General features: G+C 45.8%; 1 protein-coding gene across 1 annotated transcript; it reads left to right on the top strand.

The window, feature by feature from the left end:
• Positions 1 to 31,021: 31,021 nt before the first annotated feature.
• On the top strand, positions 31,022 to 54,643 carry LOC102449094 (actin-binding protein WASF3-like). Its single transcript, XM_075940869.2, has 8 exons — positions 31,022 to 31,178; positions 36,456 to 36,590; positions 43,272 to 43,425; positions 44,818 to 44,935; positions 47,624 to 47,799; positions 48,384 to 48,647; positions 51,954 to 52,345; positions 53,066 to 54,643. The coding sequence occupies exons 1-8, from the start codon at positions 31,046 to 31,048 to the stop codon at positions 53,221 to 53,223; spliced, it is 1,530 nt and encodes a 509-aa protein (XP_075796984.1). The 5' UTR covers positions 31,022 to 31,045; the 3' UTR covers positions 53,224 to 54,643.
• The last annotated feature ends 17,446 nt before the right edge of the window (positions 54,644 to 72,089 follow it).

Raw genomic sequence — 72,089 nt, forward strand, 5'->3', positions numbered from 1 at the left:
GCTGGTGAGAGCGGCACGTCCAGCCATGGCTGGCACGTGTGGGGGAGAGGGAATGTCGGACGGGAAGGAGGATCCCCTCAAAAATCCCCCCAGAAGGGTGGATCAGGGTGGGGCTGTGGAGGGAAAGCCCGGAGCGTCTGGATCCGCTACCGCTGGGCTGCAGAGAGGTGGAGGGGGCAGGAAGCTAAGCTGCATTTGGGGGGGTGAGGTCTAGTGACCACCACCGCCCGGGCATCGAGCCAGCACTTCACGCAGGGGGTGGGTAGGCGGCTGAAGTAACTCAGCAAGAGCTGACACACATCCCGGGCAGCAGCCTGGGACATTCTGGCTAAGGTGCTGGTGGGGGCTGGAGGCTGGATAGCTCAGAGCTGGCTGGAGTATCGCTGCAAGATGCCTGTCAGAGTCAGAGGCTCCGTTCAGATCTGTGGGGTCTTGTTTAAGAACGGGGTTTCGCTCCTGGCTGCGCACAGAGCTCCGAGGGCTGGCCCAGGGCTCTGGTTACCCTTAGCTGGAAGCAGAGACTAGCGTTGTCTCCATCACTCTCTGTTGACAATCCGCCAAGGCAGCAAGAGCTGGGAGCTTGCAGGTGAAGTTGACATGCTGAGGGCAGCTGACCCCCAAACTCCCATCCCATTGGGTATTCTAGGTTGATGACTTCACACTTGTAGATGCGTGCCCCCCTCCCTTCCATCTCTTGAGGGATTTGGAAGTTGAGAGACCTGGAAGATGTGATTGGATGGGAGGCTGGGGATGAGGGCTGGGAAAAGCCCAGCTAATCAGGAAGAAACATCAATGTTATAACAGCTGTCAACTCAGCATGAGCTCTTGACCTGCAACCAAAGTACACCTGCCCCAGGTTTCAGTGAATCTTGAGGTCATAAGTCTAGGCGGGTGTGTGCAATTTTTAGAACATAAGAACGGCTGTACTGGGTCAGACCAAAGGTCCATCTAGCCCAGTATCCTGTCTTCCAACAGTGGACAATGCCATGTGCCCCAGAGGGAGTGAACAGAACAGGTAATCATCAAGTGATCCCTTTCCTGTCATCCATTTCCAGCCTCTGACAAACAGAGGCTAGGGACACCATTCCTACCCATCCTGGCTAATAGCTGTTGATGGACCTAACCTCCATGAATTTATCGAGTTCTTTTTTTGAACCCTGTTAAAGTCCTGGTCTTCAGAGCATCCTCTGGCAAGGAGTTCCACAGGTTGACTGTGTGCAGTGTGAAGAAAAACGTCCTTTTGTTTGTTTTAAACTTGCTATTTATTAATTTAATTTGGTGACCCCTAATTCTTATGTTATGAATAACTTTTCCTTATTCACTTTGTCCACACCAGTCATGATTGTATAGACCTCTATCATGTCCACCATTAGTCTCCTCTTTTCTAAACTGAAAAGTCCCTGTCTTTTTAATCTCTCTTCATATGGGACCTGTTCCAAACCCCTAAACATTTTTGTTGCCCTTTTTTGAACCTTTTCCAATGCCAATATATCTTTTTTTAGATGAGCCAACCACATCTGTATGTAATATTCACAGTGTGGGCGTACCATGGTTTTATATAGAGGCAATAAGATATTTTCTGTCCTTTTCTCTATCCCTTTTTTAATGATTCCTAACATTCTGTTTGCTTTTTTGACTGCGGCTGCGCACTGAGTGGATGTTTCTGGAGAAATATCCACAATGACTCCAAGATCTCTCTCTTGAGTGGTTATAGCTAAATTAGTCCCCATTATTTTGTATATATAGTTGGGATTATATTTTCCAGTGTGCATTACTTTACATTTATCAACATTAAATTTTATTTGCCATTTTGTTGCCCAATCACTTAGTTTTGTGAAATCATTTAATTTCCTTGGAGTGACATTTTTACTAGTCACTGGCAGCTGTGTTTGTGTGTTGTTTTCATCAGGCCTTTCGTTAGCACGAGTTTCACTGATCGGCTGCACCTGCTGTGTCAGTGATTATATTGTGTGTAATAACATGTCTGTCCTGAGAGATTATGGGGATAGTGCAGGCAGGGGGCAGTGCAGTAGGTCAGATTTGAAACTGCTGGTTGCTGGTTTGTGACAGGGGTACTTTAGGAGGATTTCTTTTCATTTCCACCTGGCAACTGACCAGATGTAATTAGGCAAATGTACAGGCATGTATTAACTCATGGAAAGCAGTACCTTCCTGCAGGAATCTCATATAAACAAGGTGTCTATTCTGCACATTTCCAATGTGTCATCACCAGGTTTTCGGAATGCCAGGTATAAGTATAAATAGAAATATAGACTACCCAGAAAGAGCACCTAGGGTTCCAGCAGTACATGATTCAGGTTCTCTTACTTACTGGGCAGTTTTCATTTTATAAATAAAGTCTCAGAGATTCTCTGTTTCCTTGTCATTTTAATGTGCTCAAAATACTGCTGATTTATGCACTTTAACATCAATACATCAGTTCAGGCACATTACAGTGTAATTCATATGTGCTTTATTTGTTATCTTATCTACAATAACTTTACCACCAGCTTGTCAGCCATGATGGTAATGGGTGCAGAGGAAGAACCTAGAGAGCTGGTAGAGTTAATTCATTTTGTAAGCCAGAACTTCAAACTGACCAGTGTATTTGTGAGTTTTTGGTTTAGGTTGCTTGTGTTCTGTGTATTTTGTAGAAGGAGTTGATGGTCTAATTCAATCACAATGGCAATAGACTTTCTTTCAGACAATCTATCTCCTTACCTTGTCTGCATCAGTGTGTGGTCCACTAAACAACAACAGTAGCACGGTTGGGTTCTCTAGAACTGTTTGCCCATGATAGTGCTAGTTCATCAGCACTATACAGTCAAGATTAAAGTTAACTTGTACAGTGTATTAATGCTGCCTGAGAACATACTAGTGCATACTATAAGAGAGTTTCAGTGTGTCTAGTTGATAGAGCCAGTGGGATTTACACAATGCGATCCTTGGCTGCTTTCTTCTTTAATACGGAGGTGGAGCCTGAAGAAAGATCATGTCATGGCTGAGACCAAGATGCATCTTTTACTTGGAACTGTTGTTTATACAGGCCGCAGCTTTCAACTGAAGATGATGATAGCCAAGATGATGGAGCCACGTGGCTCCTGAGATCTTCGTAAGTTGAAAAATTGGGAGTGCTGTTCATTAGTAACCACACACTTTATTTGCATAGAAAGCTTTGGGCCTGATCCTCCAAGTTACCAAATGCTCACCATTCCCAAAGTTGATGGGAGTTAGGTTGCTCAGGACATTACAATTATGTTCCTCATTGGATTGACTGTGGCCAAAGAGCTTTAATTGTTCATGCTGTTCAGTACTGACCCCAAAGAGACTGATGTTATTTTCCTCTGGGAAGCCAAGAGCAATGAAGTTTGTCTGTAAGAGCATCTACCGGTAGTAGTATCATGGAAGTGTAAGGTAACCACAATGAAAGGCACTGCACCAGACAATGATCTGAAATGAGTGAAAAGAAAGGCATTTGGATAAAGGAAAACATCCGATCCAGTCACCTACTGTTCAAAGCTTGTCCCTGGGGTTACCAGAGTCCCTTGGACATTGGGAGAAAATGGGTTTGGTTCAGTTTGATAGTGCCTTATGCCCCACTGCATGAATCTTATAAAAGATAAGAAATGTTGTGGTGCTATATAAGCAGTGACAAAGCTTAAAAGAGAAATTAAAATAGCTAACAGTTGTTATTATTATTGGACCAATTATTGTTATTATTCAGCCAAAATAGACTTCAAGATTTGGCAGCTGCTGCTGGATTTGTATAGCACTATACATGTGCCTGTTGCTCTGCAGATAAATGAAGATGGCAGAGCCCTTTTCCATGCAGCTTACAGTCCAAATTAAACATAGGATAGGTTAATGGCTGGAGGGGGGAGGGGAAGGAAGGAGGGTGAAGTTTATGTTAAAAAATTACAGGATTTTATTACATCCTCACCTTGTTGGTTCCATGCTGTATTATGTCAGAATGTGAAGGTATTATATTTATAAGAGAACAAAGATAGTGGAGACGTCTGATCTGGAAGGGAAACTGAAAGGGCACAAGGCTCCAGGGATCTGAAGGAAAAGAATGAGATTGCATGGTGCAAAGAATCAGGCAGGAGATTATATGCCTAGTGGATGAGGTGAGAAAAATCCAGGGGTAGGAGAAATGTAGGGGCGTGAGTAGGCTAGCAGTGATTGATGGGAGGCAAAAGTGTAGGAAGTGATAAAACTACAATCTCTAGGCAGCTTGTGCTGTGACCACTGCTTATCATGTAATTCATGATCATCACATTATTTCCTTGTTCTCTGTTTGTTTCATCTATATGAAAAAAGAACAAAAAACCAAAATACCACAAAACCTAAATGCACAGAGAAAATAGCTAAGTGAAAATTTGGTCACCAATTAGGTATTAAGCTTTGGTAGCTTTCATCTGTAAAATAACATTTAATTTTGTTCTTTATTATTTAAAATAAATATATAATGAACCCTGAGGCTGCGTCTAGATTGGCATGATTTTGCGCAAATACTTTTAACGGAAAAGTTTTTCTGTTAAAAGTATTTGCACAAGAGAGCATCTATACTGGCATGTGCCTTTGCGCAAAAGATTTGCTTTTGCGCAAAAGCATCCGTGCCAGTGTAGATGCTCTCTTGCGCAAGAAAGCTCTGATGGCCATTTTAGCCATCGGGCTTTCTTGCGCAAGAAATTAACGTTGCTGTCTACACTGGCCCTCTTGCGCAAGAATTCTTGCGCAAGAGGGCTTATCCCTGAGCGGGAGCGTCAGAGTATTAGCGCAAGAACCACTGATTTAGTACATTACAAAGTCAGTGTTCTTGCACAAATATTCACGGCCAGTGTAGACAGGTGGCAAGATTTTGCGCAAAAGCAACTGCTTTTGCACAAAATCATGCCAGTCTAGACGCAGTGTGAGTGTTTTGTGATAGACATATAGTGCAAGTGGTGTCTTACAGTGATCAAGAGGTTAAGAAGCATTTGAGTTTATTACATCCCTTTTATAGACAGGCTTCTGGCTAATAGTTCCTGTGATAGAACCTAGTCTTCAAACAAATCAGTGATTTAAAATCAATTTAGTCAAGTGTCATTGCTAGATCTTGAGCATTTTTCAATGAAAGAAAGAGAGACGAAATGTAATGTTTATTAATGAGCTTGTGTAGTAATGGGAATATTTATAGTGTGATTTAATGCTACATTGAATTTTACAGGAAAATTTTCATTTGGAAAAACCTACTCTCCATTATTATCAAAGTTAAGGGTGTCAGATTTTGTTTAATGAATGACTGTAATATTGGTGGAAGATGAGAGGCTGACTGAATGGAGACAGAGGTATTCTCTCTAACAAGTGACAAAACAAGCGTAAGCCTTAAAAGTGCCTCATTCAGGCTCTAGGAGAGCTTTAGGGTTTGAGACTTGTAGCTCAAGCTTCCTGACTCATTCAGTTCTTGGATACTCTGCTAACAAACATTTAAGTGATGTGGATACCTAGGAATGGGACTGATTCTTATCAACTCATTTTGTGTTTGGAGGCTCCTGAACTGGATGCCCTTTAAATCAGTGACCAAGAAGTGAAAGGCTCTGTCTCTAGTTCCTAATCCCTTTGGCTCCTAGTTCCTGTCTTTTTTACGTTTGCATGACAAATGTTTTACAGATCTGGGACAAAGGGAGATTATGCGACTCACTCAAGGTTAAACAAGAACCCTTCAGAAGAGATGGGAACTGAAACTGGGTTTTCTGAGGCCCAGACTAGCACAGTGGGGCACATCACTGGGGATGCTGCCCAACTCATAGCTGTTCTTTTATCAGCACTAGGGAAACAAAACAACATTTAGAGATGACAAATAAATAACACACAGTTTATACTTTACTGACAATCTTTATGGTGCCGAGCTATGAAAGTGACATGTGAACTTATTGAAGACACTTATGTATTTGTCCTTCACATAAGTGGAGAACGTGTTTTATTATGTAAACCACATTTAATAAATATAAAAAAATAACTTGCATGGATGTTGATCAAACTGTAAAAAAATATGGAACTTCTGCCTTAATTGTTTACTGAATGATCAATCTTGTGGTGTTTATTCAGTCCTATTGATCAAGTGGACATGTGTCCTCATCTCCAGAATCACCACCATAATTGATGCTAATTGGCACCCTTGTTTGCAGTCTCAGCAAAGAATAAAACACAATGCTGGCCATTTGGCATGGAGATGGAATCAGCTGATCCTTCCAAGTTAGGATTGAAGCATGTTGTCAAGACGTGGTGGGGAAAGCTTAGCTGCTCATCCTGTTCTATATGTGATCTGTAGATAAGTGGAGACTGTCTGTCTGTGGGTCTGTCAGTCTGGCACTTTTCATCAGGCTTGAGATTCTTTGTGAAACTTTAAATCATGAATCTGATTTTAAAAATAAAAATCCTTTGGGTGCATTAGGTGGTTGAAGAAGAAAATATATATTGGGGTCCTAATGGAACTAAGATAATGAGCAAAGATCCTTGCAAGCAGGGGAGCTGACAGCCTGTGCAGGGGGCCAGGCTCCATGCCACTGGAAGGGGCAGAGCCTTGCATGGAAGGGGTGGGGTATCCAGCCATCCCTCCCCAGCCCTTAGAGCCATGCAGAGCAGTGCAGCACTCCAGTAGTGATTTAAAGGACCTGGGGCTCCGGCCACTGCCTTTGCTGCAGCTGGGAGTCCCAGGCCACTGTGAATCATCAGGCCCTGGTGCAACTGACCCCTTTGCCTCCACCCCATTGGTGGGCCTGCTTGCAAGATGGTAACTGGCTAGTCAACTTACATCTACCAAGCTCCTCTGTCCAGCTGTTGTGACATCAGCATAGATCTGGTCTCCTGCATTGCTGCTGTTTTTAATTCATTTCCCTATTCTGTGTTTAGCAGTCTCCTCCCCTACTCCGTCCAGCTCCGTCAAGGGCCTCAAAAAAGGCTGGACAAACTAATGGAGGCTCTTCCAGTAATAATGCTACTGGGTCAATAGTAGGTGGAAAACCTAGCAGCACAGGCTGTACTTATGCATGTTGCTGTCCCTAGATCATAAAGGCAGTGGGAGGCAATCAGGGAAATGACAAAGGGTCAATACATTAAAGATTGTTATTGCTCTAGGCAATACAAAGGTTGAGGCAGCTGAGGGTTCAAGTGATGTGAGCAGTGATTCACATTAATTCAGAGGAAATGCCATTTATCTGGGTCTAGTATTCTGTAACTTCTTTTACAATTGGCTTAATTTCCCAGCTGCTCCTCCTATGAGTTGAAAACCTTTAATATTTCACTTGCTCTAGGGATCCTTTTTGTCTCTGCTATCCAGTGTGTGACCTTCCCTCAGTTTCTTTCACGAATGCTGCTGAGGCAGAGATTCCATTCAGACTCCCAAGAGCTGGTTTCATTCTCATCCCCCTCTCCTGTCCTCTCACTCACCCCACAGTCTTGCCTTTGAAGTCTTGACATATTTGAAGACTGTCTTGCATTTTTGCTTTCATTTTCAACTTTAGAGCTTGGTCCTGCAATTTATACTCACCCAAATACTCCTACTGACATCCCCGGGACTGCACATGTGAATGAGGGATGCTTGTGTGAGGCAGGGTTTTGGGATCAAGTCCTTTTATTTGCTTTGTCTTTCTCAGGATTATAGATATTCAATGTACTGCTTTATTTCTTGAACTACTCTGATTTCTGACATTAGTCCAGTACTCGGGTGTGTGTGTGTGTGTGTGTGTGTGTGTGTGTGTGTGTGTGTGTGTGTGTGTGTGTGTGTGTGTGTGTGTGTAAGATTTAACACTAGTACTGTGATTCCAGGCAGTACTCTAATATTCTGGTTCCTGTCAGCACTCTGATATTCTGGGGGCACTTCTCATAGTGGCTAGTCATCCTAGGCAGTTGCAATAATAATTAAGGATGGGCAAGCTGATTGAAACAAAAGGAGAGCAGGCCCCAAAGCTTTGGACAAAACTCAGATTGAAACCTGTACTTACAATTCTTGTACCCTCATTTTGGGGGTGAGCCAGGTTTGGGGCACTTATATGAACTTCTGAACCTCTGGAGGTTTCATTCAAAAACAATGCATGGTGCGAGCCACACATGGTTACCCAATTGCTCCCAAAATGGAAGACATCTTGAGTTATGCTCTGTATATTTCCTTATGATGAGTTAAATATGTTTCCCTTCCTTGTTTAGAGCACATACTGAACTAGAAAACAAACTTGTACCAGGGCCACACTTGATCACATGCTCTCCGTTGTTTGATGTAATGTCGTTCATCTCCCATTAAGGCTGCCTTACAAGCTGTATTATTGGGACTCCTATTCTGAAGTTTAGGGGGTGCAGTGCTTTAATGCACTAACTGTTCATCTATGGAGACTGGGGACCATATCCCAGTTCTTAGCATTGCAAATCCATTGTGCAGATTAGCGAGATCCATTGAACCTGGCTGTCTCCCTGGAACAGTGTTCGTTGATGGACCAGCAGGAGGTGCTCTTGGTCATGATAAGGGGTATTGTCAGAGCTGAGTAAGAAACTCTGCATTTTGTCTGTATTAGGTGCAGCTCTGGCTGTGTGTTGCTCACTTTGATGAACACTCAGTCAAATGGTAGATTTTTTCCTCTCCACTTCTTTTTGCAATACTAGTGTAGGTTTCTAAATCCCTTTGCCAACATCTCCACTTAAGTCCACTCTATATCAGCCCTCCTGTTTGACAAGCCATCCATGAAAAATAAGGCTCAGCATAGTGATTCCATACCCCCCTGTCTCATGGGCTACATTTATCCATTGATGTTAGCAGCCAGGCTCCATGCTACACCAAAATGATTTCTCTTGCTTTACATATTTACAACATGGTCCCTTTCTTCTGGAACTGTCAACACCTTCTGTTCTTGCTCTTTCTCTGAAGAGTTTGCTAGAGCTTCATCTGTTTCCTCTGCTGGGATGGAGAGAGAGTTGATTTCTTGCTAATAGTCAGAAGCAGTGGAAATAAATGTGGGGGCCATGCTTCCTTCACAAGGAGGACTAGCTGCTTGAAAGGCCGATTAAAACATTGTCTAACATTTAAGACTATGCTGGTAACTCACCAGCAGCTTGTGGACTACATCTCCATAAAAGGGAACAGATGCAGGTACACAACCCACAGGGACTACAGTTCCCACTGTGTAAGAGTGATGAGTTTTTTGATCAAGGTATAGCACACTGAAATCTATAGTCTTTGTGGTCTGCACCTTATCATTGTCGGCCATTCCAGGTTTGCTGGTCACATGCTGCTATCCCTTCTCTGCAAGAACAAGGGATAAACCAGGGTTTTTACAGAAGGCAAAGCTATGGTATGGGATAGCAGGAGTGAGATAGGTATGTCAAAAAATAAGCACAAGAAGCCAAGTTCTCAACTGGCATAAACTGGCATCACTCCATTAAAGTCAATAATTTACACTGGTTGAGGATCTGGCCTCAGGGTGTACAAAAATATAGTTAAGCACAGGAATTAGAGGGAAGGAACATGCCATAGCTGTGGAAATGAGCTAATCATAGCAGACTAAATCTTGGATTAAGGATCACATACAGGGATATAAACTGAAGAGTAGGAGGTTATTTAACTGCCCATAAAGCGTCAAAGGGTTTCTTCTGGGAATTGTTCCATAGACAGCGAAAGCACAATTTTTCAAAGCTGATTTTGGGTTCTATATGCGTGGCCCATGAGACATTTTGTTTATAGTTGCCCACACAGAGGGTTGCCAGATTCTGCTGGATTCCACCTGCATAGTATTTTTCCTATCCGTGTGACCAAAATGACACGCACATGAAGCAAGAGCATATGAAATAAGGTGTGCACTGATTGCACACAACACTGACTGTGAGAGCTCCCTCTGCATCCAATCAAAGTGCTGCTTTCAGTTGGCACACCCGACACATTCTAGGTACTCAAATGCAGTTAGCAAAAACTACCCTACTCCAGAAGACCTTCTTGGATATGACAAACTTGTAACCCACTGAGATGAAGGAGGGTCACTCATGCGGCCCACTCAGTAGCTTAGATTGCTCATTGCTGTGCCATGCTCATGAGCTGTGTGTGGTTTCATTTGTAATAGCGAAGTGATCAGGTTAACCGGAGACCAGGAGCAGCAGAGCCTTGAGGGGCCAGGAGGCTGCTGCAACCAGGCTGGAGCAGCTCCCACCTGCGAGATCCTTCTTAATTGCTTAACTGGTTTAAATTTAACGTTTAACTGATTAAGCGGGATTTTACACCCTAATTTGTAAGCCTGATATGGCAGCAGGGACAGCAATCTGGCATTGCTGCATACTTTCATCTCTGCTTCTGTGATTCTTCTCTGCGGGGTTTAGAGAAATTCGGAAGGGGAGAAAGTAGGCCTATGCCTTCCATAGGGTTGCCAGGTGTCCGGTATTGTACTGGACAGTCTGGTATTTGCGCGCTCTGTCCAGTAAAAAAAAAATCAGACAATACCAGACATGTGCAATGTCCGGTATTTTCTGATTTTTCTGGCTGCGCACCGGACAGAAGCCTGGCATGGGCGGGGGGAGCGGCTGGGAGTCCCAGCTGGGAGGCGGGGACACAATTGCTGCTGGGAGCCCTCAGTTGGTTGAGTGTGTGAAGGAGGGGAAGCCTCCTCCTAGCTCGGGCATCGCCGGGAGCCTACGCGAGACAGGCAGCGCCCCTGGATCTGCAAGTGCCCGGGTCAGTCCCACTCCGCGCCAGTTGATTTGCTCACCCCACCGACCAGGCCCCCTGCACCGCCCCCCAGCTCTGCTTTCCGCCGGCCCGTTCCTCTTCCTGATCTCCCGTGGTCAGCGCCGCTGCACCCTGCCCCGCCAGCTCTACTTCCCGCCCCCTCTTCCTCCGGGTCCCCCTTTCCTCCCGGCCAGCCTCGGGGCCCCCAACCCTACCCAGCTCTGCTTCCCGCCCCCCCTTCTTCCCGGCTAGCCCCGTCCCCCTCTTGGCTGGTCCCCCCCCCCCATGATCAAGTGTGTCCGGTTTTCTTGGGGGGTCTACCTGGTAACCCTAGCCTTCCAGCAATTTAATGTCAATATCTTGGTATCTATTCTGTAGTTCCATGATTCTTCCTTGAGAAACTGTGCTCCATGAAGCTTATACCTTGTTTCCTCTTACTCTCAGAATCCCTCTGTGGTGGTGATCTTCACTCTGACTGTGTAGAATTAGATGTGATTCTATTTGTCAGTGTGGCTCAAAATATTGGCTGGTTAGTAATGGTGGGAGGGGCCATTCAAGGTGCTCTCTCCCTTTTACCCTTCCTCGGATTCTGAGTGCACAGTCTTTGCAGCACTTCAAAACTTGGGTGGGCATTGAGCAGCTTGTGGATTTTTGCAGCTTTGGAAAATGCTGAGTTTTATTTTATCCTGGAGAGATATTTGTAAAATGTGTCTAAAATCTAGTGCACTCTCTGATGTACGTGCCAGGCCCTCTGTTAGATTTAGCAAATGCAGTGAATGGGACTGAGCAAACCAAATGCATCTCCCAGAACAGAAACAGCTTGGGGAGGTCAATGCAACTGACACAGCTGAGATGCCCAGAATATTTGACGGATGCATTATGGAAGCTGAAATGTGCTACTAGAGGAAGCAGCAATGTGCTGCTTAGAAACAGACAGTTTCCAGTGAGCATCAGAAATGGTGATTCTTATCTTGTTGTGACTCTCTGTCATCAGAACTATCTTCTACACAAAACATTTTCCAATATAGGAAGTTTTCAGTTATTGATCAGTTCAACAGAGCAGTTCTAAGGAGGCCAAACCCAAAACAGCATAGTCAGTTCCTTTTCATATGTGTTCACTTTTTTTTAATTGTATCCTTTGGTATATATGGTTGTGACTATTTTCTTCCACTATTTGATCTGAGGAAGTGGGTCTGGACCACGAAAGCTCATCATCTAATAAACCATCTTGTTAGTCTTTAAAGTGCTACATAGTCCTGTATTTTGTTTTGACTCATGGAAATTCCTGTAAAATTGAGTGAGCCTGATCCTTCTCTCACATTAGTTTTACACCAGCATAACTCCATTGGCTTTATTTGGTTTACTCCTGAATTATACTGAGATCAGTGAGGAGAGACTCTGATGCAGTGGATCTTAACTAGAATATATGAAATCAGAAATTGGCTCAGAATGTCAATATATCAGAGAGAGGGGTGGGGAATTCCTTTAGAAATAACATCCCATAATTCTAACAGACTCTGGGTACTGGTGAAAGGACAAAGAGCCTTTGATCTCTAGCTCATTTCTTCAAACCAACCCAAACCAATCATAACTAAAAGTTGTTCCCATCTGTTTGTGACTCAGTGGATTTTGTGAATGAGTTAGTGGATTACAGTCCAGTTTGTAGTGGGGAGGTGTTCAGATTGTTAAGGTGACCATCACAAGTCACACTAGTTGCCCACCCAATTGACTGTATCCTCAGATAAAGAACAAGGATTGAATGGGCCTGGGAGATTGATCTACCCTTCTGGTCAGAACTGAGGCACATGGAATGGACATGCTTTGCCTGTGAAAATGAGGCATGGCAGCAGGGCTGGACAACTTCTTCTGGGGTCCGGGGCCATTAGATATTGTGGGGTCCCTAGAGTCTGGGTGGGGCCAAAATGAGGGGTTCAGAGTACAAGAGTGAGCAGAAGGGTGAGTGCAGGGGGGTGAGGGTTCCAACTGGGGGTGTGAGCTCTGGGGGTGGGGCTGGGGTCAAAGCAGGAAGGTGGGTGCGGGGGAGAGGGGAGGTGACAGTTACAACTGTGGGTGCAGGCTCTGGGGTGGGCCTGGGGATGAGTCGTGTGGGGTTTAGGAGAAGATTCCAGGCTGGAGCCAAGGAATCGGGAGTGCAGGGGTGGCTCAAGACAGGGGTTGGAGTGCGGGGTTAGGGAGAGAGTTATGGTGAGGCATGAGGGAGGGGCCAATTCCCAGCCAATGGGAGTGGTGGGGGTGGAGCTTCCCGGTTAAGGCAGTGCTGGGACAGAGATTCCTGTCGCTTGCAGCAACACAGCTCCAGCCCGGGGGGTTTGGAGAGGAGGAACGTCAGCACACAGAGCTACCTATCCCATCCCCAACAGAAAGAGCTGGCCCAGAACACAGGGGCTTTAGTGGCTACAGTCCAGGGCACCTTAGCCTGAAACCCTGGACTGCAGCCCTTAAAGCCCCTTTCTTAATCTGGCCTTGCGTGGCAGGGAGAAGAGATGAGGTAAATATAACTCAAGTGGTGCCTACCCATTGTCTAAACACAATCTGACAGCTCATATGAGAAATATAAAACAAGCCCACCTTACAAACACTTGAGAGAGGTATTCTAGATGAATGGTCAGAGGAGGAAAGAAACAGCTAAAACTCATTAATAACTTAATTGGGACCACTGAGAGGAAAACACTGCATGCTATGGGACCCCTGCCTGGCAATATCATTCAGTGTGAGGTCAGAAGTACTAAACATAATCCTCTGCACCTATCTGTGTCCTGGTAGGGGAGAGATTAGAGTGCAAGATGCCCTGATCTGGACAGAACATCTGGCCAGGCATAAAGGCAGGCATCCAAGGTGCTATCCAAGTGTGAAATCTGCAACAAATTCTGGAAACAGAATGTAATAGAGCTACTGATACCATATGAGATTCCTGGCCTGTGGTTGGCAACAGATGGTTTTGAACTGGATAGGAGAATGGAATTTCTTATCAAGGGCTGTCAGCCCAATTTTTAAAATGCTGAGTTGCTGCACAATGTAACAAGTCTATGCTGGATTTTATTCTTCAAAGTTGTCTCTGTTGCTGCCACTGATGGGTGAACTAGTGGGTGATGTTTTAAGCACTATATTGAGTGACCCTTTGCATAGTAGGTCCATCCAATGCAGTGGTGGAAGGATTATAGTGTTGTCTGTGTTACTGCTCCCACCATTGCTAATGCCAATGAGGCAAGTAAGGAAAAGAATCTAAGGCCATATCTTCACTAAATGGAAGACCCATGCTGCCACGATCGATCTTATGGAGTTCGATTTAGGAGTCTAGTTAAGACTCGCTAAATCAAACTCAGAGGGCTTCCCCCACTGGTGGCTGATTCTCCTGCTTCTACAAGAAGTAAGAGAAGCTGGCAGGAGCATTTGCTCCTGTTGGCCTCCCACAGTGGGGACAGCAGGGAAACTCAAAACAAGATATGTCAGCTCCAGCTACATAATCAATGTAGCTGGAGTTACATATCTTGATTCCAAGCTCCCTTTTATTATAGACCTGGCCTAAGAGTTAAGTCTGTGGAATCAGTGCGTGTGGGGCTTGGTCTCCTTTGGAATTTCTACCTCTTTGTCACAGGGTGCCCTACTGCTCGGGGCACCCTTCATTGCACCCCACACACGGAACAGCCTCTACTAGGCTATTTATGGCCCCTCAGGCCTAGTCACCAGCCTAGTGCTCCCCTATTGGGGTAATTACAGCCCCTCAGGCCTAGACACATATGCAGACTCACTCCCTCAGGGTGCAAGCAGACTTACGGCTAGTCACAGGTTAGTTCCCTCTAAATCTAGGTATCTGGTTGATGGTGGGATGGGGACGTAGGGGTACCTGGGCCCTCCGACTCCACCGGGTCCCGGCCCAGTGCTCTGTTGGCAGCAACTGCTTTCGCTACTGTGGATGCTGGGGCTGTCCAGGAGCTCCCGCCTGGCCTCCTTCCCCTCCACCCTTTCTGCTCTGAGCAGCCCTCATTTATACCCGAGCTGTGAGAGCATGCCCAGTAGGCTACAGGGGGTGTGACTTCCCTGGCCCTCAGAGTGGAGTCTACCACTTCTGGCCTAGTGCGGGGGGAACCTACCCCGTCACACACTCATAAACCCCCCTCTTATAAAAAAGCTTTATATTCAGACACATGTTGAGCTGCAACCAGTGCTTAATTTGTAAAGAAAGAGGTGCTGGTGCTCCAGCAAATGTGTGCTGGAGCTCAAGCGATTGTTTTTACATAGGCTACGTCTAGACCGCAAGCCTCTTTCGAAAAAGAGCGTCTAGACTACAACCAGTACTTTTGAAAAAGCAAGACGCTTTTTCAAAAGAGAGCACCCAGGCAGTCTGGATGCTCTCTTTTGAAAAAGCACAGTTTGCATTACATAGCGCCTTTTTCCGAAGGTTTTCCGCGGTCGAAAAAACTGCCACATTCTTTCGATTTACTTTCGAAAGAACACGGCAGCAGTCTAGACTCAGGGGAAATTTTTTTTTTGGAAAACCCTTTAGTCTAGACACACCCTTACTGATGTAGCAAGCCTAGAGGTGCTGGGGCTTTGAACTGCCAAGCCTAGAAGTGCCAGGACTCTAGCATGAATTAATCACTGGCTGTAACCCTGGTGCTTTCCATGCTGGCAGCCACACAATGGCTTCAGGGAAGGTGTAGATCTATGGCTGCGGCATCCAAAGAACTTGAACAATTATTTAAGAGTAACCTAGTGGCAGGATCTAAGGGCAGACATGGACCCATTTTCAGTGAGGCTGCCTGCGGTAGCTGGATTCTGTAGGCAGCCCTGGATATAGTTGCCTCTCAGATGAAGCAGAAATAAAGCCTCAAAACCCTCAAATGCTGGCATGTTTCCTAATCTGAATTGCCAAATGAGTGTGAGGAGAAAAGCCAGAGCCCCAGGGAGGACTGGGATGTCCCTTTCTTCCTTTCAGTGGCGTAGGTGGCTGAAAGGCTGTGATTGTTGGGTAATAAACTGCCACTTGCTCTTGGGGAGAGGCGATTAGGGCTCCATTCTGCACTCTTCCACAGGAAAAATGTCTGCCAGCTGCCAGCCTTTCCTTCATCTGCTTAGCCACAGCAACCTCAGCAGCAATATCCACATTTAGAGGGTGGGGGAGGCTGCAGTAATAAACACAGTCAGCTACAACTGCTGATCCCATTCAAGGTGTGCGATTCCTCCTGCCCTCCTAGCTCTGTCTGCACTAGGCGAAAAGACACCCCAAGATGATGTTGCTTGGGACACTTCCGGCAGTGCAGCACAGAGGGGGCTCTAACGCACTGCAGTCTGACTTAGGGTACAAAGTGGTCCAGCTACTCTCCCTCTCATCCCAGACCTGCAACTGGCATGCCCTTAGTGAGAGGGGGTAGAATAGTACTGGGTGCATTGGTTTTGCACTGCTCCCCTCTTGGGTGAATACAGCCGTGGGTCAAGGCAGCTGCTTTGCATCTCTTTGTGCCACTGGAGTATAGAGGGGCTATAAAAGGAAGTGGAATTTGGCCACTTGTGTTCTCACAATACAACTCTTCCAGGCCTGTTACAAGCATTATTTATACTGTGCTGCATGGGGTACCTGTACTGGCTGAACCAGTGCTGCCAACAGTGGTTTCTGTTCAGTATGGATAGCAAATATTCCAGCTGCACTGGTTCAGGAGCCTCTCCTTAACCACAATGCAGTGCATCCCATTTGGAAATGACTCAGAAGGCCATGCCCCAGGACTTGTGCTAGGTAGTAGGTATTTCAGAATGCACTGCTGTGTCAAGGCAATACATATTTCATAGAATCACAGAAGATTTTGGTTGGAAGAGACCACAGGAGGTCATTAATCCAACCCTCTGTTCATAGCAGGACCAACCCCAACTAATCTACCCAGCCAGCCAGGGCATTGTCAATCCAAAACCTCTAGGGATAAAGATTCCACCATCTCCCTAGATAAACCATTCCAGTGCTTCACCACCCTCCTAATGAAATAGCTTTTCCTAATATCCAACCTAGATCACCCCCACTGCAATTTGAGACCATTGCTTGTTCTATCATAAGAACATAAGAACAGCCGTACTGGGTCAGGCCAAAGGTCCATATAGCCAATAGCCTGTCTGCCGACAGTGGCCAGCACCAGGTGCCCCAGAGAAGATGGACCAAAGACAATGATCAAGCGATTTGTCTCCTGCCATCTTTCTCCAGCCTCCGACGAACAGAGGACAGGGACACCATTTCTATCCCCTGGCTAATAGCCAATCTGCCACCACTGGGAATAGCCTGGCTCCATCCTCTTTGGAACCAAACTTCAGGCGCGGCTATCAAATCTCCACCTCACTCTTCTCTTCTGAAAACTAAATAAGCCTGGTTCCCTCATCCTCTCCTTGTAAACGTCATATGCCCCAATACTTTGCATTGCCCTCCACTAGACTCCAATTTATGCACATATTTTCTGTAGTGCGGCCCCAAAACTGGCTGCAGTACTGCTGATGTGGCCTCACCAGTACCTAATAGAGTGGAATAATCACTTTCCTTGATCTGCTGGAAATGCTCCTAGTTATGCAGCCCAAAATGTGGTTAATCTTGTTGGCCAGGAAAATCAAAACAATGCACTTGCCCTGGCAAAGAAACAAGCAAAACAATTGGCTTAGTCAAACAACTGATGACCTTGCAAAGGTTTCTTTGCTTAGGTATTAAGTTCTTAAGCCTGTACACCTGGAAAAAAGCTAATTTCTTTTTTCTATTGAACTAGTTACATATTAGAAGTGTTATGCATTTCCGCTTTCTTCTCTCTTTGGGTATTTGTAGCAAGATGAGAAGTAAATTTGAGGTACAAAATATAGCGGTAGGACCATCAAGTCCGGTATTTTTCCTCTGGGAGGGGCCAGTACCTGATCCTTCAGAGAAAAGTGCCTTCCCACCCTTTCCAAGACCAGATGCTCTTTAATGAAAAGATCAGGATTTTATCTTGACTGCCATGAGTGACAAGGGTATGCTCTGAAGCCTAATATTTCATTCCTTCTAGTTTACCCTCTTCTGCTTTATCTTTGGTTTATAAATAATGTGGTTCCAAAGGATAGTTGTCTTGCCCCAATGGAGATGCTACTAGTTACATGGTGAAAGATGCAAAGGACTGTAATGAGTTGATTGTTTCTACGGTACAGCAGAGGCTCAGAGTTGTTTCTTTCAACTCCGACAACCTGTTGGCAAAACTTGAATCCTAGCTCTAAAGGCCTGATTCATGTCTCACCTTGGTGAGAGTCAGGAGTGATTCCAGTAAGTCCATAGAGTGTCACTGGAGTAATTGAGAGGCGAATCAGAGTTTGTGTCTTTATGTGTCCTCCACTGCATGGGGCACACCAAACTGATAATAGCCATGTTTTTCATTCACTAGCCTGAGTTGGAGGCAACAGCATATAGGTTTGTTCAATCCTGTAGGCATGAAACTGCCCACAACAATGAAAGCCTCCTAGTAATATGATGCAGTTAGGCACCACATTTTTTCCACTTCTATTGATGGCACTGGGAATTGAGGGTGTTCAAGACTTAACAGAATCAGGCCTATTGTTTCTAGATTCCCAGATGCCTGACCCTGACTCTGAGAAGCACATGTTAAGAAGCATGCTGGGAAATTGCCGTAAATGCCTGCATTTAGTGTAGCAGCTTCTGGTGTTGACTAATTGCTTCTCCATAATGTGTAATACAGTTGCAGAGCCTCTAATGAGATTCTGAAGGTAAACAAGGCCATTAAGTTAATTTGCAGGATAAAAGTGTGCAGGAACAGGCTGCTGAAATATTGAGTGTGAGATCATGCTTCCAGGCTAGGGTCCTCTCTGAAGCCATGTAATGATTGCAGGTGGAGCTGGCACTTACTGGGCCAAGTAATGCCAGCTCCACCAGCAGCTGGCATAGGTTAGTCTAGTCCTATTGACCAAAATGGAATGACATAGGCAGCTGGCATATATTGGTACAGTGCCACTGACCAAAATGGAACAATACTGATTTACATCAGTGGAGGGCCTGGCCCATCATTTTTTATTACAGGTGTGCTGGGCATTGCAGATGAGAGGGCCTTGCCTCAAAGAGTACGTCTAGACAGCGGCACTATTTCGGGATACTGGAGGTATCCTGAAATAGCGTTTTCCATGTCTTAACAGCACACCCATTATTTTGAAATGCAATCAAAATAACTGGCTTGATATTCTGACGTCCCAGTAAACCTTGTTCCATGAGGATTAAGGGACTTATTGGAATAGCGGTATATTTCAAAATTTAGCGCCGTGTAGACCATGCCAAATTTCAAAATAAGCTATTTCGAAATACAATCCAAATAAACTATGCAATTTGCGTAGCTCAAACTGTGTATCTTATTTTGAGCTACGGGTGCAGTGAAGATGCACCCAAATAGCCCTCAGTGCAAATGATGGACTTGAGAGGCTGGTGAGGATGCAACCTACCCTAGGAGGGGGAAGGAAGGAAGGAAGGATTCAGGTGACTGAAATCAGGTTAATCAGTTTAGGTCTCCATATGATTGTGGTGTCTGAGGCGTCTTTGCTCAGTGCTGAGGGGAGACTGTTCAGGCTTGAAAGGAAATTTGGATTTTATTTTTTCCACTTCACTTTCTGACCCCTCCCCTTCCTTCTTTATTGTCCCTGTGTAAGGCAGTGTACTTGAGACCAGTAGTACCCTCTCGGGTCAGGGTTCAGTGCCGCCAGGGTCCTTGTCTCCAGCATCTCCTCCGGGCCAACTGCCTTTCACCAGGGTTCCCATGGCTCAGCCCTCTGGCCAAGTCACACACAATTCGGTCCCCGTTCAGGGAAACAGACACCTCCCATTGAAAGTTCACAAAACATTTCAACACAAACAAGTCTTCACTCCCCCTCTTGGGCTGATCCTCAGCCCATCCTTTGGGGTCAGTCTTCAGCTCCACCCAGGGCTCAATATTCTTTCCCTGGGGTTTGTACACCCCTTCTTTTGGGGCTAGTAGGGGAACCCTCTGTTCTGGCTTCCAGCTCAGTGTCCTGTATTAAGCAGCTAGGTCTGCAGTAAAAGACCCGCGCGGACCAGGTAAAAGACCTGGTGAGGACGGAGGGTCTCAGAGCCTAGGCTCTGGCCCAGACCCAGATGTTTACCCCCCTATATTTAATCCCACAACCCAAGCCCTGAGAGCCAGAGTCAGTTGAGGCTCTGAGACTCAGTGGTGCAAGTTTTTATCACAGTGCAGATGTACCCTTAGGATTTCTGAGTCCCATCTCTCTCTTCTGCTGTTTCCCTCCCTTCTGAGTTACATAAAACTGATCATACAGAGTCAGACCAATGGCCCATCTATCTCAGTATCCTGTCTTCTGACAATGACTAGTGTGTGAGGCTTCTCATGGAATGCACAGGAAAGGGCAATTTCAAGAGATCCATCCCGTCTTCCAGTCCCAGCATCTGTTAGTGGGAGATTTAGGGACACCTGCACATGGGGTTGTGTCCCTCACTGTCTTGCTTAATAGCCACTAATGGATCTATCCTCCATTAATGTATCTAATTATTTTCAATCCAGCTATACTTTTGACCTTCACAACAATCCTGGGCAATGAGTTCCATATATTGACTGTTAGTTGTGTGAGAAATATTTCCTGATGTTTGTTTTAAACTTTCTTCCTATGCATTTCATCAAGTGGCCCCTCATTCTTGTGTTATAGGAAGGGGGAATATAAAATTCCCCTATTCACTTTCTCCACACCATTCATGATGTTATAGACTTCTGTCATATACCTCCCATATCCTCTCTTTTTCAAGCTGAACAATCCCAGTCTTTTTAATCTCTTCTGGTATGGAAGCTGCTCCATACCTCTAGTCATTTTTTCACCCTTCTCCGTACCTTTGCTAATTCTAATACATCTTTTTGAGATGAGGCAACCGGACCTGTCAGTAGTATTCAAGGTCTTCTCTTGTGCTTTGTGGCAGGGCTCAGGACAGTTGGTGGAGCATGTCAGTACAGTCTAAGCAGGTTGTGAAAAGCAAGGAAAGAGGAAAAAGTCCTAAATGCCCAGGGCTCCCACTGCACTTGAAAGACTTGGCCTACACCTGCACACTGAATCATTGGCAACCTCTGTAGGTGTCACTACTGTCCAATTGCACCCACACAAGTTGCTGTGGGTAGGGGTGCCTGTGCCCATTGATGAAGAGGAATTCCAGCTGATCAAAGTATCAGGAGCTAAAATAGGGATTATTTTTCTCTAGCACCTTATAACTAAGGAGCTCCAAGTGCTTTGCAAACATCAATTAATTAAGTCTGACAAAATCTATTGTGAGGTTGGTATCATTAGAGCCTTTTATAGGTAGGCAGACTGAAGCAAAGAGAGAGGCATGTGACTTGCTCAAGGCTTCATGATATAATGGTGTGTTGGAGTTGAGAAGAGTATCCAGGATTCTGGGTTCATGGTCCTTTGGTTTTCACCAGTAAATACATTCCATCCTTTATATCTAACCCTTCTCAGAGTTCTGAGGCTGAGACCAGGCAATTTCGGACCAGCTGTTCTCCAGGTAGGCCCTTTCTTTCTCCCGATCAACATTCTGTACCCAGGAGACAGTCCTGTCAGCATTGAAATACCAAAGGATTACTGGGTGTACAGCTCTGTCCTGCCACTGACCCAGTAAAAATCCTGCTGGCTTTGCATGGTACAAATCTACAGGTAATGTTGGTGGCCTGGCTGATCTCCTAACAGGCTGCCTTTTATTGATCTTCTTGAAAGATTGACTAGCAAGATAAAAAAAAACAGCTGTTGTTTTTAAGACAATTCTCTATATTAGCTGGAACAGATTTCTTAAGAGATAAGCCTAAAAGCGAGGTGGAAAATTACTGTTGAAAAGTCCAAGCTCTATGATGGGTTCCCTGAAGCATTTTCCCTCTAACTGGAAGGCTCTCCTGTGGGGAGACTTCTATGTCAAGCATGTTGGTTTAAAGTGAGTTGAGTCTCCCCAGCCTGCAGGTAGTCAGAAAAATGGTGGGTTAGGGATGATTTTGGTGGCCTATGTGAAAAAAGAATTGATAAGTCTCAGTCCATTTGCCAATGGAAAGATGCTTTCTGGTTTCCATACTAGGTTAGAACAGAACCAGCTACCATGATTGGAAAGATACTAACCTCTGTCTACACTTGGGATTGAGTGATTTTTCAGATTGTGCTAGCCATCTTGGGATTGAAAAGCAAACTTTTTCTCTAGTCTAGACTAGCGTGACCATCTGCCCCGTTTTTACTGGGGCTGCCCTGTATTTAAGCTGTCTTCCAGGTGTGCTGACTTTTTTTTTTAAAGGGGCAAAATGTCCAGTATTTGCACGCTCCCCTGCTGGTCCTTGAATTTCCTGGTCAGTGCAGCCACAGCAACCTCCTGTTTGTGGCTGGCGGTAAAGCAGGCACAAGCACGTGGTGTCTGGAGTTAGGCAGGGTGCTGAGGGAGAAACCAGGGAGTAGTATGTGTCTTCCCACCCTGTGCACACTAAAGAAGGGGGAAACTCTGCCAGCCTTTCCAGAATGTGGGGCTGAAGCCCCAACCACAAGTACCCCCCTTCCAGAACTAAAACCCCTTTCTGGGTGCCCCCATCGCTGGCTGCAGCCCTGTTCCCAGGTGGCCCCCCACCACAGGGCTTAGTCCCTGTTCTTGGGTGGCCCCCGCGATGGGGCTGAAGCCCTTTTGTCACCATGGGGCTCAGTCCCATTCCCAGGTGGCCCCTCTTTGCAGATCTCAGCCCCATTCCCGGTTGGCCCCTGCTGCAAGGCTCAGCCCCGTTCCTGGGCGGCCTGTGGTGGGCAGCAAGATGAGGACAAGGCAGGCACTTCTATAGAGTGTCATTAATTGTAATTATATATTTTAATTTTGTACCTATTAGTAGTTATAATAATGCATATGTTTTTTAATGGGTGCTCGGTCAACATACCATATTTTCCGGCGTATAGGGCGACTGGGCGTATAAGACGACCCCCTATCTTTTTAATTAAAAGATAGGGTTTCATCTTATACCCCAGCGCCCTTCTGCCTCCTTTGCTCCCGGTGTCCCTGGTCTGCTGGAGATGGTCCCCAGCAGACCAGAGGCACCGGGAGCAAAGCCGCCAGGAGCGCCTGGGCTCCCCCCCCCCCCCCCGCCGGAGCCCCTCCGCGGCTTTGAAAGCCTCGGGGGAAGCCGGCGGGGGGCATCCCAGGTGCGCATGGGCTCCCCCCGCCAGAGCCCCTCCGCGGCTTTGAAAGCCTCGGGGGAAGCCGGCGGGGGGCATCCCAGGCGCGCATGGGCTCCCCCCCCCGCCGGAGCCCCTCTGCGGCTTTGAAAGCCTCGGGGGAAGCCGGCGGGGGGGCATCCCAGGCGCGCATGGGCTGCCCGCCCGCCGGAGCCCCTCCGCGGCTTTGAAAGCCTCGGGGGAAGCCGGCGGCGGGGCATCCCAGGCGCGCATGGGCTGCCCCCCCTCCGGAGCCCCGCGGAGGGGCTCCGGAGGGGGGGCAGCCCATGCGCGCCTGGGATGCCCCGCCGCCGGCTTCCCCCGAGGCTTTCAAAGCCGCGGAGGGGCTCCGGCGGGGGGGGGAGCCCATGCGCGCCTGGGATGCCCCCCCGCCGGCTTCCCCCGAGGCTTTCAAAGCCGCAGAGGGGCTCCGGCGGGCGGGCAGCCCATGCGCGCCTGGGATGCCCCCTCGCCGGCTTCCCCCGAGGCTTTCAAAGCCGCGGAGGGGCTCCGGCGGGGGGGCAGCCCATGCGCGCCTGGGATGCCCCGCCGCCGGCTTCCCCCGAGGCTTTCAAAGCCGCGGAGGGGCTCCGGCGGCGGGGCATCCGGCGTACAAGACGACCCCCGATTTTTGGGGGATGTTTTTTAACTTCAGAGGTCGTCCTGTACGCCGGAATATACGGTAATGTTATTTTGAACATTTGTATTGCATGTTTCTGATTGATTGCCATTGAATTTGCTTAAGGTTGCGATTTACCAGGTGACCTGTATTTAGCATAGGGAAATATGGTCACCCTGGTCTAGACAAGGTCATAGACTCAGAGGGCCAGATACACAGCTACAATCTGGCAGCTTTGCATCACTCTAGCGATACATTTCTCCCAATAATTTGTGATCAAGCATAATTTTCAGAAAAGCATCCAGCATTGAGAGTTGGAGAATCTGTCGCTGCCCTGGGATAGTTTGTTCCAATGGTTAGTCACTTTCACTGTTAAAAATTTGTGCCTGATTTCTAATCTTATTTGTTGGGTTTCAGCTCTTAGCCATTGGTTCTTGCAGTGCCTTTCTCTGCTAGACTAACAAGACCTTCAATACTTGGCATTTTCTCCCCGGGAAGGTACTTACAGACTGCAATCAAAATCATGTATCAAAAACGTGTCTAATAACCTAAACAGCGACTGCTCTACATCTCTCACCCTATGATACTTTATCCTGCCCTTGAATAATTTTTGTGCATCTTTTCTGGGCTCTCTCCAGTTTTCCAACATCCCTTTTAAAATGTGGCCAACAGAGCTGAGTGGGTTCCAAGATTTGTCTCAGCTGTGCCACATACCAAGTAAAATCACATCCTTCCTTCTGGCCTGTTCATACAGCCAGGGATTGTGTGAGTCCTTTTTTGCCCCAGCATCACAATGGGAGCTTGTTTTGAGCTGCTTGTCCTCTATGATGCCTAAATCCTTGCAGGACATGCTCCCCCTCCCCATTTTCTGGGCATAGCCTGCATTCCTGGTATAACTCTGCCCTTGGCTGTATTAAAATACATTGTTGTGTGAATGGACCCAGGCTACCAAGAGATCCAGATGATGCTGTGTGTCTTCCTGTCCTTATTGTTATTTACCAGACATTTGTGCATTATTTCCTCGGACTTTTTGTTGACTTGCTGTGGGCCATGGATTGTTCTTCGTGGTAGTCAATTAAGTGTCTGTAGGTACATGTCCCATGGCTGCCTCAGACCTTTTCCATGAGAGTTGCCCAGCACCAGCCTTATTTGGTTTTTTCTTTTTCTGGCAGTTTAACAAGGGAAAGTGACACTTTTTAGGATGATCCACTTCAGCAGTACTGTTACTTACTAAATAAAGTTCATTAAAGTCAATGGGAGACATTCCACTGATTTCAATAGACTTTGGATCAGGCCCAACTGTGCCTTTTATCTGCGTCCATCTTTGTAGAAACCCAGCTTCCCCTCTCATTCATTGTCTCACTGCTGGTGCTCACAGTTTGTGTCAGCGGGGCAGAAACGCTGGCTGTTGGCACTTGATCATCCTTTTCCTGGCAGATGATGAGACTCCCTCTTTGTTTCCGTCTTTTAATTGTCTGGCTCAAGCAGCTCGTTAAATGCTTTCCCCCAGCCTTCCCCCCTTTTTCTTGTCCCAGGACTGGCCATGGCCCAACTGGACTTCAGACTGAGTCGAATTGAGGACTATAAAGAGAATTTTGCTTTTAGCTCACCAGCTTGAATCAAGTCAAGGCTAGCAGTGACTGGCAGCTCTTGCCATCAAAACAGCCTTTTGATGGCCTATGTGACAAAGAATTGATGAGTCTCAGTCCATTTGCTAATGGAAAGGTGTCTTCTGGTTTCCATACTAGTTAGAACATGACCATGATTCGAAGGATACCAAGCTGTGTCCGCACTTGGGGCTGAGTGATTTTTGAGATCATGCTAGCCAGCCTGGGTTTGAAAAGCAATCTTTTTCTCTAGTCTAGACAAGGTCATAGACTCAGAGGGCCAGATGCATGGGTACACTCTTGACTGCTTCACATCACTCTAGCAATACAAAGCAGAATCAGCTGTAAACTAGCCATTAAACTAGGTTTGAAGCTCTTTGGCATGGCTGCAGAGGTGCAAAACAGCTGGAGGATACCGGCCAATCATCTAGAACATCCACAGTGCCATTTTCAGCCCTGCAGACAGAGCCCTGCAAGCCTGATAGCAGACCAGGCCAGCGGTGGCTGTGCCATGGGTCTTTTATTCCAGTGTAGATGTACCTGCTGCATCTACTTTGCACTCCCAGGTGCAGCCTTCTGTAAATTGTTTTTCCTGTCTTCAAACCCCGGCCCGTCCTATGTAAATTACACCAGTTTGGACTGGGAATGATTTCAAAGGTGATACCTTGGGGGAGATACATGCCAGTGTGAGAGTATAGAGTTTAAGCTGGTGTAACTGGGAGGTTGGAAGAAGTTACGCTAAGGCTGCGTCTGTACTGCTTCCTTTTTGCGCAAAAACCTCTTGTGCAAAAACGGCCCCTAATTAATTATGCAAATGAAGCGCGGCAATATACTAATCCACACTTCATTTGCATAGGCTTTTGCGCAAGAAGGAAGCAGTATAGACATAGCCTGTTTCTCATCTCTGCAGCTGATCCAGAGAGAGAGGGAACTAGGAAGTGAAAGTAAAATTTTAATAGTGATCCTGAACCCTTCCTCCTTCCCCCTTCATTACACTAGCTCCTACAGATGAGTACAACCCCACTGGAATGCATGAAGCATGCTCATCCTTGTCACCATCAGCACTGAGATCCTGCATTGTTGTCAGTTTCTTATTTGGCATAATTACAATGTTTTGCTCACATTCCTGTGATTGCTGCTTTGCACTCACTATTTATAGTTCACTACAGGCCTTTTAGCCATGTGCATGTGGGCAAAAGAAAAGTGATACAAGGCTCTAAAGCAGCCAAATGCCTGGAAAATGGGTTTTGCTTCTGCTAGGGGTCATACATACCAGCAGAAAGCAATGGTCTGGTTTCCATGAAATTTGTGTTCCAGAGAAATACATTACGATTTCAGATTCCCCTATTTGAGGGAAGCCTTCTGAGAATATTTTTGAACCAAGAACAACAACAATATACCGGTGTTGCGGGAGGGTAAGAAGGGGAGCAGTGCTGTGGCTCTCGCTCTATAGCACGTGTCCCATTGGGGTTCTGTGTATGACCTATGAGACATTTTGCCCATGCGCAGGGTTGCCAGATTGCTCTGGTTTCCATCTGCGTAGCTTTTTTCCCAGCAGTATTACCAAAGTGACACGTGTGTAAAGCAAGGACACATGAAGTGGGGCTTGTGCTGATTGCACACAACATTGACTGCGAGAGCCGTGCGCTCCCTCTGCATCCAATCAAAGTGCTGCTGCGGTTCAGTCAGCACACCCTGCAAATTGTAGGTATGCAAGCACAGTGAGCAAAACTACCTTATCCTGGGAGGCTGTCTTGATTACGAGACACTGAGGTGAAGGAGGGCCATTCATGTGGCCCACTCACTAGCCTAGATTGCCCATTGCTGATCTATAGCACATTTTGGCAATCCCTGTTAATATACAGACTAAGCAGCATGGCTTTTTAGCCACCTGTAGTTTCTTTTTACCTGGCAGGAGCACAATTTGGGCCATGTTGAAATTTAGTATTAATTATTTAGAAACAGCTGTGTGGTGCTGTGCAGAAGCTGATCTGCATTTGAAAACAATGCCAGTGCCAACAACAATGTCAGTGTTGGTTCTGTTTGCACAAAAAGCAAGTTATGAAGGTGAGCTGCGGAGTATGGAGTTCATGGAAAAGTTGATCATGTCCTCCAATGGGATGCTTTTTTGCTTTCCATACTGGTGGATTAACCCCCCCCCCCTGAACTTTGCAGTTTTCTGGCTTTTGAAAGAGCCAGAACTACCAGCTCTAGTTAACAGTGCCTAGCTACCCAGCCCTGAATTATTAACATCTGACTTGGTAAGCTGTTTTTCCTTGACTGCAGAAATGTAACAGGATTTAGCTAAGGACACAGGTCTGCAATGGGTTTGCACGGGGTATAAAATGGCAGGATTTAGGCTCATTAAGAACAGTGGGACTGCAGCATGGGTGTAACTAGGGAGATTTTGGACCATATGCATGGGTGGTTGGCAAGCCCGCCAGCCCCACCCCTTCTGCTGAGGCCCTGTCCCCCCCCCACCACAGGGAGACAGGCGCACCCCACCACCACCACAGGGAGGGAAAGGGAAGGGAGGAGGGCGTGCGCGCACGCCCCAGCTTCTCCAGCCCAGAGTATAGGGAGGGCAGAGGGTGTGCAGCCCGAGTCTCCCCGGCCCTGAAGCATGGGGAGAGCGAGCGCTTGGGGGCAGAAACACTCCACCCCCAAGACGCCTATAGTAGGCGTTCTGTGGGCAGAGTGTGGGCGGGGCCAGGCTGGTGGTTTGGCCCCCACCTAGCATACTGAACGCCCATGACCATATGCAGAAAGCTAACCTAAATTACTTCATACTCATTAGTGCCAGTCTTTATCACAAGCAAGATAAATGATTGGGTGGAACCCTGCACAGACATGCAGCTCAGAGATTGCTTGATCCTAGCAGCAGCACTGGAGGAGGTCATATTACCTCGCCACCACCCCCACAGCAAGGAGAGGTCAACTGGGCCTTAGGGCCAGAGGAAGAATAACTCATAGCTGGATCTGCTTCTCTGGTAACTTGGGGTTGATACCTCTTAGGAGGTGTTTACAATCTGAATGATGCACCCTAAGCACCCCATCCATATGCACACACTCCTTTTAGTTCCTGGGGGAACTGTGATAACAGTCCCCTCCAGAGCAGCCTACTGTCTTTGGCTCACAATGATACCTCAAACCGTTCATAAACTTGATACAGTATGATCCCCACAGATATCGCATGCAGTTGCAACATCAATCCCATCTACCTTGGCTGTAAGCTGCACTGAAATGTGTTGTGTTGTAGCTTCTTGCTCACGTCTGCATCAGCCTGGATGAAAGTGATCATTGAAAAATGAGACTACAGAGGTCCTCAATCTTGCCATGGAGGCAAAAGGAGAGTTCATTTTCCATGGTCTTTTCAGTTCCTGGCCTCTTGGCTGACACTATCAGCATGGGGTCCAACTGGTTTCAGTAGTGTTTTAGCGTGATGGATAGAGCCCTGCACAGGTACAGAATGTGTATCTATATTCGTATTCACAAAAATGAGCCGCAGTTCTGGGTATCCGTGGATATAAAGTGTATAGGTGTACATTTGCAGTGTTCTACATTCAAAATTTGTGTCCACATCCACAGCTATATCTGCAAAAATGAGCTGTGGACATCCTTTTCCACATCCACAGGTGTGGTTACCCGTGGATATTCACGGATTTGCAGGGCTATGGCTATGAATACCTTTCCACTGGGAAGAGAATTGAGACCCACCAAACTCTTTTTACTGGTCTGTTGTGCAGTGTCTTTGGGTCACTAACAACTTTGAGCTGGATTCGGATCAGTGACCTAGAGGTGAAAGTCACTGTAATGTAGTACCAATCCCTGGAGCTTCAGGGTAACGCCGTATTTAATAAATGCTGATTTCTGTGCCCCTCTCTCACATTGCTTGCAGTTGGCCCATGACTGCTCATACATCAGCAGTAGAACTGCTCAAGCAGTTTGGAATGATTTCAGTCGTATGAATTACTGCTAGCACTACATCCCCTGAGTTCTGGGCCATGCTCCAAAAGAAATGCCTGCAAGCACACCTCCCAATTGACACTTCTGCCAAGCTGTCTGTAAGTCCCCATCTCCCTCAATGTCCCCTACCCCAGGATGGCTTATCAGACTAGCTGGCAGGAATTATTTGTTAGAAATTCTAAACTTAAAGCATGAGAGTAAAGAGAAAATGAAATGCTATTGGTCCATTATTTTACTTTTTGTTGCATGCCAATTGGTTGTTTAGGGACTAATACGCCTCTATCTGCCCTGTCCTATTACTCATTTTTGCACAACAATCAACCTCTCCTACTAATGAAGGACCATAACTGAATCCTGTTAAGGTTTTGGCTTTTCCAGTCCTTTTGTCCATGAATCAATCCCATGTTATCTCAGCTAGTCCATCGTAACAAGATCTCATCTGCATTAGCAAATTTTGAAGGCAAGAATTTATTCGGCAATGCAGAAAGAGGCCACGGGAAACGAATTCATTAGGCTTGCTTAACATAGGGATCTCCCAATGTCTCACTGAACCTGTCAGAAAATTAAACGTCCCTTGGTTCTTCTGCTGTCCCTGGGTTGCCTGCCAGCGTGCGATGATAACAGTTAATAGAGTGTGCTCATTGCTCCAGGCTGTCACGGAACTGGCCGCCTGCGTGAGCAGGATTCATGTGCTGCTTTTCATTCTAAGCAGCTGGGCTCTTGCAACTGATGGACAATAACCCAGTTTCCATGAGCCAAAGGGGAAGTCTTTGGATTTGAAACACGCATAGAACAACTTGGAATAACCGACACACAAATGCCTTTGAAAGCTTGATTTGCTGGGGCAGGGCAGAGTGGAGACTGGCACCTTTGTATTTGGATGACCTGTATTGATACATCACACTGCCCCCAAATTGCACACAAAACTGAAAGGGCTTTGCACTCAGCTGGGGATAATGGAATTACATGCAATTGCTGGTTTCAGTTTTGTCATTTTGGTGGGAAAGGTGCCACTCGGGGGCTTTTCAGAAGTGGAAGGGAGGAGGTTGGATGGCTCAAGAGACTGGCGATACGATGTGGAGCTTTATATTGCTGTGTCTCTGGCCTAGGTCCAGCTTAGGGGAGGTAAGTGATGGAACAGCGTTGCCACTGGCAGACGGGTGGCTTATGTGAAAAGTATTGGTGGGGGGGAGGTGTCTCAATCTGGCTCTTAGGACCGGTGACTCTGCCAGCACGATTGGCCTTGTTAGCACCCTCCCAGAGAGGTGAAGAACAGCCCAAGGTGTCCTGTGGCTCTCCTCCCTGCTAGAAGCAGTCCCTCTAAGACCAGTGTGATGGTAGATGGCATTGCATGGAGCATAGCCTTACAAAGAGAAGTGCAGCCCCTAGGTCTGTGAACCTGGCTTCTTTCGTGAATGCCCAACTCACGTATGGCATGTTTAAAAATGTAGGCTGTCATGAGATGGAAAGCTTCCTTCTGTGTGTGCCCAAGCGCGCGGATACTGGGGGATGGGCGCGCGGATACCGCGAGAATGGGGAGATGCATGTTTGGGCATCCACGTTGTCCACACACATTTAATCGCATGAAATGAAAAACCGCCTTGCTCGAGAGCTGCTCAGCAAAGCAGTGGCTACGTGCTGCCTGTCAGATGCATTTTATTAACACCTCCGTTGCCTGGAATACCAGGGCCTGCAAAGCAAGAGCATTAAAAATCCATGGGAGGATGGATGGGAGGCAGGGCTCCCTGTGTACCAGATATTAGCCAGGCTAAACTGCCTCTCAAGCAAGCAAATGGCAGGGACCTATTTTAGGAACTCTGCTGGAGGCAGGTAAAGAACAGTATTTCTTTTGCAAAAAAGGGCAGCTGCTAGATGAATTCCCTGCTTGGTTTGAGATTTGCAGAAAAAACGGATTTTCTTTCCCTTTCTGTTTCCTCTCAGGGAAAGCCGTGAGAATTCCCCGGAAAGATGCCACTGGTGAAGAGGAACATTGAACCTCGTCACCTGTGCCGTGGTGCTCTTCCTGATGGAGTGACTAGCGAGCTGGAATGTGTAACCAACAGCACCTTGGCTGCCATCATCAAGCAGCTGGGTAGCCTCAGTAAGTTGAAAACAGGAAGACACGTGTGGATCCTCTGTGGGGCTCTTCGGTTTTGTTCATCCTCTGCAAAATGCCCATTTCTGGGCTTATTGGGTCAAAACTTCAGTTGGTTTGAATTGGCTCCAGGACTGGGAGTGTGAAATGCTCAAGGAGTTTAGAGAGGCTGCAGACACAGAAAACCCAATAATGGGAGATTTCAGCTCTCTCATCTTGACTGGGAACATGTCACCTTGGGAGGGGAGGCAGAGATACCATTTCTAGACATAATGAATGATTGCTGCTTGGAGAAGCTAGTTCTGAAACCAGCAAGGGGACAGGCAATTCTTGATTTAGTTCTAAGTGGTGCACAGGATCTGGTTCAAGAGGTGAATATTGCTGAACTGCTCAATAATAGGGTCCATAATGTGATTAAATATAATATCCTGATGGGGGGAAAATATCATAGAAACATAACACAGTGGCATTTAATTTAAAAAAACACACACCTGTTTTTTGGCATTTAAAAAGCTCTAGAGGGGATCTGTCAGGCCAGTAGCCTAACTTCAGTACCAGGCAAATGAATTGAGACTACAGGCAGTCCCTGGGTTACATGGATCCGACTTACATCGGATCCCTACTTACAAACGGGGTGAGGCAACCCCACACTAGCTGCTTCCCCCCAGCAGACCAGGGAAACGTGAAGCTAGCGCCTCCCCCCCCCCCCAGCAGACCAGGGAGATGCGAAGCTAGCGCCCCCCCCCCCCCACCCCTCAGCAGACCAGGGAGACACGGAGCGGCTTTTCTCAGCAGACACCTCAGCTTGAGAATAAAGGACTGAGGGAAGTGAGGTGTGGGAGAATAAAACTGAGCTCTGGAGAAATGTTTGGCTAGAGTTTCCCCTACAATATGTACCAGTTCCGACTTACATACAAATTCAACTTAAAAACAAACCTACAGTCCCTATCTTGTACGTAACCCGGGGACTGCCTGTACAATAAAGAACAGAATTGTCAAACACAAACACAATATATTCTGGAGGAGTCAGCACAGCTGTCACCAAGGGAAATCATATCTCATCAATCTATTAGAATTCTTTGAGGGGGACAACAAACTTGTGGATAATGGTGATCCAGTGGGATATACTGTACTTGGACTGTCAGAGAGTCTGACATGATACTACACCAAAAGCTCTTAAGCAAACTAAGCAGTCATGGGATAAATGAGACGGTCCTCTCATAGAACAGTAACTGGTTAAAAGAGAGGATATGAAGGATAGGAATAAATGGTCAGTTTTCACAGTGGAATGAGATGAATAGTGGAGTCTACCAAGGATCTGTACTAGGACTTAGGCATTTAACATACTGCTAATTTATCGGGAAAAAAGTGTATACAGTAAGGCGGCAAAGTTTGCAAATGATACAACATTACTCAGAATAATTAAGTTCAAAGTTGACCACAAAGAGATCACATAAAACTAAGTGAATAGGCAAGAAAATGGCAGATGAAATTGAGTGTTGATACACCAAGTAATGCACATTGTATGTATAATTGTAATTATGTTTTCCAAAATGATAGGTTCTAAATTAGCTGTTACTTCTGTGAAAACATCTGCTCGGTTTGTAGCAGCTGTCAAAAAAGCTAACAATGTTAGAAGCCATTAAGAAAGGGATAGATAATATAACAATAAATATCAAAATACTGCTATCTAAATGCATGGTACACCCATACTTTGAATACTGAATTCAGTTCTGGAATCCCCATCTCAAAAATGATATAGAATTGGTTTTTTTATTCAAAGAAGGTTTTGCAAACCCCAATTCTCCCCGCCCTGCACCTTCAGTATTATTAAAACTTAAACTGGGAAGTCTAAACAAAGTTAGAAGTGATTTTTATGTACAATACTTGAAACATAGACTGGAGCATTAAATATACCTCTTGCTACAGGAATAAATGTAAGTGAATAGTCTGCACTGTCACTTATGAAAAGCTGGTTTTTCACTGTAGGGATGGCATTTTTAATGTGTATTATTATTATTAATAAACCCTGGAAGTTCAAATGATATCAGGGCCACACTGAGAATGGCACTGTCCAAGCATGTAATAAGAGAGAGCCCCTGTCCTCACAGAGCTCACATTCTAAACAGACAAGACAGCAGAAGCATGGGAGGAGAAAGAGAAACCCAGAGAGATTAAGTGACTTGCCCAGGATAATACAGCAGATCAGTATCAGAGCAGAGGATAGAATTCAGGTTTCTTGATTTATAATTCAGATACCTAAATGCTAGTGCAGGCTGCCTCTTGTAGCACATGTTGAAAGGGACTGTATATTGCAGAGATCGCAAAGGGGATTATAGGATCTTTTACCTCCAATGTTAGAGGTTGAATTTGGCCCAGATTGGTACTCTTGCTGTTAGTGGCTAATCACTAATCTCTGCTAGATTAGTTTGGGGGCATTTTTGCAGTTGATAATATGTATCCATGTTATACAAGGCTTCCTTGCCCCCACGTACCTTCCCCAGAGGCAGTTTCAGCAGGGATGTTAAGGAGAGAAAGGAGTGTGGAGGATCACCCTGACTTGCATACAGATGAACTTCCTTTGGGGCAATTGTGAGGTGGTAAACACCTGCCGTTCTGCTTCCTGCACTGTGCCTATACAGTGGATAACCAGAGGCCTGCTCATTCCATGCTGTGTCTGTGGCCTCTTTCATCTGCATTACATTCACTTTAATTAAAAACAACATAAGTTGAGCTTCTGATCTGCACAACAGCAGATAATAGTGACCACAAACAGGGCCAGCCAAGTTACCTCTCATCCCTGCCAGAAGCAGCATGGCATGTTTTATGATTACATATATAGGCTTTTTGCTAGAGTGTTTTATTGGAGATCTGTTCACTGTCGCGGCTCAAGACAAACAGTCATGACCAGCAAAGCATCCTGGTCTTACTCTAGACTTGAACTAGCCTTGAACACACATGACAATCTCCATGGTCTACTCATTACAAAGAATGGAAATAAACCAAGAGTGGCTGAGTTGCTTCGCAGCTGGATCAGATTAGAAAGCAACCAAGCATAGAGTTCCCTGTTTGTGAAGTGTGTCTGTTTGCATGAAAAACTCCTTCATCCTGAATCTGTGGGGACCGTGATATAATTGCAAAACAAAAGAAAACAAAACAAAAACTCAGAACTGTCATCCTAAAGGCATCACATTTAAAACTATATTATTTCTTGAAAGGAGAGCGAGCAAGCAATCCAATTAAGTCAAGTGTACCAGGGTTGAGTTAATATGACTCTCACCTGCAGGTGTCAGGCGTGCTTTGATAAATGTTGTGATATTTAGACCTTTCCCACATTAAGAGACTAACATAGAAATGTGATGAACTGCAAGATAAGACAAGCAGCTTTAATTCAGAGTCTTTCAGCTGCATCAAAAAGAATAGCGGAGTTTTTTCCTAAGTAGTTGAGTCAGCCCTAGTACAATTTTTGCTCATCCAAGATTGAATTATTTCAGGGCAGATTAATTTGGATACATGCTATTAAATTTCACAAGGACTGGAAACAATACTGATCATGACAGCCCTAAACATCACGCATAGGGCAGTTATCACATACACACATAGCTCGATCTGTATTCTCTCTAATAGAAAGCAGGCAGTCTGATCCAATGGATAGAGCATTGGCTGGGGACTAAGGAGACCTAGGTTTTATTCATAGCCCTCCCACTGATCTGCTGTGTGACCCTGGTCAAGCTGCTTCTTGTTCCAGTTTCCCTTCTGCCACCTTTGTTGTCTCTTAGATTGTAAGATTTGTGGGGGAGGGGCTGCCTAGCTGGGGTATGTGGACAGTGGTTGGTGCAACAGAACCATGATCACGCTAAGGGTCTCTAGGTCTATGTCTACACTGCAGAGTCCAGGGAACGTGTCTGCTCTTCCGAAATTGAGTTCAGAAGAACAGATGCGTTTTTTTGGCATCCCTGTAAACCTCGTTTTACAAGGAAGAAGGGATGTTCTGAAAAAGGTTTTTTTTCGGACATTTGGCCCAGTGTAGACGGGCCAAATGTTGGAAAAGCCTCTTCTGAAAAAAGAAGCAGAAAAAGCTACGCAAATTGCAGTTCGCAATTGCTCCACGTGACTGCAAGATACTGGCTTATCCTCAGCCTATGAAGGACCCACTGCCCACGACCAGGCACTGTTTATTTTCTAAACACAGTCAAAACATAAAAACAGCCTTTCAGCCCACTGGGGACAGCAGCTGCCAGCAGATTTTCCCCTTTGCCTGTCTCAGTGCCTTCTGCGAGCTTCTTCCTGGCCCTTTCCCCAGAGCACCGTCTCTCAGGGCTTTCTCCCACGAGACCCTTTTCCCCCAGCAAGTTCCCAGTGCATCTCCTCACTCTGACAGGCACAGCCACTTCCCATTGCTTATTGACAGCCTGGGTCTATATAGTTCCAGGTGCTGCCTCATCCTCTTACATAGCTAAACTGGGAGCATCTGTTCTGGGGAGTCAAACTTGCTTCAATTAAAGGGGCCAGACATCCAATGTCAGTCACAAATCCATGGCCACTCAGGATTTCGGTTGTCCCTGTGTTGCTCACCAAGGCCACTGAGACCTTCATGTCAATAGCAGGCGATAGAAAACAAGCTCCTGCTGGTTCAAAATCAGAATTCTTCTTTGAGCCCAAGGAGAATATCTCCTTAGCTGATAGTGGTATGCAGCATTTTTCAAAGCTCCAAACAGTTCTGATTCTGTCCTGCAGAAGGCAGTGCGATACACAAACACGTCCGCTCATTGCAATGCACCCACTTACTGCACTTGGCCGGTTGTTGTACTGTTTAAACATGAAAATGACAGGCAGATTAGTTAAAAGGAAATCAGTTCCCTCAGGCCTATTCCTGTCTTTCATTATCACTTGCTTTGGCCAACAAAAAGGAACCTGGTCCTGCACACACAATGTATAGAAAGATTCTTGCAAACAAGCAGACCTGGCCTGGCTGAGTGTGAGGGCTGGAGTCTTGTGTTCCTGTCTTTCAAATGTCTCCCAGGCCCCCCAGGAGGAATGCACTACACATGCTTGGGGCTGGTTTGTGCAAACTGAAGGCTCAGCAGATCTGGGGAAAGAATGGCTGGGAATACAGACTAAAGTCATGGAAAACAAATGGGAAGGCCAGGCCTGTGCTGGCTTTGCTTGTCTTTTGTCCCCATGGGAAAGTCTGTGCATTTATCTCTGCCTCACTCCATAACTAAATCATCCATCTCTCTATTGACCTGCCATGTGCATCCCCTTTGCCTTTTGTTCTTTAAGGCAGACATGCTGAAGATATATTTGGGGAACTGTTCAACGAAGCCAATAGTTTCTATATGCGGATGAACTCCCTGCAGGAGAGGGTGGATCTTTTGGTGATCAAGGTCACTCAGTTGGACTCGACTGTGGAGGAAGGTAAGATGGGACTGACCAACAGGAGTTGTCATTGTTCATCTCTTTTGTGTACAGTGTGGAAGTTGTAATCAGAAGGAATTTGAATTGCAACTCTGCTCGACTAAGATCATACTCAAATTTGGCCAACTCCTTCCTCGCTGTCACTTTCTCTCATGGAGAGTCATTCCAAAGGTTCAGAGGGCAGTCACAGATTGCTAGTGTGCAAGCCATTGAAAACCCTCTCATTCTTATTTCTGCTGAGGCTGGGAATGCCACAGGCAAATTCACGGGTGTTTTGAGTGAGATAGTTCCCATACAACCCAGGGAGGTTTCGAGCCAAGGAAATGGCTCTGTGCCACCCCAGGTTGGGTGGAGGAATACAGCAATTGCCATACCATGCACCATCTAGGCCAGGGATTTTCAAACTTGGGTCGCAGACTCCCCACCACCACAGAGCTGGGGAAGACTCTGGTGGGCCCATGACACTTTGTTTTCTCTAAAGCACCGCAGCCACAGAGCCCTGCAGCTCCGATTGGCTGTAATTTGCCATTTCCAGCCAAGGGCAGCTGTAGGAAGCAGTGTCCTGGCTTGCGTTGCTTCCTGCAGCTCCCATTGGCTGGCAAACCGCAGCCAATGGAAGCTGCGAGGCTCTGTGGCGGTGGAGCTTTAGATTAAACTAACTGTTGTGGACCTGCCAGAGGCTTTCCCTGATGGGTCCACAACCCAAGTTTAAGGCCCCATGATCTAGGCCAATATCCTGTGTCCAACCTGTGCCAGAGTCTTCAGAGGAACACAGTGCAAGGAATCCTGCAGAAGTCAGTTTTGTCCTAAAGTTCTGCTAGGGAAAGGATCTTCCCTCCCCACCTCTCGCCTTAGCAGGGGGCCAGCTAATGCCATAAAGCGGGAGGATTTGTATCCTTTCCAAAATACCTTTGTTTAAAACCCTTGCTCTTCTAACCTTGGTGAGCATAAACCATGGTGCTTTAGCTATGCTGCACTGTCAGAGCAGCCATTTGGACCTATGGCAGCTGAGTATAAATTAGAGCAGCCCGGAGGGTTAAAGCAAGTTTATCAATACGATTAGGACTAGGGATGTTAGTGTATACTATAGTCGTGTAAATAATTAATCAATAAGCCTGAGCTTATTGGTTATTCATAATGACTACATACACTCCACCCTTGCTGCCTCTGTATCAGAGGCAGCAAGGGTAGGGGAGGCTGGAGCTGGTGCTTGTGGATCCTACGGAGCCACCTGCCCCCACCCCTTGTTGCCTCCCACAGAGGTAGTGAGAGGAGGCCTCAGGATGGAGCCGGTGCTCTGGGAAAGCTGGCTTAAAAGCCAGTTCCCCATGTGTGCCAGCTTCACGGAGCCACCTCTTCCCCAGCACAGCTGCTGTGGTACAGTAGAGCAGCCTCTGTCCACGGAGAGCTCGGGTTCCCCACAGATAGAGGCTGTTGCCACCCCACGCTGCTATCTCTGATACAGAAGCAGCAGCGTGGGGTGGCAGGAGGCTCCTTGGGAGTGGGGCTGGAAACACCTGTCCTGCCCCCGGGGACCATGAAATAACTGTAACTGCTAAGATTTGGGGCAGTTACATGATTATCGCATTAAATGATATGTAACATCCCTAATCAGGACCATGATGTGTTCTCTGACCCATTCAAGTTGGCAGAGTATAAGTGGTAATAGGATTTGGCCTCTAGTGCAGAATACTGAATCCAAGTGGCTGGAACTCATTGCAGAACATGTCCTTCCTTTACAAATGTGGCTGTATATTTCTTTAAGATCTTCTCTTTACTATCTCTGAGTAATGCCACAGTTGCTATGGTTATTTGTTCACTGAATCCCTGAAATGCAGCTTGTCAGTCATGTCTAAGTGCTCTTCATGGGCAGCCTTAGGTATCTGCTGATGTGGCTGTGAACCACCCATCACTCGATATCACAGCAGCTACCCATCTGTACAAGGAGAATTGGAGAGTCTGTCACTGTCTCTCCTTCCCCCCTGCAGACAGAAGGCAGCAATCCCTCCCTTCCAAATCACACCTCCTGCTTTTGTGGCATAGTTGCTGCCTTAGTAGCTCTCCATGCACAATGGCTACGTCTACACTGGCATGATTTTCCGGAAATGCTTTTAACGGAAAAGTTTTCAGTTAAAAGCATTTTCGGAAAAGCGCGTCTAGATTGGCAGGACGCTTTTCCGGAAAAGCACTTTTTCCGGAAAAGCGTCCGTGGCTAATCTAGACGCGCTTTTCCGCAAAAAAGCCCCGATTTTCACAATCGAGGCTTTTTTGCGGAAAACACTATTGTGCTGTCTACACTGGCCCTTTTCCAGAACTGTTTTCTGGAAGAAGATTTTTGCCTGAACGGGAGCAGCATAGTTTTTCCGGAAAAGCACTGATGATTTTACATTAGATCGTCAGTGATTTTCCGGCAATTCAAGCGGCCAGTGTAGACAGCTGGCAAGTTTTTCCGGAAAAGCGGCTGATTTTCTGGAATAACTTGCCAGTGTAGACACAGACAATATGTTAAGAGTAAATACTCCAGGCAAACACATGAACAGTTACCTTTTTGGGGGAACAGAGAGAACACCAGCAATTATTTAATCAGCTCAACTGGATGAGCTTAGCCAGAGAGAGGAGAAGAGCACAATGGGGAACAGGAAACCTGCCTAATTAATAAATATGACTGATGATTGTCAGACATATGAAGAAGCACTACAAACATCCAGTGGAGGCTAGAGACATGGGGATCTATGCCCTGAAGCACAGGCAACAGACACTGACATATAGGTACACACAAAGAGGACATAACATATATGGAACCTTTCTCCTGCTAAACAAATGCTTAACATGTCTGCAGATGAGAGCTGGGAGGGAAATAAAATGCAGGACAATGTAGCACTTTAAAGACTAACAAGATGGTTTATTAGATGATGAGCTTTCGTGGGCCAGACCCACTTCCTCAGATCAAATAGTGGAAGAAAGTAGTCACAACCATATATACCAAAGGATACAATTAAAAAAAATGAACAAATATGAAAAGGACAAATCACATTGCAGAACAGAAGGGGGATGCGGGGGGGTGGGAAGGGGGAGGAAGGAAGGTAAGTGTCTGTGAATTGCTGATATTAAAGGTAGGGAGAGTGGGATGTTTGTGAGTTAATGGTATTACAGGTGATAATTGGGGAAACTGTCTTGGTAATGGGTGAGAAAGTTCAAAGACTTGTTAAGTCCTTGTTGGCAAGTGTCGAATTTTAACATGAATGACAGTTCAGAGGATTCCCTTTCAAGTGCAGATGTAAAAGGTCTTTGTAGCAGAATGCAGGTGGCTAAGTCATTTAGAGAGTGTCCTTTCTGGTTAAAGTGGCAAGAAACTGTTTTCTCTTTGTGATCTTGTCTGATATCTGTTTTGTGGGCATTAATCCTTTGGCGAAGTGTCTGAGATGTTTGTCCAATGTACATAGCAGACGGACACTTTCGGCACATGATAGCGTAGATTATATTTCTGGATGCGCAGGAATATGTGTTCTTGATCTTATAACTCACTTGGTTAGGTCCAATAATGGTATCAGCAGAATGAATATGTGGACAAAGCTGGCAACGGGGTTTGTTGCAAGGGAAGGTACCAGGGTTGGTATTAGTGTGGTATGTCCTGTGGTGGTTGGTAAGAATCATCTTGAGGTTAGGTGGTTGTCTATAGGAGACTATGGGTCTGTCTCCCAGAGCCTCTTTGAGTATGGTATCCTGTTCCAATATAGGCTGTAGTTTATTGATAATGTGTTGGACAGGTTTAAGTTGGGGGTTGTAGGTGATGACAAGTGGTGTTCTATTGTTGGTTTTCTTGGGTCTGTCTTGAAGTAGATGGTTTCTAGGTATTCGTCTGGCTCTTTCAATTTGCTTTTTTGTTTCTCTGGGTGGGTAGTTGAGATTTATAAATGCTTGGTAGAGATCCTGAAGCTTCTGGTCTCTGTCAGTGGGGTTAGAGCAGATGCGGTTGTATCGAAGGGCTTGGCTATAGACGATGGATCGTGTGGTGTGTTCTGGATGGGAGCTGGATGCATGTAGGTAACTGTATGAGTCGGTGGGTTTTCTGTAGAGAGTGGTGTCTAATTTTCCATTGTTGATTTGTACGGTGGTGTCCAGGAAGTGGATCTCTCGTGTAGAATGGTCCAGGCTGAGGTTGATGGTGGGGTGTAGGTTGTTGAAATCTCTGTGGAATATCTCCAGTGTTTCTTGGCCATGTGTCCAGATCATAAAAATGTCATTGATGTACCGTAGGTAGAGGAGGGGTGAAAGGGGACGGGAGTTGAGGAAACGTTGTTCTAGGTCAGCCATAAAGATGTAATGGCTTTCTCATCCTAGGAAAATGTATGAGTTACTGAAAAAATGTCCCACCCTGACTCAAAGTGAGAAATCATCCTCAAATCTTTTTACAGACTGAAAAGCCAAAGAAAACTTTTGGCTCCAGTTAATATAACGTTTCATTTTAACACTTTTAAAACTTTTTTCCAAACACTTTTAATTCAAAAAACGTGTTGAAACTTTTCATGTGAAAAGTTTGCGTTAGATGAATCAGCATTTTCTGATGTTAAAACGTTTTACTGCAAAATTCCTGACCAGCTCAGAGACATGCAGTCTGGCTAGAGAGTGGATTCAGTGGATATAGGTTGCTTCCCACTTAGCAGTTTGGAAGACAGCCATGACTATGCTTGGCTATTTGATCTGACAACTTGGTTTCTTTGTGAATTGCTGGGGAGAAGAAGGCAAGAAGCAAATGCTAACAGGTCCACAAAGCTAGAGTCCTTGCAAATAGCAGAGGGGGACCAGTGCCATCTTTTTTATGAGGCTTTAGGAGTTAGAGATTAATATAAGCCATCAAGGTTAGCCTGGTTCAGAACTGCCACAAAGTTTCAGGGTAATCAGATTTGGGGAGTTGATTCAGGCCCATCACTAATAAGACTTGACCAAGAATTCAAGATAATGTGGTTACATGTAGTGCAGAATGGGCAGTACCAGTGTTTGGTAAAGTGTTACGCTGCATATGCTGCAAAGGATGTCAGAAAATTAAAATAGGACTTAGCATTGTACTAAGTTTGGAAAAATTCCTCTGCACAAATTCCCATGTTTCTTCGTTTTGTGACTTTCAGAGCAAAATTGCTGTTTTACACCAATCAAAAGGTGGATTTTCCAAATACCACTGTTCCATGCAAAGGAGACCTAACAAGAGCCAAGAATCTGCCCCAGTGTGCATGTGTATCTGACAGAATTTGTCACACTCCCTCTGTTACCTTTCCTTGGTCATTTAGCGCAACAAGAATGATTAAAGGTCTAGAGAACATGACCTATGAGGGAAGGCTGAAGGAATTGGGTTTGTTTAGTTTAGAAAAGAGAAGATTGAGGGGGGACATGATAGCCGTTTTCAGGTATGTAAAAGGGTGTCATAAGGAGGAGAAAGAAATCTTGTTCATCTTGGCCTCTGGGAATAGAACAAGAAGCAATGGGCTTAAACTGCAGCAAGGGAGGTATAGGTTGGACATTAGGAAAAAGTTTCTAACTGTCAGGGTAGTCAAACACTGGAATAAATTGCCCAGGGAGGTTGTGGAATCTCCATCAGTGGAGATATTTAAGAGTAGGTTAGATAAATGTCTATCAGGGATGGTCTAGACAGTATTTTGTCCTGCCATGAGGGCAGGGGACTGGGCTCGATGACCCCTCGAGGTCCCTTCGAGTCCTAGTATTCTATGATTCTATGATTTAGCCTCTGTAATATCTAGTGCATTCATACAGCTTATACTGATGTGGGGAACTTCTGCTTGCTCTTGCCTAACACAGATCCTGCCATGAGTAAAACTTCACTGAATGTAGGTCTCTTTCAATTCAGTGATAAAAACTTGCCCACTTCCCATCCAACGAGGAAAGCTCAGAGTGGTTCCTTTTTTGGCAAATTGCTGTTTTCCATCTGGTGGGAGCTCCTGCAGCACGACTCTCCGTGGAGTTGGCGTCTCAGGCAGTCAGTAGGAGAGCTGGGGATGGCTCAAATAGCTGTGCTGCAGGCTGGATTTCTGCCTCCCACTCTCCCCACATACAGCTCATCTCCTTGTGCCCACATGCAGGAGCTGCCTTGGCAAATGCTCGCTGATCGAAAGGGCTAGAGGGATTGTAAACTGCAGGGGTGGGGAGGAAATGTGAGAAATTCTGCCTGATGCCTTCCGTGAGGCCTTGATTTTAATAACAGAGATGTGGCTATATTAATCCTTAAGCACCACGGCTGCCAAAGTGACCTGGGATGAGTCTCTGGCATGCACAAATTGAACATGAGCCAATCTTTTCGTCTAGAGCATCAACGACCTGTTATGCTTTGAATAGCTGTGAATTTACATGCTGGGTATCAGGTGAGGCTGGCAGGCGTGCAGCATGAGTGTTGAGCACAGGGGAAAACTGCAGGCATGCAGTGTGAGTTTTTGATGCTGAGCCCAGATGGGAATGACAAATACACAATGTAAGTGTCAGGGTTGGAGCACTCAAATATGAGGATACAGTGCAAATGTCAAGTGTGTGTTGTTAGTGAAGGGCGCAGACAGCAAAGATCAGGCACTTGGCTTAGTGTCGGGTGAAAGGTACAGAAATTACGTTGAGAATCCAAATAGCAGGCCCTCAGCCTTTCCCCCAGCACAGTAACGTTTCTTTTTTGTGTGGTCACAGTTTCACTGCAGGACATCAACATGCGGAAAGCGTTCAAGAGCTCAACAGTGCAGAACCAGCAGGTGGTCTCTCGGAACTCCATCCCTAACCCCGTGATGGAGATGTACCAACGCTGTGACAAGCCGCCTCCCCTCAACATCCTGACGGCATACAGGTAGGGCGGGTGGGGGCTGGAACTAACCAATGTGCCTTATGCCCACTGTTTTATTGCCATGTACTGTTCATTAGAGTCTAAACTAGGGATGTTAAATAGCACTTAGGAAGCTAGTAGAGTAGTCAATGGAATTTCCATCGACTAGTTGATAAAGGGGCTCACTGCGACTCTGCTTTTTAAATGTAGTATGAGCAGCCAGGCTGCAGAGGTGCAGCATCCCCGCAGATATGGTGCTTGGCAGAACCAGCTTTTAAGCCAGCTCCCCACAGCACTGGCTCCTGCTCCCACCCCCCTTGTTGCCTCTGATACAGAGGCAGCAAGGGACTGGAAAAGATTAGTTGAGTAGTGACTTGACTACCCGATAAGCCTAGGCTTATTGGGTAGTCGACTAGTTGTTTACATCCCCGGCCCAAACAATTCTGAACTGAGCCAAACCTGCTTTGGAAGAGATTGTTTCCTATGAAATTGGAAGGCTCCACTTCTGATCAGCCTTACACAAGTATTACTCAAATGTCACTCCATTGCCTTCAGCAGCATTACTTCAAATTTACACCAGCATTCGCTAGGTCAGAATCTGCACACTCAGTTCATGTTGCTGAACTCTGGAAGTCCATTGGTTGCCTTGTTCTCAAGTGCTGTGATGGAGTCAGCCTAAGGTCAAAGTGGTTTTAAATTTCTGGGTGGTTACAGGAGATTATTGGTCTGCTGTTTGGTGATGGTTTAGTAAATGATGCTCTTTTCTCAGCTGTTCAGCTGTCTTGGCATTGCAGCTACCCTGACTGAGTCTCTTGAGCAAGGCAACCAAAACCACTCAGGGTTTATTTAATACAGACAATAATACCCTGTACTTGCCCAGCACAGCTCATCCAGTGATAAATGCGAGAAAGCATCACTGATCACTAACAGATTATAGCTAAATATGGCCTAGATCATCCAAAAAGCCAGGAACCTGATCCTCAACTCTGATGCATCTCTGAGGAGCGTCTTCAGAAAATTAGATCTCCTCCAAGTCTGCATGTCAAACAGACCTTAACAAACCACTGACTTTGAAGCCAATTGTATTTTCCATTGTTTAGCAATTCCTTCTGTGTGTCCTCTGTGCCAAATCCTTCACAATCTATGTTGTAGCAAAAGGGGAATGGGAAGAGAGCGGGGCTGGAGGTGGAACAGTGAAGGGGATGGAAGGAGGCAGCTAGAGGGAAGGGAATAGGCAACTGTAGGCATGAAGCAAAGAGGTGTTTTGCCACTTGCCAGCAGAGCTCATTGGGGTTTATTTCCCAAATGCTGAGCTCATTAATGTGCCTTTGTTCTTAGCTATTCAGCTACTGATAATATTTCATCCTGTTACTGAGAATTTCCTCTCCCCTCCCCAACTCTATTGTGGTAATCCAGAGACGACAAGAAAGATGGCCTCAAATTCTATACTGACCCTTCATATTTCTTCAACTTGTGGAAGGAGAAGATGCTGCAGGCAACGGAGGACAAGAGAAAGGAGAAACGCAGGCAGAAGGTAAAGGCCTCAGAGAAAACTCCGAATCGGGCCTAAGAGGAGAATGGTCGGGACTCAGTTTGATAGGCAGATACTGTCAGGTTGTAGCAGGGGTGGCCACCCGCGGCTTCTCAAAAGTTAACATGTGGTTCCTTGCATAGGTGCCGACTCCTGGGTTGGAGCTACAGGTGCCCACTTTCCAATGTGCCAGGGGGTGCTCACTGCTCACCCCTCAGGCTCTGCCCCAGGCCCAGCCCCCGCCCCCCTTCATCCCTTGCCCCAAAGCTCCCGCCCCTTCCCGTCCCCTCCCCCAAGCCTGCCACACTCTCACATCTCCCCCGAGACTCCTGAACACTGCAAAACAGCTGATTGCAATAGATGAGAGCATGGGTGGGGGAATTAGGGGTGTGGTAGCACCCACAGATCTGAAGTGGCTTCCATCATATACAGGGTTTACAGTTTGGGTCAATGGCTCTCAGCACCCCCACTATTGAAATTGTTCTAGCACTCCTGGAGGAGGAGCTGATCAGCGGGGCTGTCGGTGGGAAGGAAGTGCTGGGGGCGAGCTGATTGGGAGGCTGCTGATGCATTATTGTGGCTCTTTTGCAATGTACCTTGGTAAATTCTGCCTCCTTCTGAGATTCAGGTTGGCCACCCCGGGTTATAGCATCCTTCTGAAATGGGTGCACTCTGTCATTTATAAGGTGCACTTCACTGTACTATAGTCCTCAAACTCATGTCCAGTCAATGCTGTAAAGGAGGATGACTAAGTTCCTACCCTGGCACCAGAACAGACTGACAACCCAAGGAGCCTGGGTGTTCTTACCCCATGTGCTCAAGTTGCAAGGTTTTACAATGAGGAAACATACAGACCCTCGCACTACATCTGTACTGCAAGGCTTTTCCGCAAGAGGAAATGGAAATGGGGCACTCATTTGCATATGTCGTGCTCGCATCTGCATTTCCTCTTCGAATCCCTTTTGTGCAAGAGGTTTCTGTGCAAAAAAGAGCTGTGTGGCTGTTCGGCTCTTGCGCAAAAGGGAGGTTTTGTGCAAAAAGGTGCCATCTACACAGCTCCTTTTTGCACAAAAACCTCTTGGGCAAAAGGGATCCGAAGAGGAAATGAAAATGCGAGCGTGACATATGCAAATGAGCACTCAATTTGCATTTCCTCTTGTGGAAAAGCCTTTCAGTATAGACGTAGCCTTAATGTCCAGACTGGCAATAAAAAAAATTCTGTGACGGGGGCCAAAACTTGTTGCTTGCCCTTGTTTAGGAGTCGCATGACACTGAAACCTTTGGAAAACAAATCCCTCTGGGATATTTTTGACATTGTCCTACCTTGATAAATGTCCCGTACATGCCCCTGAGCTATAAGGCACTCAAGGGATTGGCCTCCTGAAAACAGAAACATAAAGGAAATCTGGGGGGTTCTGTGGTAGTTAAAGGATCCCCCTCTGCTTTTCTTTTCAAAGGGTCCAGGGACAGAAAAGCAGATTTTAAAATAGAAACAAGCCCTGCATGTGATCAGAGAACATATTTAAGGACTGGGTTGAAGAGAAAGAGGCGTATCCCATAAGCACCCGTGGATGCTGCTGGACCTTTTCTTGTTGCTTTGGTTAATGCCTATGGGTATGTCTACACTACCCTCCTAGTTCGAACTAGGAGGGTAATGTAGGCATACCGCACTTGCAAATGAAGCCCGGGATTTGAATTTCCCGGGCTTCATTTGCATAAGCGGGGAGCCGCCATTTTTAAATCCCCGCTGGTTCGAACCCCGTGTAGCGCGGCTACACGGGGCTCGAACTAGGTAGTTCGGACTAGGTTCCTATTCCGAACTACCGGTACACCTCGTGGAACAACCAAAGCAACAAGAAAAGGTCCAGCAGCATCCACTGGTGCTTATGGAACGAGGAATAGGAATCCTAGTCCGAACTACCTAGTTCGAGCCCCGTGTAGCCGCGCTACACGGGGTTCGAACCAGCGGGGATTTAAAAATGGCGGCTCCCCGCTTATGCAAATGAAGCCCGGGAAATTCAAATCCCGGGCTTCATTTGCAAGTGCGGTATGCCTACATTACCCCGCTAGTTCGAACTAGTGGGGTAGTGTAGACATACCCTAAGTCTGATGGAAGATGTCAAAGGAAAGGGTGTAGCAATGGCCCACAAGAATCTGAAGACTCACATGGGCTATGCAACAAAGGGCTCATGATATGAGCTTATACTTCACCCTGATGTTATTCTCTCCAACAAGTGTGACTGTAGACTTGAATTTCCATGTTCTTAGAGACTTTAAGGTCAGAAGGGACCATCATGATCATCTAGGCTGACCCGTAGGCCTCGGGACATCACCCACTCTTAACTTCTGGCTGTGTTACTGACATCCTCTCTGTTCTCTGCTTTGTCAGTAGTTTGGCTCAAGTTTCCAAATCTACATGGAAATCATATGGAAAGTCTCTGGACTATATGGAGACCAATAATTCCATCCCAGTTTCCATAGCTAACTGTGCCAGTTTAGAAGATGAAAACAAACTGGCTTTACCTGTTGGTATTCAAAGCCTTCCAGTCTATTGTACATATCCTAGGCTGCCTCAGAACCAGCCTTGGGATTGTTGTTGGTGTTTAGATCTGCACAGTCTTATTGCATAGTTGAATGAAAAGTACGCAGTCCTGCAGTCATGCTAACAGGACAGTGCTTATCTGCTTCCAGGAACAGCGGTTAGTGGAAGATTCCACCCGGGAGGTGAAGAAAGTGAGAAAAGCTCGCAACCGGCGTCTGGAGTGGAACATGATGGCATATGATAAAGAATTCCGGCCCGATAACAGGTTCTCACCATCCCCATATCACATGGCCTCATCGGAAGGATCACTGTCCCCAGATAATAGGCAGGTTTTCAGTATTACACACTTATTGTTTTTCTTTGATTTTCTTTGTTTTCCTTTTTTCTTTTTGATTTTCTGGATGATTTGGTTCCTCGTGACAGTAAAGGAGTCTTAGTGCTGGCTAGGAAGCAGGTACAGGGAAGGCAGGCACTGGGAAAACTCCTCCCCCAAGCCTGCTGCTTAGCACAGGCACCTGCATTCTGATGTGCAACACCCCTATTAAGTTGGTCCTGTACTTATCAAATCATGTCTAATTCTACATTGGTTTTGCATTCTCTGTGTGGAACTGAGGAGAGACCAAAATATTTTCATTTGGGGCCTAAGCTAGGATTTCCACCCAGCTGAGCTGAAAGGCTGTTTCGTTAGCCTACAAAGCTACTGCCGCCTCCTACCCTCTGCTTTCACCATCCCAATACTGTCTTGCATGTTTGCATCTTGGTGGCTACACATCATGTCTCCACATGTTGATGCCTTGATCCCAAATCCCAATAGGTGCTACCATACTCCTCCCAGAGCTGTCCTCACCCCTCATTCCATCCCTGCTGCTCATGCAGGAATACAACCTTTGGTATTTTTGTGTGCAATAGATCTTATGCATCAGATGCAGCTGATCACTCGTACCCGGCCAGTCCTAACCACCCTGCACAGCAGATATTGGCTCCAGCCTCACACCTCTCAACAGACAACAAAGAGATCATCCTGGTTGCTAACCAGGCCCCGGAACACATCTACAGACCCTCGGCAGCAGGAAGCCGTCAAAACAGTCTCAACCGAGTCCAGCAGCCCCACGTGCCACAGCATCCAGAGGCTATACTGAATGGACCACGACCTCAGATTGTCAAGGAGTATGGGTATGAATTCCAATCTGCTTTTCATCCATAAACCTGTTTCCCCCTTGAAAGTGCACACAGTGCTTTAGAAAGGTGTCCTATTGACAGCCATGGAAAGTCAGATTCTCTGTCCACAGAGCAAGTATAAGACAGGCACCATAGATGCTCCCGACATAAGTATGCTGCACCATTTATGGCAGTCTCCATGGCCCATTCAGTCCCTTAGTCCGACAAGAACGTCAGTTGGTGCCATCTGTGAGGGCACTTGTCTATCAGGAATCGCCCTCAGAAAGCACTGTCTTCTTCCACATCATGCCACAGCACCAATGATGATTACGAGTCCAGAACAAAATTGGTCCAAATTGAATCCAGTAGCCTCAATATGTATAGACTCCTGTCCAAATCCCCCAGTCCTGGTCCCAGCTTCCCGACTCCTCCAGCCTTCTCCTTGCTACTAGCCTTCATTGTTACCCAAAGATCAGCTGATGCCCAAAAGCCATATGCAAGCTCAGATTCTGCCCTCCATCATCCTGTGGAACCCTGTAGAGCTCTGTGCAGGGCTAGATTTGCAGGCAGTGGTCAGGACCATCCTCACAATGTATGGGGCTCTACGGAAGTTACCTGAAGCTGCTCACTTCTCTGCCCCCTGTGGCTTCTCCTGGGGCTCTGAGCTTCCTTCGCACTGTGACGCCCTCCCCTCCCAATAGCTTCTGCCCAGGCTTGGGACTTCCTTTGCGCCCCACTTCCCATGCAGCTTCTGCCAGGGCTCGGCTTCCCTCTGCTCCGTATCCCCCCCTCAGCATGGCTTCTGCCGGGGCTTGGGGTTTCCTTGGAGCCAGCGCAAAGCCACAGAGGCTGAGGACTCCTCTCCAGCCTCAATGTGACAGGAGGGAAGCCTCAGTTCAGCAGCCAGCTGGCCAATAGGAACACATGGGCAGTGGGGAAGGAGCATCACCCTGTGGCTGATGGCTGAGAGAGCAGCTGTGGGAGGGGCTGGGCCAGAGAGAAACCAACAGATGGTGATCAGGGCCATATGTAGGCACACGAGCACGAGGCTGCATATGCCTAAGGACAGCTTTGGCAATGGGTCCTGCCAATTAGAAGTGGGCAGGATGAGTGGAAATCTTTTGTCAGTACCTTGGATGGCTTCTTGTGAGCACTTGGCTTGGGGAGACCTTCCCTTTCTCAGTGCACTCCAAGTTCATAATCCTATGGGAGATCTTGCACCAGAGTCACAAACAAAACAAAAGTAAAAAATAATTCATCACATGCATTTGAGATAGTCCTTGAAAGGGCCATTTGGGTTCTGAACTCAATTCTCTCCCTGGGTTTGTCTGCACTGCAATCAAAATTTTATGGCCAGGGCCCAACTAGCCTTCATCAGCACATGTGAGTTTGCAGGGCTCGGGCTGCTGGGCTATAAAACTGCCACATAGATATTTGGGTTTGGTTTGGAGCCCAGGCTTCGAGACCCTGGGAGACTTGAGCCGGACATGAAAGTCCACAGTGCTATTTCTAGCCCCATCGCCCAAGTCCCACAAGTCAGCTGACCTGAGCTCTGAGACTCTGCGCTGAAGGTTTTTTTATTGCAGTGCAGATGTGCCCTCTGCATGGTCAGTTTCACCGGAGTCTAACAGGACCCAATAGATTGTCACATTGCTCCTCCTCATTCCGTGTCACTTTGTATATATAAAATGGCCAATGCCAGAGGCTTCAAAGGAAGGTGCAATCTCCTCTGGACCCTCACAGAAATTAAGTTAATTGCACAATTCTATACAACAGGAAGATTTTATCCTGACCCCCGTGGCCAGACCACCCTTGATACAGAACGATGGACAGACCCTTTAACTTTGTCCTGCCTGGTGTAACTGCAGATACTATTCCTGGTATGATGCAGGGAGTTATTGGCTTTTCTGAATGAGTCTGAAGAGCCTCACTGCAACTCTATTATCTACCCTTTTGGTATTGTGCAAGACAAAGGCACGTCCCAAACAATAACTAGCATTGTTTTTCTTTTGGATGGATACACTGAGGTGTCAGAGACTGTGGACCCCTGTGACAGTGATTCTCATGCGGAGATACAATATACTGACCTAAGGATTCAGCCAGATCTCTGTATTCCTCTTACTTTTTTGTCTGTTTAAATGACCAGTCACTCAGTAGCACTTCAACAATGTGAAATACAGAGCGCTGACCTTCTGGGACATGAATATCAGAGGGGTAGCCTTGTCATTTAGTCTGTATCTGTAAAAACAAGGAGGAGAACTTTGGCACGCTAAAGATTTATTTGGGCATAAGCTTTCATGGGTAAAAACCCATGATGCAGCTGACGAAGTGGGTTTTTGCCCATTGAAGCTTATGCCCAAATAAATCTATTTGCTGTTCTTCCAGGCCATGTCAGGTCACTTTCACCAGCATCTCAGCTCTTACTCAAGCTTTACAAGTTTCCCCTGCTTCAGTTGCTGTCCCGCCCCTGCCTCTCAGCACATAAATTTCACTGGTTTTTACATACTCACTCGGTGGCAGACTGGCACAAGATAACTGTATTTCACAGCTTATGCCTGTTGTCCAATCAACTTCCACGGCCCAGGGACTTCCTTGGCCATTACACCTGCTGGGACCAGGCCCAGAGTTTGAATGCTATATCTGCTTACAAGGACCAAGTTCCCTGTATGTTTTTGTGTTTGTGGCTTTCAGGTGACACCTTTGGGTATGTCTAGACTGCATCTCTCTAATTTGCATATAAATGGCCACCGCGTTTTGCTGACTCAGCAAGGAGGTTTACAGGATCTGTCGAAAAAGTCTTTCTTTCTCGACAGATTCCCCTCTAGACTGCCACTTTTTGCCGACAAAGTGCTGAGTCGGTAAAACGTGGCGCCCATTTTTATGCAAATTAGGCACGGGATATTTAAATCCCTGCCTCATTTGCAATGGCGACCTGCCTAATCTGCATCCCTCTGCCGACAGAGGGATGCAGTCTAGACATACCCTTAGAAAACAAAACCCTGCCTGACTTTTGCTACCAAAGAGGGTTTCTCTGAATATATAAGAATCATTTCAAATGCAGCCACAGCTGGGGTGGAACATGGGAGCTGTTTGCCAGCACACAGCGGAGCTACGCAATAGTTTAGGACAGGCAGTAGAGCTAAATACCATGTCTCCTGCAGCAGGAAGTGAGCATGAGCATGTCCCAATGCTGGAATTTCTCTGGGATCTTTTGGTCGCCATGAGGTGACCCCATGTTGTGGGTCCTTGACGTCGCGGTTCATGTGTGGTATCGTTTCTGCTATTGGCATTGATTTGCTTTTTGTCCTTTAATTGTTGCAGTCCCCAGCAGATGCCCTTGGCAGAATACTTTGTGCCTCCTGCTCCCCCGCCCCCGCCTCCTGTGATACCCTCTGCTCAGACTGCCTTCGACAGCCCCATCACAGCACCTCCCGCGATGGCACCCAGCGCTGCAGCCTCTGGGCCTCACTCCTCTTACGCTCCCTCCCCACCTCCAGCTCCACCCTGCCCATATTCCACTTCCCCCCCTCAGACTGGTCCGCTGGGGCCCCCTGTTGCCCCACCCCCACCCCCACCTGGTCCTCCAACAGTTGCTGCCTCGCCGGCTCACTCGGCGTCACCCCCTGCTGTGGCAGTTGAACCTCGGAAACCTCAGATTCCTCTGATACCAATGAGCGATGCCAGGAGCGACCTGCTTGCTGCAATTCGGAGGGGTGAGTTACACACAGCCCGGGACCCTGGCACTAAAGAGCTGGGTGGGGATCTCAGTTCAGCGGAGGTGGAGAGAGAAGGTCATGTATACACTTGGCCACACATGCTAGAGGCCTTATCCAAAGCCCATTGAAGTCAGTGCACAGTCTCCCACTGATTTCCATGGTGTGGGATCAGGTCTTACATGCTCAGCAGACCTGTGGAGAAGATATTTCTGGAAGTGTTACATGTAAACAAACATTACTGAGAGGGGAATTATTGACGGGCGGTAAGACTAGGAGCGATGGGATGAAACTGAGCAAAGGACCAGTGGTGGTAGAAGATGTGGGGATGGGGTAGAAGCCCCATCATTTGGGGGTTTTAAAACCAGATTGCACAGTGCATGAGCAGTAGGGAACAAGCTTGCCTGGGGAACTGTAGAGATGGTGGCGGACAATATGATCTAACACGTCTTTTCTGTCCCCACTCTTTGCTAATAATGCTGGGTTGAACAGTGGAGAGGGAGGCAGGATGTGGCTGAGCAAATCCACAGAGCCCATTGGTGGGCAGGTGGGTGTTTTATAGTCCTCCTCTCTCTGCCAGATCCATAGAGGATTTAGGCCAGCTACAGCACCAGTGAGGGAGCTGCAGCTCACGCTACAACAGCCAATGCTTTTCACTCTGAAGTTCTCTGGTTCACGCTTTGGGATGACCTGGGAGATTTTCCATCTTCTCTCCTGCAGGAATTCAACTCCGGAAAGTCCAGGAGCAGTGGGAGCAGGAGGCAAAGAAAGAACCGGTTGGCAATGATGTCGCCACTATCCTGTCCCGCAGGATTGCAGTGGAGTACAGCGAATCCGACGATGACTCAGAACTGGACGACAATGAGTGGTCAGATTAAGCGAGCTCAGAATGCTGTGTTGGAGTGAACTCTCCCCTCCCTGCTTGTCCACAAGAAGGTGTGTATGGCTGGGCTTCCCTGAAAGCGAACGCTGACCGCTGTCAGCAGTTAGTGTGACGTGTTCAGGAGCTTTGCTTTTACACAACGTTTCATTGTTGAAAATAGGATGCTAGTGTTGTCAGTGGAGAGTGTGCATTGGTGGGACGGATTTTAAAAGCAGCAATAAGAGTCCAGAGTCTCTCCAGGTGTGGCTATGACACTTTAATAATGCTAAGAATACAGTGGGACCAGGATCAATGAAGTCACTCTGGGTTTACACCAGGGTGACTGCAATCACAAGCTGGCCCCATCTATGTGTTTTTAGAGAAACAAAACTGCAGACAGTGCTGCTTCCTTGGCCAGATGTTAATTTCATAATGAAAAGCTCCTGAAAAAGCATCCTGTTCCCACAGCAAATACAACCTCATGGGCAGAAGTGTCTAGAGACCACAATTCACTTGCTTGTATTTTCTGCAGCTACCTAAAATTGTGGGGATTTGGACAATATGAACCAGGGAAAAGCTCCCTTCACTGCCCTGAAAGTTACATGCGGAAGATGTCTGTTTTCCCGTTAAAGTAATATTTTTAGTTTTACATTGTGACAGTCGTAAAGGAGAGTTAACTGCTGCCTCCCAGTTCTGCTTTTAAAAGCACTTCATAAAGATGCACACATGTTTGTGGCAAGGTTATATTTACATCTCTGCACTCAGATTCTCTGGAGAAGAGCATGAAAGGAAAGTTTAGTATAAACCCGCTCTTCTTTTGCCAGCAACAAAGAAACAAAGCACTTGTTACTGCTTAGAAAGGTGTAAAGTCAGTTTAAAGAGAAAAGAACCTAGCAATAGATTTAAGTTGCCTAAGAAAGATTCTGAAGGCCTAGAAATAATTGGCTGACAGTGCTGTTCTATTGTTGTATCACCTTATTTTAAATAAAATTAACCAGGCTAAATAGGACTCTTAGCTGCCCCCAAAGAACCCCATTCAATTTAGCAGGGAGCAATATTTGTATCATTGGGTTGAATTTTGCTTTTTCAGTTTTTTATACCTGAGATTTTCATGTACAATTGAGGAGAATTTAGTTCCATTGCCAGAATAGTTATTGATGGAACAATTCTTCCACTGTTACTCAGTCTGGGCAGTAAATACACCAGGAGCAGTCGTACTGTGTAGGGGTGGAGTACAGCAAACTTGACAATGGCTGAACTGGTGATTATGAGTAAGACGGGTAGGATCAGGCCCTGCGGTAAGATGCTGAAAACGCCAGTGATTGCTATTTGGTTTATTAATACAAATGGAAAGTGATTCATACAATCATTTTCATGTAGACACTCAGGCTGTGTCGAAAGAGGGATGTAAATTAGGCACTTCAAAATTGCAGATGAAGCTGGGATTTGAATTTCCCGCACTTCATTTGCATCATCATGTAATGGCACTCTTTCGAAAACATGCTATTTCGAAAGTAAACCCGCGGTCTAGACGCAGTTCTTTTGAAAAGGGATTCGAAAGATCCTGTAAACCTCATGGTCTAGACTGTGGTTTTTACTTTAGAAATAGCGTGTTTTCGAAAGAGCGCCATTATGTGATTATGCAAATGAAGCACGGGAAATTCAAATCCCAGCTTCATTTGCAATTTCAAAGTGCCTAATTTACATCCCTCTGTCGAAAGAGGGATGTAATCTAGACTCAGCTCTAGACACAGCCTCAGGGAGAAGTCCTGGGAATCCAAAGGGATCCGATGGAAATATTGAAAACCCACGGTCAGTCCTGAAAACGACAAGAGATCAGGAAATGGATTTTGACCAACAGAAAAATGTCTAGTGGCAGCCTTGAATCTACATGATATGGTCAAATCGGACTCTGGTGTTCCAGGGACACAAATATGCACCCCAGCAATTGCACCATTTCCACTTCCCCTGTCCCCAGTCCTGTCTGACTCATGTGTGGTGACAAAGTTGGATTCTCTTACTTTCCTCCCTCTAATAGGAACCTTGAACGTTGGCTCCACCCTCTGGCTTCTTTGTCCATGCAGCTGACTGAAAAACAGCTGACAGAGGGAGAGACAGTTATTGGTCAGCCACATTAAGAGTCCCATGGGTCTGTAGGTGGGGTGCTGTTGGCTGGAGCCCGCGAGTTTTACCTTATACAGGGCCCCATATGGCTGTGCCACAATTCACTCTTATTTACTAGAGAATGCTGCTACTGAGCTGTGCTCCAGGGGTCAGTTGTTCTCCTGCCAGAGACAAATTCTTCTTGTTGAGAGACGATGAACGCAGCCTGCAGTGGCAGCCTGCCTCTAGCAACCAGAAAATATGCAGCTGTGGGAGTGGGGAAAGGATTCGGGGTGGGTTGGTTTTCACGCTGTTGAAACACACAGGCTGGTCTGTGCATGAGGCTCTGCTTCTAACCATGCAGCTTAGGCCCAATCCCAATGGCCATACTGGGTTTTGATTCTTCCCATTATTAGGCAAAACTCCCATTGACTTCAATGAGAATATTTGCCTGAGTGAGGGCTTGCCCATAAAGTCCTTGGATTTTACTTCTGACCTCCATGTTATGACAGTATTGATCTCATTAATATGGCTAGACCTCAAACAGCTATCCCTGCTCTGCTCAGTAAGGGCCTGACCAAAAGTCCACCAAAGTCAGTGACACTGTTTCCATTGACATCAGTGGGCAATGGCTGTAACTAAGAAACTATATTCTGGTTGAAATGTGGTTAACACTTAAGTGCCTAACGGATGAATATCCACAGCAGGGCTTAACTCGAAATAAGGTACGCAAACTGAGCTACATCAATTGCATAGCTTATTTTGAAATAGTTTATTTCGAAATTGGGAGCGTCTACACAGCTCTTATTTTGAAATAGAGCATCTTCCTCCGACTTCCCTTACTCCTCGTACAACGAAAGTTACAGGAGTCCAAGTAAGAAGAATTTCAGCTTGACAGTATTTCGACATTATTTGGAAATAGCTGCCTGCTGTGTGGACACGGAATAAGTTATTTCGAAATAATGCTAGTGATTCCAAAATAATGTTACTGTGTAGATGTACCCAAAGAGAGGGACATAAGACTTTGGTCCATCACACCATGATCCTGCCTTCAGCAGTAGTCCATATGGAAGGTGACAGAAAATCTCCATTTTGCAGGGAGAAGGGACGAGGGGGTTCCCTACTCAAACCAAGCAGAAAATAGTTCCCAAAAACCTGAGGCCTGTTGGCAAGTCAGACCAGCTTACAGGAAAGAAAAAGGAAAACAAGACAGCAATCAGCATAATTTCTCTGTGGCATTGACATAGGACCCAACAGCTCAGCTGTAGCTCCTGGGGCAATGGGAGTGTTAAGCAGATACAGAAGTAGCTGGTGCAGTGGCATGGAGCTGGGAATTCTTGGTGTGTGATAGTAACACAAACAGCTCTTGCTTCTACTGTTATCGTGTCTGCTTAGAACTAGCAGGCAACCCCCGTCCTGAGAAATGGAAAATACGGTGGTCGGAAGCTGCAAGCCAAACCCCAATCTCTTTACTCAGGCAAATACCGACAGTGAAATCAATGATGCTGCTTTCCTGAGTGAGGCAAGCAAGATTTGACCCTCCTGCAAGATCAGGAAAAGCCTTGCATGTTAGAAATAGCATATAAAACAATCTCATAAGTATTTATTGTATAGTGGTGTTAATATATGCATGATTTTGTTGTGATCCACAAATGAAGAGAAATCGCAGACTGATGGGTTTGATGTGTAAGTTTAAAAATATAATATATTTGGACATAAATGCTAAAGAGATGTAGCTATGATTGAATGCCAAAGAGATGTATTAGTTGCCTTTATCTTTGGCATGATCATAAGTTCATATCAGCTGGCCTACTGTGCTAGAGCAGTGATGGGATTGGAGCCAGCCCCTGAATATTTGCCCTGTCATGTATGAGTGCAGAGGCAGGGGGATTTTGACTTTAGGGCTACATGGCATCTTGCTCTGCAGCAATGCATGCCACAAAGGAAAGTTGCAAGGAGACTTCCGCTTATGACCTTGTGTGGGGCCTGGGCACAGTCCTTGTCCACTGAATGCGCAAGGCCTAGGGACTCTAATGTAGAGAAGGATATTGGTGTGAAGTGAGGTGTTGTAGGTACAATGCCTGAAGGAATGACCGCCAGAGCACAGCCTTCTCAGCTTTGCACTTCACTACCCTGCTCAGCTCCACACCATCCACTACCCTTCTCAGCTTTGCAAATGTGTGCTGTGTCTTAAAGCCACAGAGCTGGAGGCTTTGTGCCTACACTGCCATGTTTTGTTGCCAAAACCTGCCTTTTGGTGCAAAACAGCAAGAGCGTTTACACTACAAATCCAACTTTTGTCAGGAAAACGCCCAGTTTTGGTGACTGAAAATGTCCACTGCCATGAGAGACTTTTGTCTTTTCCCTTCCCTTTATTGTCGACAAAGAGCCAGTGTGGACTCTGCTGTTTTTTTGTTGAGAGGTTTGGCTTCTTCCAGTATCCCACAATGCCTCCCCTGATGGCTATGGTCAGTGTTTTGTGATCTCTGCGGCCTTGCAGACGTGCCCCTCTGCTTTCAGAGCTCTAGGAAATATCTGACAGCTGAGTGAGCTGCTCTGTTTGTGGAACAAACAAAGAACTAATCATTGTACTACTCCTTCCATTTCTGCCCTGCACTAGGAGCACAGTGGCAGACAGACTGCTGCTGCAAGGGGAGGGGCTGGAGAGACTGCTGTGCTGCTGTGACATTCCTCAGCATAGAGAGCTCACAGAGTTATGAGGGAACCCCAAGAAGAGCAGGGATCAGCTCTGCCTTCCCACAACAGCTGCACTATGCTTACCCACAATGCTTTGCTCTTATCTGTCGACAGGGTGCTAGCAATGTGGCCATGAAATGTCGACAATGGGAGGCAGAAAAACTGGTTTTCACTTTTGGCAACTTTTGCATGTCAACAGCACTTTTGTCGCCAAATCTTCCCAGTGTAGACAAAGCCTGACTCTGCTCTACTAACACTGGCTCCACTAACTTCTGTGGGTTACTCCTGATTTACTCTGGCTTCTGTGACATTAGAACCAGGCACACTGTCTTGGTTCTGTAATGGGTTTGTTGTCGTTCAACAACCCAATATGTTCATTGATCATTTTCTCCAGCACTGTTAACATGGCCTTTCATAAGACATTATGACAATCAAAGTTAGGCTCTCTACCCATACTGGCACAAAGGGACATAGGGGGTTGGATTAAAATTGAAAATGACCAGGGCCAACTGGAGAAATGGTCTGAAGTTATCAAGATGAAATTCAATAAGAACAAATGCCAACTTCTCCTCTTAGGAAGGAACAATCAGTTTCACACATATAGAATGAGAAATCATAGAATCATATAAAACTCGAACTGGAAGGGACCTCGAGAGGTCAAGTCCAATCCTCTGCCCTCACGGCAGGGCCAAGCACCTAGATCATCCCTGATATATGTAGATCCAACCTGCTCAAAGGACTGTCTAGGAAGGAGTACTGCAGAAAGGGATCTTTGAGTCATAGTGCACCATAAACTAAATATGAGTCATAAGCAGGGCTTGACAATCTATTGAATCTACTCGCCCATTGGGAGTAGATGTCAGCACGGCGCCCCGTTTACCGGCTGCGCGCACATACGCAATGCAGCTCTTGTGCATGCACAGTGCGGGGCTGGCGAGCGGCTTTCGCCGCGGTTCGTCAAGCCCTGGTCATAAGTGTCATATTTGCACAAAAAGCGAACATCATTCTGGGATGTATTAGCAATGTTGTAAGCAAGACACGAGAAATAATTCTTCCGCTTTATTCTGTGCTGATAAGACCTCAGCTGGAGGACTGTGTCCAGTTCTGTGCATCACATTTCAGGAAATTGCAGGAAGTCCAGAGAAAAGCAACAAAAATGATTAAAGGTCTAGAAAACATGACCTATGAAGAAAGATTGAAAAAACTGTGTGTTTAGTCTGAAAAGAGAAGATTAAGAGGGACATGATACCAGTTTTCAAATACATAAAAGATTATTACAAGGAGGGAGAAAAAGAGATTCTCTTTAACCTCTGAGTATAGGACAAGAAGCAATGGGCTTAAATTAAAGTAAGGGTGGTTTAGGCTGGGCATTAGGAAAAGCTTCCTAACTGTCAGGGTGGTTAAACACTGGAATAAATTGCCTAGGAGGTGGTGGAATCTCTGTCATTGGAGGCTTTAAAACAGGTTAAACAAACACCAGTCAGGAATGGTTTAATGATTACATAGTCCTGCCTTGAGTGTAGGGGATTGGCCTAGATGAGCCCGAGGTCCCTTCCAGTCCTACAAATTCTATGCTGCTGTGATTCTATGATCCTGCTGCCTTTGAGGTCTGTGGCAAAATCCTTGGTAGATACAGAAGAAGCTGGATCAGCCCTCAGAGCTGTGCCCAGGAAGATGTGGGGACAGACACGGGTGGAGACAGAGGCACAGCCCAGGTTCACAGGGCTTTATGTCAGCTTTGCACTCCCCTGGCTCTGGGCTGCTATGGATGCTCAAGCACCATCCCTGTGGCTGTCTATTGGCCACACTGCAGCCCAAAATAGTGAGCGCTTTTGGGAACACACCTTCTTACCTTGGCATGTGATGGCCAGAATAAGAAGGGGCCCTTATGTACTGAGGGAGGCAGCGTATTAGCTGCTTATCCAGATCCTGTAATGCTCTTCTGCTAGGGGCAGTGGGACCCCGACTGTTCCATCTCCTTGACAACTCCAGTCTATAGCTGGAGCACCACTGGCCACCATTGGTCCCTCTCTGTGGTATTTACAGCAGCAGTTGCAGTCTGGGCTGTTCTACGCTGCAGTAAGATGTATCAGGGCCATGCCAGGGTTAGTCCCCAGAGTATATTTCCTAGCACACAGCTTTGAAGTGTTTTCTTCTCTCTGGGGTCCCTCAGCCATCTCTCTGAAATTCCATTTGGCCACACTGTTGTTGCACAGCACCAAAGGGACAAAGTCTCTTAGATGGCAGAGTGTTTGTCGGAGGCACTTTGAAAGCTTTATCTATGGGGCCTGTGCGTGTATGTGCGCTCTTGTGCTGTTTGCAGAGACGAAATGCCACCGTGAGCCTTCTCTCAGCAGTCGAGAAGACCTGCGTTTGCTTCCGTATCTATTTACCATGCTTGTACCATATGCTCCCCTCTTCTCCCACATAAATACTGCCTGATTCACAGCACATGTTGCCCTTCTTTTGGTGTAGCTCTGTTTAGAGCCATCACTCCCCCTCACACACAAGCTCGCTCCATGCAGAGTTCTGCAAGCAAAGAAGGGGAAGCACAGCTCACTTGGGCTGTGTCTAGACTACATGCCTCCGTCGATGGAGGCATGTAGATTAGACAGATAGGCAAAGAGAAATGAAGCGGCGATTTAAATAATCGCCGCTTCATTTAAATTTACATGGCTGCCGTGCTGAGCCGACAAACAGCTGATCAGCTGTTTGTCGGCTCAGCGTGCTAGTCTGGACGCTCCCCTGCCGACATCAAAGCCCTTTGTCGGCAGCCCCGTTATTCCTCATGGGATGAGGTTTACCGGGGCTGCCAACAAAGGGCTTTGTTGTCGGCAGAGGAGCGTCCAGACTAGCGCGTTGAGCCGACAAACAGCTGATCAGCTGTTTGTCGGCTCAGCGCGACAGCCATGTAAATGTAAATGAAGCGGCGATTATTTTAATCGCGGCTTCATTTCCCTTTTTCGAATACACAAATCTACATGCCTCCGTCAACGGAGGCATGTAGTTTAGACGTACCCATAGAGTTTATGGGCCAGAGCCCCCTAAACTGATTTAGCCCATCTGACTTCTGTGGTGCAGCACTGAGTTGCTCCATGAGACCAGATAGGTTTTCTGTGGGTCTGATCCTACAAGGGAGTTAGCATCCTCATTTGCCATTGACTTGAAGGGCTTAGCATCTCACTGGATTGGTCTTTATGTAGTTTTGTTAGGCAGAATTAATATATATGTGTCCTAAGTCCTATGTTATGTATCAACACAAATATATGTAGGCCCAGATCCTCAATGGGTGTATATTGATGTATCTCCATTGAAGTCAATGGTGCAATAGTAATTTACACCATCTGAGGATTTGGCCCATACACTCTTAGTTTTAAATATTGTGTATATGTGTGGCAGTTTCCACATACATTGCTAAAAGTAGGCCAGGCTGAGTTATACAACTTGAAACATCCAATCCCCTGGTGGGGTGACATAAAAGTGAATATTTAAATATTTTATCTAGCTTGTCATCTAGTAAAAAGGTACAATCCAGGTCACAGCTGATTGAATTTCTCCTCTCTGTCAAGTACCTCAGAAGCAGGCTGAGCAAAATCCACTGTACATTAAGGTGTAATGTGTCATGTTAAAATATAGCCAGATAGTTTTATTTCCAAAACACAATCACACTATGCCAAACATTTAACAGACACTAGACCTATCTAGTGAGAGCTTCTGTTTCCATTTTATGAATCTTGTCATGCCTACCAATTTATGGACATTGATTAAAAATAGTAAATAAATGATTGTCCACAGGGGAAACTGTATTCAATTTATTTACCACGAGACATCCTGTAGCCAGTTAAAAATGAATACATTATTTTGAGCCTGCTATGGAGTATCAATTGAAGCATCTACTCCATGGAGACCACGAGGGATTTGTCTGTGTAAATCTTCCTGGGAAGTGATTAGATACTGTGGTATTGAGTATCCCAGATATAGGTAGGTAGATATACCATAAATGAGATCTATTCTCCATGGCTAATTACATTACTGAAGTCTGATCCAACTCCTACCAAAGTCAGTGGAAAATGTAATGGAGAGCAAGTACAGACATCAGACCCTGTCTGTCCCTTGACTTCCGTGAGAATTGGATCAGGTTCTTGAGGCTAGCAGCTCTCACGAGATCATTACCTGGAAGAAAAGGGACTACTTATTTTCCAACCTTCCAGAGAGGATTTGGTGAATACTGTTCTGATCCAGTGAACTGGGGATTCTCCTACTTTTGAAGATGTCCAGCCCCTAGAAAGTTTTGTTTTTGGTGACCAAACGTAATATTTAGTTTGCATTTCCTCTATCCTAATAAATCTTCTATCTTTAAATCTCTTTTAAGCTAGCTGGCAGCGTAATCAGTAACTACTTGTTTTAACTAAGAGAAGTCCCTCCTCCCCATTTTTGGTAAACTGCTGCTTTTATGTTTGAGTGACGTGTTAGCAATTTCTCTGAACAGGTGACACTTCATGGTAGGGGGCGTACATATTTTACAACTATGGACCTGGCCCTGCTGTCTTTAGTTACGCCATGGGAGCCTTGTCTGAACAAGAGGTTCAGGATCAGGCCAATCTACACGCGCTTTTGCGCAAAAAAGCCCCGATCGCCATTTTTTAACCTAAAACTACTTAGGTTTTAGTGGTAAGTGTTCTATAACTACGCATTGAAAGAACCATAGCTATTAGAAATGAGAGACGTATGGGGCTTTTCTTAGTTTGTCTGTCCACCAGCGGAGGCTTGTTCACTCTTGGGCTACGTCTAGACTGGCATGATTTTCCGCAAATGCCAGAAAAAAGTTTTCCGTTAAAATCATTTGCGGAAAAGAGCATCTAGATTGGCACTTTGCGGAAAAGCGTCCGTGCCAATCTAGACGTGCTTTTGCGCAAAAAAGCCCCGATCGCCATTTTTGCGATCGGGGCTTTTTTGCGCAAAACAAATCTGAGCTGTCTACACTGGCCCTTTTGCGCAAAAGCTTTTGCACAAACGGATTTTTTCCCGAACGGGAGCAGCACAGTATTTCCACAAGAAGCACTGATTTTTTACATGAGATCGTCAGTGTTCTTGCGGAAATTCAAGCGGCCAGTGTAAACAGCTGGCAAGTTTTGCGGAAAAACTTGCCAGTCTAGACACAGCCTTGAAGTTATTTGTTCCTATGGGTTATTGTGGATCAAATTTTCTGACCCAAGTAAGGACTTGGGTAGTAAAATCCTGGACATGGTGGCACAGAACAAGATTCTGCTGTGCAGGGTGAATTGATGTACATACCTGACAAGCAAAGCTCCCTGCAGCACGCTTGTGAGGGGAGTTCTCAAGGTGCAGCCAGTGGATCCACTGGCTAGACAGCCCCTGGTACTGCTGTTTCAGTGACTGCAGGGGCTCCCCTGTGCATGGCAGCAGTAGCTCCCCTGGCATTCTGTGGTCCTAGGAGAAACATTCCAATCCCGTAGGACCTTCCCTACGCAGAACTCTCCAGCTTGGCACATGGTAGATGATCTAGTGCTGCAGCATGAGAGCCAATCAGCAGGATTATATTTATCATTATCATTATTTATGTCTGTGGCATCACAAGTCAGCATGGCACTTTACAAAACAAATAAATAAATAAAAGGACAGGACACAGTCCTGGGGAGCTTGCAGTTTCACGTAGTGATCATGTAACCTGCACTGCACTTTAAAAGATCAATCATTTACACATTCATAAATTTACCATCTAATTAGATGCAATTTGTGGTCTCATTAATTACCCTGTCACTACATTGTATTTACTGAATAGTGCCTGAATAAAGCGAGCGCACAAGCAACTAAGGGATGAAGGTGAGATTGGAAACTTAGGCTTCTCCTCATCTACTGAAGAGGCAGCACTCTCCCCATGAGAAGTAATACTATGTATTTTGAAAATTGGTATCTGTGCTCCCCTACATATTGATTTGTGGGCTTTTATTTCTCTTGCTTGCATTGTACTGAATGGGGCAGTCCTGCTCTTCTTTCGCCCATCCTAGCCCAGAGTAAAAAGATATCAATTTCGCAAACACCATCATGCCTGGCACTGATTGCCAGAAGCCTCGCTGAGAGCCTCAGTAGGGAGGCTGATTGATTAGGCCCTGGAGACTGAACAAACCTGTCACCCCTAGAAGAGGTTTATCCAGGTGAAGGTTGAAACGCATGGAGGCTAAGTTAATGTTAGCACAAACACTCCTATCTTGTAGACCAGTCTTTCTCAACCAATGGTACGAGTACCCTTAGGGGTAGTCTGGGGGGGTACGTCAACACAACTGAAATTTGGAGAAAGCTGAAGTTTTGTTTTAAGTTTTACAGCGCTTTATTATATTTGTACTTTTTACACCAAAAAATTTCATCACCTGCCTGGCTACCATTAAGCTGTTTAAACAAATGTTTTACAATGGAAGAAAAAAAATTGTGTGTTTGAAAACTGTAGGTACTGTGGGTACTTATCATTTATTTTTTTTTTAATAAGGGGTACTTTATAAAAAAGTACTACAGTCTCCTGCACTGCCTTTCCAGCACCTTATAGCCACACTAAAAATGGGGTCTAGTTTAACAGGTACCATTAGCTCTTCCTTTTTTGGCATCATTACATATCTGAATCATGCCTGACTGAGAAGTAATATTCTGCATGCGGGTGATGGTGATGTCAAGATTTGTTGCCTATCCGAGAGCATTGATAATACAGGGTGTACAGCTTATTGATGTAGTAAATAATTCATGTACTTTTGATGGTTGTGTTGATATTGACATCATAGTCAAGATTAAAGTTACGGCCAGAAGACATCAGAAGTAAAAGATTCATGGCACAGACTAACATCACATTCTAGTACTGTGTACTTCAAGGGCTTTAGTACTTGGGACCAGCTTTTCAAAGATACTTAGGTGTATTATTTCCTTTCCAAAGGTATTCAGCATCATACTCACTGCTAGGAAAAATAGATTAGATGTAGAGCTAGTTTTAGACTCAAAAGGTCATAGGTCAGTCTTCCCCTCTGAACAATATGAATTTTCACAGGGCCAAATATAAAAAGATAAAAAAACCAAGGGCCAGATTTTCAAAGGTATTCAGGCACTTGTAGATGCAGCTTCACGTCAAGTGAGATTTTCAAAAGCACCTACCCAAGCAAGGCACCTGACTACCTTTGAAAAACTGGTCCCAAGTGCTTAAGTCTGCTTGTTTGCTTGCAGAAATGTGTGTCAGCTGTTTGACTATATGGACTAAGCTCAGCCTGCATGCCTGCTTCCTTAAGGAATTTTCAACAATGCCTAGCCTCACAACACTTAGTGGCACACTCAATATATGAACTCCATTGGCATGATTAACTCCTTACTACTATGATTTGCGCCGTCGGCTCAGCCATTGGGGTACTGTGTGTAATATATATAACCACTCATGAAAAAGAGCAATTCACCTGTACATGTAGAGATGAAACCCTGTGTTCAGTACAATTAAATACCTGCTTTCTAGTTGCCTTTTTTATATTAAACACACACATAGCATATTACAAAAGGCCAGGATTTGATCTCTCTCTCTCTATTATTCTGGATGGTTGATAACATTAGTACATTGTGCGTGCATCCAGGATATGACAATTGAAATTACATGTTAATGTAATATCTAAGGGTATGTCTACACTACCACCCTAGTTCGAACTAGGGTGGTCAATGTAGTCAATTGAAGTTGCAAATGAAGCCTGGGATTTAAATATCCTGGGCTTCATTTGCATCTTGCCGGGCGCCTCCATTTTTAAATCCCCGGTAATTCGGACTCCGTGCCCGTGGCTACACGCGGCACAGAGTAGGTAGTTTGAATTAGGCTTTCTAATTCAAACTATTGTTACTCCTCGGCGCCTGGCAAGATGCAAATGAAGCCCGGGATATTTAAATCCCGGGCTTCATTTGCAACTTCGATTGACTACATTAACCACCCTAGTTCAAACTAGGGTGGTAGTGTAGAAATACCCTTCGGGAATTTAAGGATTGCCATGGTCCGATATATTTTGCCTTCTGAGTCTGACCAGTTGGCTGTAGAATTTCACTCCATAGTTTCTAGACCTAATAAATAATTATCATGATGCATTAAATGTAACCGGGGTTTCCTATTAAGGCTGCATACCAAAAGGGGAGTGGTTCACATTGGAGTCTGTCTGTACATTCATGTTGGGTTCAGTTAGTCCGTAGAGAATGTTTCTCCTTGGGTATTATAGATAAAGTCAGAGTCGGATATAGCTGACCCCTCATATCTTTATTTAAGATTCAGAAGGATCTTTAATCAGGTATGATTTTCCCTAAGTGAGTTATCTAAGATTGCCTATCCAGATGGAGCCTCACCCAAGTGATTGATCCTGCAGTCATTTGCTGAGGCAAAGTGTTTATTAGTTTCAATAGGTTGTTTTCCCTGAGTATAGCTCTAAAGATTCCAATAGCTTGAGGTCTTAGAGATGCTTCCAATGTAAATAAGATGAGATAATCTGATCTTCCTTATTAATAGTCTCCTTCTGTGGTGTAGGAGGCTCTCATTTCATCCTGGAAAACCCAGGACAGAGGAGAATGTGTCATAGGAAGGAAGGGAAGATGAACTATCACTCCATGAAATCTGTGTAAAAAACCTGGCCAGGCAGATGGAATGCAGCATGCTGCAATGTCCCTGGGAGGCAAAACTGACACATAAGCTGGTCTAATGTCTTCTCTATTAATCAGAGTTTGTACAGAACTCTGAAGATGTAAAGTGCAAATTATTAGTAGATCAATGGATTCTCACTCTTTCCCACACAATGCACCTTTCTTAAGATGGTCATCCTCTGCTGGGTGTTTTCCCCCACCTGGCCTCCCAGAATTGATACTAAACTTCACTATGAAAACTTTAGCAGTTAGCAGCATAAGAAATTATTGGAAGGACAGAAGTAAGAGAGAAGATGAAAATAAACTTAGCTAGTATATCAGTTTGGTTGCACACACACGCCTCATTTTCTGCCTCTCCTTCTTATTTCCCTTCCCTGCGCATGAGACTTTTTTATTTAGTAGGTTCATATCCTTCTTTGGTGATTACAACCATCGCTTCTCCCAGTGGCACTGTGGTTTGTTTTTGGCCTCCTTTGTGTTTGCCTCTCCGGTTTTGATATATCCTGCAAATTTGATAAAGATTGAAACTTTATCCCAAAGAAACATCTGGCAAAAGAAGATATGGAGCATCTGCAGAGAAGCAGAGGTGCTTGGAGATTTTTTGTATTTGGTTGGTAAAAAAAACATTTATTGGGAAAGTGGTAGCCCAAAACCAGTGCTGGATGAGGCTGCAGTTTGTGAGAAATGTTATTGCTCAAAATGGGATAGGTGTTTATTAGAGAGAAGGATGCACTTTTGTGGACCTCTTGGAAATTCATCATAGACTGGCCACAAGTCACACTGTAGTAGGTTAAGGCTAACATTTGCAAAAGTGGCTACTGATTTTGGGTGGCTCAGGTTGGCGTGCCAAGTTTGAAAACCTTGAGCTTGATTTTGAGAAGTACCAAGGACCTGCCGTCCTTTCAGCGAGAGGTGTGAGTCCTCAGCCTTTCTGAAAATCAAGACTAATGAGTTCCAAGTTGGACATCCAAACACTGGACACTCATAATGAACGGCCACTTGTGAAAATTGGGATATAAATAAAGGGGAAGCAAGATTGGAGAGCGTTAAGCAGACAGCACCACGAACTGTGTTTCAGGAAGAAAATCTGTTCCTCACCATGGGATTATCTACAGCAGTGGTGGGCAACCTGTGGCCCCTGAGGGTTCTGTGTGTGGCCCACGAAACATGTTGTTTACTGTTGCCCACATGCAGTATGCACAGGTTCCACTGGATTCCATCCATATCGTTTTTTTCCTACCAGTATTATGAAAGTGACATGATATGCAAGGGCACACGAAGGGAGGTGTGTACTGATTACACACAGCAGTGACAGTGAGATCCGTGCACTCCCTCTGAATCCAGTCAAAGTTCAGTCGGCACACACTGCAAATTCTAGGTGGACAAGCACAGCTGGCAAAAATACCCTATCCTGGGAGACTGTCCTGGTTACAACAGTCTTGCAGCCCATTGAGATACAGGGCCATTTATGCAGCTCACTCACTAGCCTATGTTGCCCATCGCTGATCTAGAGGCCCTGTCATGGTTGAGCAGCCTCATCTCCCACTGCAGTTGATAAGCAATAACTTTGAGGCCTGTAATCCATGCTTGCATATACCTGTGCTAGAAGCTGTTGGTACAACGAGATAACTTTTTCCACAAGGCTATTCATAAAAGAACTGGACTAAAAACAAATTGGCCATTGATTAAGCTTAATGAAGTTACCATGGGGGAAAACCGCGGTCATAAAGATTTCTTCTGTGGATTGTGGTCTGGTCATTTTAGCAAATGCCTGGGAGTTCTAATTGCAGCTCTGCCACTGATCCACTTGTTACTGTTGTAGCTCTAGGCAACTCATTTTTATCTGTGCCTCAGTTTACCCATTTGGAAAGTGGGCATGATGCTTTCTTCTCTGGCTGAAGTGTTATGAGGATTACTTACTCAAGGTTTGAGGTGCTTCAGACTCTTAGAAGAAAGGTGCTACACAAAAGTCCAAAAAATCTGAAGAAACACTGCAGTAAACGCCACTGTCCCCCACCCCCTCCAGCATATTGAGGTGGGCAAAATTCTTGAATGAAGCCCGTCTATTTCTCTTGACTTTAATTTCTCATGCTCTCACAGTTGAGTGATAGCATTTCAGGACCACTTCATATTTATTGTTTTACTACAGATTTTAAATAATCTATATTTTCAAATACCATAATATTTTCAAAGTGGAAAAATACTCATGTAGAATCATGTTTTGTTCTGCTGTGGCTTTGGGAGTGGGCGAGAGCTGAATGCATGAGTGTTCAGAATGAAATTCACACAAATTCCTGTGCCCCATTTATGTCCCATGTGCATTTTCAAAACAGGGCTTAAAGGGGTGCATAGACTTAGTGAATGTCACATAGTTTCTTCAGTGAGATCCAGATATAGATCTGGTGCTGACTCATCTTCAGAAGGCTAAATTTCATATAGATCTTGCAATGAAATTCAGACAAACAGACCCCCTGAACCCTTGTGAAATCCCAGGTAAGACAATGAGGGCTCCATTTAGGCACACAGGGTGGATTCCATGTCCTGATCAGGCCATCGTAGGTAATTGTCCACAGAGAAAGAATGATGTGATCAGTGTTCTCCCTATAAGCTGTGCACTCGGTCATGCAGCTGCTCAGCAGAGATTCAGATGCCAACCAGCTGATTAACAGAGTGCCCATAGCTAGGTTTTGTGTTTCTTTTGGTGGTGCACATTTCCACATGCCTCGGTGCACATAAAAATGTATTACGTTCATGGATGGGAAAAAAATTGTGCCTGGATGAAAAAGAGTAGAGGGAACATTGGATGTAATTATAAATAGATTAAGTTCCCCTCTCAGGCAAAACTTCCAGCGAGCTAAAGGAGAGCTTTGGTTGAGACCTGCAGTGCTGGACAGAAAGGTCACTGTCATTTGTTCAAGAGAGTCTTTCTTCATGTAAGTGATAGAAATCCTTTCCCTGTCATAATCATGCATAAAGAAGTATAAGGGGACATAGTGATTATCTCTTATTGCAGTGTGTCGATGTGCACTGTAATAATGAGACTTTCTGGATTCCATCTGTACTTAACTAGACTGAAATGCTCTTCACTGTGCCTTTAAAAATGTCTTGGCAGCTCTCTCCACATCCTAATAACTTTTGACCCAGAAGCTGACAATTTCAGTGCCTATGAGGAGAAAACTACACTGTGCTGGCACCAGTTATTACTAACAAGGGTTGATATAAACTGTAGAAAACCAACGGAGAGAGGGGAGAGAGAATCTAATGAAATGAAAGCAGGCAAACAATGTGCAGCTTTCAAGGCGATACTTGCAAATGATATGGCTCACACTTCCTCCACCGAAACTGACAATAAGTTGCCTATGTGTTTGACACCTTTGTTAAATGCCGTGTGATATAGCAGAATCCCTGGATTGCAGGGAATACATGGAGTACACATATTTCCCCCCCCTTTTTTTGTCATGTCTGCATTTTTATGGAGTTATCCTTCTTTTTTAGCCTCTCACTGGTGCAGGGGTGGAGAATACATGCTCAGTGTCCATACTCCGCTCACTGTGTGAAATTCTCTCCTGTGCAGAAACGGAAGCCAAAGGAATCACTTCACCCCTTAAGTTGGAGGTGGGGGTGTAAATGATGAAATAGGTATTGGGGCCTCCCTTTGCCCAGGTGTGAAATCTAGCCTCCCTTCATATTTCCCCCTTTGAGCATGGCAATGTGCACTCAGTACACTTCTGTTTCTTGTTGATTCAGCGCTGGGGGTGGAGTTTGCTGGTGAGTGCGTCTTTGGCACAAGGCCTCAGTGTCACTGCAAATAATACCATTGCAATGGAGTTTTTTCATAGTTATGTTTATATGGGGGATGTTTAAGATTTTCATTCCATTCTGGCCAGATTCATCACCAATACAAACTCTATATATTTGGCTTTGATCTGATATTAAAATAGCTAAAAACCTTTCAGTGCAATGCTATTTTTAGGAGTGATTTAGCTTTCCCCAAGTTAATAACCTTTCTCCATTTTTAAGCAGCTTGACATATCCATGGAGAATTTGGAAGGATGCATTCATATAGCATTAGTTTGACTATACTATGAGACTTTTCCCCACTGCTTACTCTCAGATTGAAAGCTTTCACAAGGCTTATGGTAACTAGAAGTCTTGTTTCATATTCTTTTTGTGGCAAGAAATTGGAAAAAACTACTTTTGCAAAATTCATTATTGACACAAGTGCCTTTTATGGAAATTTACGTTACATTTCCAAGGAGCAATGGGGGCAAGGGGCGGTATATGAAATCAGCAGTAAGAGTAAGGACAAGGAAATGATGTGCATGAATGTAGCTTTGCAGGGGTCTCAGCCAACCTGGGTAGGGCTGGGGTACTACACACAGAGCCAAGGTAGACCCACACAGTCAGTCTGTTTTGCTTCACCTCCCCAATGGCTGCTTTAGGCTGTGCCTACACAGAAGCCCCTCATGCAACCCTTTAAGCAAATAGGAATTTTACCATTTATCTCACTAGTACTGGCATCATATCACCTGCCTTGAGCTCAGCTTGTGACCCTGGGACTTCCTGTTATTTTTGCTTTGCCCTGGGCCTGCCTCCTTTTGCCCTTGTTAAGCCAGGGTGATGACAGGAACAAACAGAAGCTAGTAGCTTCCAGTTGGCTGCTACCCAGAGGTCCGTGGAGGCTGGGAAGAGCACCCGTTGGTGTGAAGGTGTCTGTAGTTCCAAGCAGGGTGCTGTGTTGCATTGGGAGAGCTGGTGGGCTACATGTGGTGTTGAGGCTCTATTTTTGACTGCTCCTCATTATAGCAATTCAGAGTTCACTCAGTGTAATGGTGTCCCTGGATGGGTTGGTTGTGGGGATTAAATTTGGGATCTCTCTATTTACTAGCATAAACCCTTACGCTAGCACTAGAGGACCAAGACTCATAACCCTTGGTCCAGTCACTAAGAGTCACACGTTGCTGGTGAGGGTTCCTCCACTGCTCCAGAAACACTCAGCTTTGTACCTAGGTAGTAAAGATTTCATTTTTCTTTCCAGGGGTTGCTTTCCTAGAATTTAACTTTTCCTTCCAGTACAGATGCAGGGAAGGTATCTTAGGAGGGGAGGGCAGATGTCAATGGAACTCAGCTCTCCCCCCACACAAAGAAATCTGTGCCTCACAAACCGCAACCACACAGTATAAACCAGGAGTCCAGTTGCTCACTGAAAGCAAGTGTAGATTTTCCCCCCAGATGCACATTTGTGTTCCAGTTGTGGCCAGTCCAAAGCCCTCCCCATAAATTCTTCCATCTTGGAGTAGAAATCAATTACAGAGAGGACTGTGCATCCAGTCCACATGTGTATATACTCATAAACATATATTCCATGCCGCCTGACCTTTGGCCTTGAACCTCCAGGATTCCTTTACCAACAAACGTAGATCT

This window comes from Pelodiscus sinensis, chromosome 13, assembly GCF_052426305.1.
Source record: "Pelodiscus sinensis isolate ZL-2025 chromosome 13, ASM5242630v1, whole genome shotgun sequence".
Lineage (NCBI taxonomy): Eukaryota > Metazoa > Chordata > Testudines > Trionychidae > Pelodiscus > Pelodiscus sinensis.

What these genes read in the sequence shown, in the direction of transcription:
- LOC102449094 (XM_075940869.2), top strand. Translation starts at nt 31,046, where the DNA reads ATGCCACTGGTGAAGAGGAACATTGAACCTCGTCACCTGTGCCGTGGT. An exon ending in AGGAGAAACGCAGGCAGAAG is followed by an intron (nt 44,936 to 47,623) that starts GTAAAGGCCTCA and finishes ATCTGCTTCCAG; the next exon opens with GAACAGCGGTTAGTGGAAGA. An exon ending in CAGATTGTCAAGGAGTATGG is followed by an intron (nt 48,648 to 51,953) that starts GTATGAATTCCA and finishes TAATTGTTGCAG; the next exon opens with TCCCCAGCAGATGCCCTTGG.